The sequence below is a fragment of the Lutra lutra genome, chromosome 11 (assembly GCF_902655055.1).
Source record: "Lutra lutra chromosome 11, mLutLut1.2, whole genome shotgun sequence".
Lineage (NCBI taxonomy): Eukaryota > Metazoa > Chordata > Mammalia > Carnivora > Mustelidae > Lutra > Lutra lutra.
In genome coordinates this window covers 61902755-61974525 of record NC_062288.1, presented here as the reverse complement: position 1 = coordinate 61974525, position 71771 = coordinate 61902755, and the positions used below count along the sequence as shown (strand labels likewise).

Genomic DNA, 71771 nt, shown 5'->3' with positions numbered 1-71771 from the left:
TTTTAAGTTTTTTTCACCCAGTCTTTTTTTTTTTTTTAAGATTTTTTATTTATTTATTTGACAGAGAGAAATCACAAGTAGGCAGAGAGGCAGGCAGAGAGAGAGGAAGAAGCAGGCTCCCTGCTGAGCAGAAAGCCCGATGTGGGGCTTGAACCCAGGACCTGGGATCATGACCTGAGCCGAAGGCAGCGGCTTAACCCACTGAGCCACCCAGGCGCCCCTAAACATTTATTTTAGAGAGAGGAAGAGAAAGAGCATACCGGAGGCAGGGTGGGGGGCAGAGGGCAGCCTCCCCAGGGAGCCCAGAGGCCAAGGCAGGGCTGGATCTTCTGACCCTGAGATCAAGAGTTGGTCTCTCAACTCCACCGCATCACCCTGGTGCCCGGGACTTGTGACATTTTTTTAGAAGCCTGCACCTCAAAACCAGACTGGGTGAGCGCAACGGTCAGAAGTGGTGGGGAGCGCCCACGGCCTTTGGGATGATTGGAAGTTGGATACTTGTTGTGCATTTCCGTGTCCGTCTACAGCCCCACCCTCTGCTTCCCTGAAAATCCCTCGGGCCACAGAAACTCAGCGCCTCCCATCTTAGACTTCGTCTAAATCGAGAGATATAAAGAGGTTCCAATTTTTTTTTTTTAATTCAGTTTTACTCTAAATTTCTCAAGGAAAGGAGCCAGGCAGGACTCCAGTTGGGATGAAACTAATCAGATCACCTGGGTTCTCTGCCTTCAGAGAGACTGGGCTCTTCCAACAGTACGGTCCCCAGAGTTTCCGGTTTGGAGTTAAGCCCCTGGGACAGTGTGTCACAGTGAAGCCGACCATGCAGTTAGGCAGAGGACAGCCCTCTCTCTCTCTTTTTTTCAGTGTAGTTGCATCTGCGGTTTGTGTCAATTACAATAAGGCTCAAGCCATCCCACCTCGCAGCCAAACATTAACAAGGAGATGAGATAAGGTGGGAAGTCCATATTATTTTCATTTTTACACATTGAAAAACTTTCAGAATGCAATGTAAGCTCTAACGGAAATCCCCACCATCCCTAACATTTCACTGGATTCAGAGTTTGCAAACTTCAATGGAAAAGAGCAATGCATCGGGAAACCTGTGCTCGTCCCAGCACTGGACTCTGGGTTGGGACAGCTCACTGTGCTCTGTTGTCCCCTCCCTCCCGATGGCCACACTACAAGCCTTCTGCAACTAACTCATGGAGTTCCCACTGTAAGAACTGAAGTCCCACGAATTTATCAGGGCGGGCCTGGTTTATTTGAATTGCCTGAGAAGATCTAAAAGGGAGGGGAAAGACTGATTTCCTTCAGCTAGCTGCTCCCATCATCCTCCTGAGCAGACACCATGCTAATTCTTCTCTGTCCACGCAAACCAATCAGCATTTAAGTCCCGCCTGGCTCTCGCTTCAGCTCCTAAGTACCTCAAGGGAAGAAGATTCTATCCCACCCAGGTAATTCACTCCCCAGGTCAGAAATCCTCATTATCTGGGAGTTGTTTTCAAAGTCTACCCAGAGCCCCCTGCACCGCCAAGTGAATTAATTGCCTCTTATTTTGATCTCAGAGGAGATAAGGATTATCTCCTTCACCCTGGCCTGACCTTGAAGGCTGTTTAGATTCTTCCCCTACTGCTGTGTTTTCTTCTTTCTCTCCCCAGCAAGGAAAAGCAAGGATTTACTGTAGATGCTGTTAAGAGGAATGTCAAGACTTTATCTTCTGTTCAGTTTAAAGATGATCCTGCAAGAACAGAAGACTCAGAATAAGGCTGAGGATGGGCTCCTAGATGAGGGGGAGTATTTGCCTGTTGTGGACAAAGTGACAGACCACAAGGGCTCCTCCTGACATTCATCACTGAATTGCCATCTAGTGCCCAGGAAAGAACCCGAGGAAGGCAGACAAGGGAAAACAGCATTTCACAGTGAGTCACAGAGGCATCAGACCAGAGCTCTGAAAGGTCTCTTGCCACTAGCCCAGCAGGGGTAGGGACCGAGCAATGCCCTGTGTTCCAGAATCTTCCTTTGAGAATGCTCTAATGGTCCTCAGCAAACAAGACTCAGGGGTATATAGTACCACCTTCTGTATTTACAGAAAGAAAAATGCAAACACACTCTTCTTCTACCTTTATGCATCTACATGAATGAACTCTTTATCAAAGCTCAGGGTTGTTTTTTTCCAGTGGGGCTGTATTATTAAGTTCCAGGACTGTGATTTCTACAGTGAGACTTCTATTTTTTGCTTTCCAGAACAAAAGGACTGCTTTCCATAAGGTGGGCCATTTTGAGTTGGAGGAGAAAATGGTGGGTTGGGAGACAGGCATGGGAAATTGCTACCCTCAAAGTCTAAGTTGGCATACACCAAGGACTTCTGCAGCTCAGAAGCCCACTAGCCTCTAATCACTGCTGTAGAAATGCTTTCATTGTGGCTGTTGTATATGAGGGCGAGTTTCCAAGCCCAGAGTCCCTGGCAAAGTCTTGGAATGCAGCCCACCTTCAGCTATGCCAGCCCTTCAGCATGAGGTCCTGGGCATTGGATCTGGGCACTAGGCCTGCTCTTGACATTAGTGGGGCCCAGAGCAACAGCACGACTGGAGGCCCCCAACACTCAGCCTGCCCTACCCCTTTTCCCACCCCTGGTTCCATCTTGCACTGATGCTCCAACCATGCCCCCACAAAAGGCTGCCTTCAGCCACAACCCAGGTCAATCAAAGAGCAGCCCATCGTTAGGAGGATGGATCTAGGGAAGAGATCCACAGAGGCCTTGCAAATTACGTTCTAACCCTGCAGGCAATTCTGAGAGTCTGGATAACCAGAGAATGTTCTAGAATAGGGTTGGGAGTATGAGCTCCAGGTGGCACATCCTCTTGGCCCCCCTGGTCTCTTTGCTCCACGGAGGAGGTACCGAGGCAGAGAGGGTCTAGATAGGGCCTTCTAAAACTCACTGTGTTTGCGAACCGTAGGCAAGATGCTTACACCATCTCTGACTCAAAGCCCCTATCTGTTAAATGGAAATAATAGTAACACTTATCTCACAGGCTGTTGTGAGCACTGGAACATTAGCAAATTCATGCAAAACACTTAGAACAGTGAGCGCTCTTAGGGAGCACTCGGTAAGTGACAGACTGCGTTCCAAGCAGGAAACCACACACTCCGCAACGACATTCACATCCAGTCCAATTTAAATACTCTTCACCACGGCCTAGTTGCCACAAACAGTGCTCTAGAACAACTCCGTTCAATAGAAATATGATGCAAGTCAATAAGGAATTTTGAATTTCCCAGCAGTTGCCTTAAAAAAACAAGAAGAAACGGGCAAAATTAATCTCACAATATATTAAATTTAACCTGCTCTAAGATATTATCATTTCAACATGGAACCACAATGAAAGTTACTACTGAGATATTTTGTATTCTTTTTTTTTTCGTAATAAAGCCTCAAAATTGTGTGTATCTCATACTTACAGCAGATGACAACTCGGACTGGCCACGTTTCATGTGCCCAGTAGCCACATGTGGCTCCCGGTCACCTTACTAGACCTCACCGCTCTAGATCTTTGCTACTCCAAGCATGGCCTGCTAACCAGCTCCATTCGGGGGACTCACTAGAAATGCAGAATCTTGGGGCCCTGGGTGGCTCAGTAGATTAAGCCTCTGCCTTTGGCCTAGATCATCATCTCAGGGTCTTGGGATTGAGCCCCGCATCGGGCTCTCTGCTCAGCAGGGAGCCTGCTTCTCCCTCTCTCTCTCTCTGCCTACTTGTGATCTCTCTGTCAAATAAATAAAATCTTAAAAAAAAAAAAGAAATAGAAATGCAGAATCTCACCCCCCAGCCGGGCCCACCGAATCCAGATCTGCGTTTCCCCCAGACCTCCACGTGGTCTGCGTGCACAGTCAAGTTCACATGGTGTTGCTGGTGAAAACAAACTGGGAGCTCATGGAGAACAGAAAGGGATTCTCCCCTCTTACCTTTCCTTCTTCGTGCCTCTTTTTCCCTGTGGCTTTCCAGTCCTGGCTCCCTCTGTGAGACCCCTCCAGAGAGCTTTAAAAATACTATACCTGGACTCGGCTCCAGAGATCTTGATTTAATTGGTTCACGGAGGAGCCCGGGCAGCAGGCTGAGTTAAAGAAGTTCCACAGGTGATACTAATACACACCCCAGGCAGAGAGTCAGTCACAGGCTAGCCCAACACTCAACACTGGCCTCATTCAGTCCTGCCACGTGACGGGGTAAATACGCCTGAGATTCTAACCTTGAGGGCTTCGCGGCAAGGCGGGTCGAGTAATGCAGCTCGTATGAACAGCCACAGCTCTGTAAAATCGCACAGGTAGTCCTCATTGTCCCACAGACTCCCAGGGATCCATGCCATATGTGAGAATAGTATCCCTCTGAGAAACGAAGGCATTAATTCGCCCGCTGCTGTCCATTCCTCGCTACACCTGCTAGCTCAGCTAATTCCCCCGGCGTGACTGAAACATGGGGGTCATACACAATTCGTATATTTATTAAATAACTAACTGTCCTAATAAAAGTGCCCGTGTTCAACATATGGATATTGTTTGGTCCCTTCCAGGAAACAGTTGTTTATTGATAAATAAACAGAGAGTTACTGAATCCCTACTGTACCCGATCTAATGGGGCTGCAAAATTGTTTCATGGGGGCGCCTGGGTGGCTCAGTGGGTTAAAGCCTCTGCCTTCGGCTCAGGTCATGATCTCAGGGTCCTGGGATGGAGCCCCGCATTGGGCTCTCTGCTCTGTGAGGAGCCTGCTTCCCTCTCTCTCTGCCTGCCTCTCTGCCTACTTGTGATCTCTCTCTGTCAAATAAATAAATAAAATCTTAAAAAAAAAATGTTTCACATGGCAGAGACTACCTTCAAGGACCTCGTCACCTTGTGGGGACTGGCAAGGGTCTGCCGTTGGGGACAATCAAGTCCCATCTGTCCTTCAACTTTCTCCATCTGTAAAACTGGAAATAAAATCTAAAATCTTTATTCCCAGTACTTAGGATTAGCATTTTTTTTTTCAACCTTGAGAAGTACACTAGCTTCCTCAAGCCACCCAGTTTCTTCTCGCCAAAAAAAAGCTTTCTGGATGAGGCATAAATAAATGTAATTTTAAATCACTGGGGCTCAACTTGATAACGTTTCCCCACTCTTTTAGAATCCTGTATATTTACCATAATAATGAAATCGCCACAGACAGGAAACATTTTTCAGCATGTAAATCACGAACACGGAAAAGGAAGGCTTCCTGGTACTCTATTTCCTTCCAGAATGTGGGGGAGGGGGGGCGGATGTGCACCTGTTCCCACGCTTCCATTTTCTTGCCTGGTGGGGGCTCAGGGAAAGGCAGAAGAGGAGAACGGAAGGGCAAAGGATCCCAGCTGCAACACAGCACGCCATCACCTGTTCCTTGATGTCTCCCACCCAGACGGCACTCCTGCATTCTTACTGTCACAGAGTGACTGCAGCTTGCAAAATGTATTTTGTAAAGCAGAGTCAAAAAGACAGTGAGAGAGGCTAAGGGTAAGGAGGAAGATAGGAGAGAACATGGCTCTGAAAGGCTGCTTGAGGGTACATGCAAGGACCGGTGAGACCCGAACCACAGCCGTTGGAAGCCAGGTGCTCATAAGCTGCCAAGGACCTGTATTTTCTCTGGGAGCCCCTCGGCTGCCCCCACCCCCCGGAAACTGATGGGCTTTCTGCCCAAAGCAAGAAGTCTCATTTAAAGGACAAACCGATTTGACAGCACACCGGCCATTCTGTCGTGTTGCACAGAGTCTTTGCGCGGTCATCTTCAGGAACCTTTTAACAGACGCCAGGTGGACAGTTGACAACTGAAGAGCCTCCCCCACAGAACCCATGGCTGGAGCTGGATGCCATCGGGGCCCTCCTGCACCCTCTTCGCCAAGCCCTCTGGCTCTAGCACGCAGCCAGGCGACAGGGACCCGGCAGGTGCCTCTGGGGCTCTGGCTTGCAATCCTTTATCACAGATCTGCTGCCTGCACTTCACTCTGGGAATGCAGACAGCAGCTTGGCCCCTGCGATGGGAAATGCTGGCCTGTCATCGGCCGTCTTTCTGTGCTTATCATCAGGAGGGGCAGAGCCGACCTGCTAAATGCAGGTGGGCAGCCGCACCGGGCAGTCTGGGAGCTGCCGCCTGGCCGGGGTATAGGCACACAGAGCTTGCTGAGCCGGGGCGTTTTAGAAGAAGGTGGCAGAAAAGGGAAATGGGAAGAGAGGGACTAAGAAGGAAGTCATTATGAAATAGAATCTCTCTGGGTTTGGAAGCCCGCGTGACAGCTCCAGGTAGAGAGGGAGCAAGCCTGTTATTAGGGCTGACAATCACAAAGGTGCCATATCACTCCAGGCAGCGCCGCTGTCCCTCCTCTAAAGCCCAGGGCAAGTGTTCCTGCATCAGGAGTGGCCCACGCAACCACAGAGGGATGAGGACAGACGCAGGATCTGCACTGTCAGTGCGTGAGCTGAAGAGGCCTGACACGTCCAGAACTGAATGAATGCAAATGAAAGGATCAGGACGTTCATTATAAAGAAAATACAGCAACATAGCAGGAAATGTCGACAATTAAAGGAGAAAAAAAAAAAAAAGAAAGAGAAAGAGAAAGGAGAAAAGCCATGGTATTCTACCTCACTAATAAAGGCATGTTCATCTTGCAAAAGCTTTTCTAGCCTTGGCTATACATACACATTTTTACGAAATTTTCAGCGTGCTCTGAATTTCATACTGCTTTTCCCATTCGTCCTTGTCCATAAACACTTCCCAGCATTCCTTCCTACTCTTCTTATCAATGGTAATTGCTATAGAAGATTCCACCTAATGGATATGCCCTAATTTACCAAAATATTCCTCCATTCTGTAAGTAGATGGCTCTCTTTTTAAAAATAGCTTTATTGAGGTATAATGGGTATGTGATAAATTGTATAAGATTAAAGGGTACAGTTTGATAAGTTGGATGAATGTATCGCCTGTGAAACCATCACCACAGTCAATACAGAAATACACGTCTCTCCCCCCGAAGTTTCCTCCTGCCCCTTGGCAATGTCTGCCTCCCCTCTGAGTCATTTCTGTGTGATAGACTGTTATTCCGGTAGTCCTCGGTGCTTCCTATTTTCACATCCTGAGGTAGTCCCCTCTCCTTGAATCTGGATGATCCTGTGATCTGTTTTGAACAATAGAATGTGGTGAAACTGACACCATGCTATGCTCATGTCTAAGCCTTAGAATATACCAGCAACTCATGTTCTTGCGCACTTGAGATGTTTCTTCTCGGAACCTAGCCACCACATCATGGGGAAGCTCAAGCAACCATGTAGAGCAAATATCTGGTCCACCAATAACCAGGCCTTTGGGCCCTCTGGGCATACCGGTGCTCCAGTCCACACTACAGGAAGCATGGTAGCCCAGCTGTTGTAATAAATGATACATTATTGTAGTTTTGGTGCCAAGTTTGGAGTGACTCATTAACACAATTGCCAGGAATTAAAACAGGCTGAGAACATTAGCGATTCTTGTTGGAATAGGCTCCCATTCTCTGAGAATGCCATGAGTACAAGAGAGGCGAGGCAGGATTGTTCTCCAACTCCATGTCACTCTCCAGTGATTACCTAGTTATTGCCTCCTTTACAGCTAAACTTGGCAATGGGCTCACATTTACTGTCCATCCTTCCTCACTTGGAGTTCACACCTAGAACTGAGTTTTCCATCTTATCACCCCTTGAAAATGCTCTCCCTGGGGTCAGCAAGGACCTCATAGTTGCTTCACCAAGCCACTGCTTTTCAGCCCTCACCTTATCTGACTTAGCAGCTGCATTTCTCTGCTAATCTGTGATTTGTCTTTTCCCTATGTGCACTGGATAGGATAAATATCGATTCAGCCACATTTAAGAGACCTAAAGGAATAGTTGCTTAAAAACTGTAGGATTTTATTTCACTTTCATGCAAACACTGGACTCAGTATTTTGGCTCTGCTCTGAGACATTGTCAGAGGCCCGGGTTCTTTCCATCTTCTTGCTCCAAAATTCCTGGCTGTTTCATCTGTGTGCGTGGTCCAAGATGGCTCTTCACCACTGCTTCATCCCACCACTGGAAAGGGGAAAATGCAGAGGGGAGAACATGCCCCTTCTCTTTGGATGAATCACCTATAGTTGCAAACAGCACTTTTTTTTTTTTTTTTTAAGATTTTCACTTATTTATTTAACAGAGAGAGAGAGCAGCTGTCAGAGGGAGAGGGAGAAGCAGGCTCCCTGCTCAGCGGGGAGCTCAGGACCCTGGGATCACAACCCGAGCCCAACCAACTGAGCCACCCAGGCACCCACAAACAGCACTTCTGTTGGGATCCCATTAGCCTGAACATAGTCACATGGTCATACCTAGCTACAGTGGAGGCTGGGAGATGTAGACTTTTTTTTTTTTAAGGATTTTATTTATTTATATGAGAGAAAGGGAGACAGAGTGAGAGAGAGCAAGAGAGAGCACGAGTGGGGTAAAGGGCAGAGGGAGAAGCAGACTCCCTGCCAAACAGGGAGCCAGATATGGGACTCGATCCCAGGACCCCAGAGTCATGAGCTGAGCGTAAGGCAGTTGCTTAACTGAGCCACTCAGGTGCCTTTTTTTTTTTCTCAAGATTTATTTATTCATTTTAGAGAGAGAGAGCACAAATAGAAGCGACAGGGGGAGAGGGAGAGAGAAACTCAAGCAGACTCCACACTGAGCGTGGAGCCTGACATGGCGCTCAATCTCACAACCCTGAGATCATGACCTGAGCAGAAACCAAGAGCGGGATGCCCAACCAACTGTGCCACCCAGTCATCCCTGGGAAATGTAGTCTTTTAGCTGGGTGGCCATGAATCCTGTCAAAAATTCTACCACCATGGAAGAAAGAACCATGGAAGAGAGATGTTGGGTCAACTAACTTTCTGTCATACCCCTCTATGTGACTACTAAACCCAGATTTCTTCTGTGTATTTAGGGACATATGATTTTTTTTAAAAGATGGGATCATATCATATATATGTTTCGGTAATCAGATTCCTCCCATTAGTGTATCATAAGAGTCTGTGTCAATAAATACACTCAAACAACATGACTTTTCATGTTGGATGGTGGAATCTCATATGTATATGCCATAACACCCTTTATTAACCATTTAGGTCATCTCAATTTGTCCTTTATGAGTAATATTAGGATGAAAATTCTTGTGACTTCCTTAAAATCAATTCCCTGATTTGGAAATGCTGGACCAAAAATTATTTTTGATATATATTCTTCTCCAGACATGACTTTTCTTTAGTCTAATGCTCAATTTTTTAACAAACCAGATTCAAGTGAAAGCCTTTTGTTAATTCAATTGATTAGATTTTTCTACCTTATTGAGGTATAATAACATATAATGAACTGCATCTTCTTCAAGTGTACACTCTCAGGCCTTTTAATAGGAATACACACCTGTGAAGTCATTACCACAATCAAGACATAGAACATTTTCATCACCACCAAAAGTCTCCCCATGCCCCCTGTGGTACTTTCCTCTCCACCCCGGGTACAGCATGCTGATCTGTCTTTTGTCACCACACACATTACTTACGTTTTCCAGAATTTTATATAAATGGCATTATATAATCTGTACCCTTTTGCTTCTGGCTTCTTTGACTCAGCATAGTGATAGGTATCAGTAGTTTGTTCCTTTTTACTGTGAGCAGTGTTCCATTTCATAGATATGCCCCATTTTGTTTATCCATTCACCCACTGATGGACATTTACGTCTTTGCCAGGTTTTAGTTCATATGAATAAAGCTGCTCTGAACATTTGTGTCCTAGTCTTTATGTGGGCATATGTTTTTACTTCTCTTGTGTGACTACCTAGAAATGGAATGACAAGGTCACACAGCAAGTGCCTATTGAATTTTTTGAATTTTTAAAATATTTATTTATTAAATAGACTTTTTTAGAGCGGTTTAGCAAAACTGAACAGAAAGAACAGAGCGTTCTCATATAACTCTACAGCCACACACCCACAGTCTACGCCATGATCAACATCACTCCCTGGAGTGATATATTTGTTGTAATTGATGAGCCTCCACTGACAGACCATTATCAATCAAAGTCTATCGTTTACACTATAGGTCACTCATAGTGGTGTACAGTCTATGAATTTTAACAAATGTATAATCATATGTAGCCACTACTGTCATATCATAAGAATAATTTCAGTGCCCTAAAAGTTCTCTGTGCTTTGCCTCTTTGCCCCTCCCTCCCTACTTGCCTCTGACAATCACTGATCTTTTTACTGTCTCTACAGTTTTGCCTTTTCCAAAATCTCATATAGTTGGAGTCAGGCAGTATATACCTTATTCAGATTGGTTTCCTTCACTTAGTAATATGCCTGTAAGCTTCCTCCATGTCTTTTCATAGCTTGATAGCTCCTTCCTTTTCAGCACTGAATACTATTTCGTGGTCCGGATGTACCACTGTTCATATATCCGCTCGCCTGCTGAAAGACTTTTGGTTGCTTCCAAGTTTTGGCTACTACTGATAAAGAGGCCACAAAGATCTGTGTGCAGTGTCTGTCATTTGATTTGCAACCAAGGAGTACAACTGCCGGATCATAGAGTAAGAAGAGTATGTTTAGTTTTGTAGGAAACAGCCAAGTGACCTTTTTTTTTTTTAAGGATTTTATTTATTCATTTGAGAGGGAGAGAGAAAGCACAAGCAGAGGGAGAGGCAGAGACAGAGAGAGAGACAAGCAGGCTCTCTCTGGAGCAGGGAGCCCGACACAGGGCTCCATCCCAGGACCCTGAATCATGACCTAATCCAAAGGCAGATGCTTAACCGACTGAGCCCCCCAGGTGCCCTGCCAAGTGACCTTCTAAGGTGGATGTACCATTCTGCATCCTCCACAGCAGCAAACGAGAGTCCTGTTGCTCCACGTCCTCACCAGCAGCTGGTGTTGTCAGGGTCCTGGATTTTGGCCATTCTCACAGGTGTTAGTGGTACCTTGCTTTGATTTGCAATTCCTTAATGACAAAAGATGTGGAGTATCTCTTCCTATGTTTACTGGCCATCTGTATGTGTTCTTTGGGGAAGTGTCTTTTCAGGTTTTTCTGCTCAGTTTTTAATCAGGTTGTTTGTTTTCTTATTTTTTGAATTTTAAGAGTTCTTTGTATAAAAGTCCCTTTATCATCGGACATGTCTTTTGCAAATAGATCTGGGAGAAATCCCAGTTCTGGAGCTTGTCTTTTTAGTCTCTTAACAGTGTCTCGTGCAGAGCACAACTTTCTAATTTCCATAAGGTCCAGCTTACCAATGACTTCTTTCATGGATTGTGCCTTTGGTGTCATATTTTAAAAAGTCATCAAGGGCGCCTGGGTGGCTCAGTGGGTTAAAGCCGCTGCCTTCAGCTCAGGTCATGATCTCAGGGTCCTGGGATCGAGTCCCGCATAGGGCTCTCTGCTCAGCAGGGAGCCTGCTTCCCTCTCTCTCTCTCTCTGCCTGCCTCTCCGTCTACTTGTGATCTCTCTCTGTCCAATAAATAAATAAAAATCTTAAAAAAAAAAAAAAAGTCATCATCAAAGTCAAGCCCAAGGTCATCTAGACTTCCTCCTATGTTATCTTCTAGGAGTTTCATAGATTTCCATTCTGCATTCTGATCCATTTTGAATTAATTTTGGTGAAGGATATAATGTCTGTGTCTAGATTCATTTTTTTGCACAAGGATGTCCAGCTGTTCCAGGACCATTTGTTGAAAAGACTACCTTTTACACATATTGCTGTCTTCCTTTGTTGATTGTATTTATGTGAGTCTGCTTCTGGGCTCTCTGTTTAGTTCTACGGATCTATTTGTCTGTTCTTTCACCGATACCACAGTAACTGTGGCTTTATAGTAACTGTTAAAGGTAGGGAGTGTCAGTCCTCCAACTTTGTTCTTCTTTCTCCTTTAATATACTATTGGATATTCTGGGGTTTTCTTTGTCTTTCCATTTAAACTTCAATTTAAAAAAAAAATTATTTTTTTCCTAAGCAGTCTGCGTGCTCTACTTGGGGCTTGAACTCACGACCTTAAGATTGAGAGTTCCATGCTCAACTGACTGAGCCAGCCAGGCGCCCCTCCATATAAACATTAGAATCAGTTTGTCGATATCTGTAAAATCAACTTGCTAGTGAATGCATTTAATATCACTGAAGTGTACCTGTGAAACCCGAGACCTACCTATCTCCAGCCCTAAATCCGTGAATTCTCAGCTGAAGAGGAAGTGTTTTATTTCATTTCATTTGCATATTGATGCAAGGCAAATACCAGGACCGTGGGATGTGAATCCAGGAGAAAATGCCACCAGCAGTAAACACTTGGTTGAGAAGTTGAGCACAGCATGTTAGTGTGGAGGGCCTGAAGGTCTCAGTTGAAGAGACAGAAGGTCTGATAAAATACACTCAGCTCATTCCAAAGACCTGAGGACAGACAGAAATGTTAAAACAGACAGACAGCAGCAGGCTAAGTAGGTGTAAGGAGCAGATAGGTCATAGTCCATCTGAGATGCTGTCCATGGCTGTGGCCGTGGCCATAGCTGTGGCTGGCCGTGATATGGGAGGTGGGAAGATGCTGGCCGGGAAAGCTCCCGGGCATGGCACAGAAAGGTTTCACACCTGCCCTGGAAGAGTGTGCAGAAAATTGGAACACCTCCTTAAAGGCTATGTTTATGCATACAGCTTTGTTGAAGATTGGAGTGCTATCTAGATTTCCTTTTTTTTTTTTTTGAAGACTTTATTTACTTATTTGACACAGAGAGAGAGAGATCACAACTAGGCAGAGAGAGAGGGGGAAGCAGGCTCCCTCCTAAGCAGAGAGCCGGATGAGGGGCTCGATTCCAGGACCCGGAGACCATGACCCGAACCGAAGGCAGAGGCTTAACGCACTGAGCCACCCAGGCGTCCCTAGATTTCTTTTTTTCCTTAAAAGTAAAAAGTTTCATTTCATATTGGCTAAGCCAGAACAAAGACTTCGCTGTAGATAATAATGGCAGTGTCTTTAGACACTATCACGGTCTGCCTGGTTCAAATTTTGGACAGAACGTGTATCAGATCCTCTCTGCCTCTTGGCCCTGTGGGCCTTCCTCTTTCCCAGCAGCAATCTCCCATTTCTGAGCTGTACATTCAGCCTTCTCTCCCAGCCATGCACTTGCTCTGATGGCTGAACCCACCCAGGGCTCACTACAAATGTAGAGACAGGAGACTAGAAAGCAAGGAGGTGCAAGGGAGTGGAAAGTATACCTTGAAGAAGCAGCAGACAGAAGATGGCAGGGGTCTGATGTTGGCGGTGGCCTAGGGGAGAGCAGGCCATAGTCCCCCAGCACATCCACCAGGGGCAAGGGATGGGGGACCACCCACCGTATTTGGGATGGGTACTATTCCCTCTCCTTAGTTTCTTTCCTTTCAGTCACAGTCCCATCCAGTTCATTCTTTTCTGGGGTCTGATTCTAGGCAAAGTGACAGTACTAGTTCCCTAAGGCTATCCTAACAAATTTCTCCAAACTTCGTGGCTTAAAACAACAGAAATTTATTCTCTCACAGTGCTGGAGGCTAGAAGTCTGAACTCCAGGTGTTGGCCGTGTTGGCTCCTGCCGAGGGCTCTGAGAGCGAATCAATGCTCAAACTGGGGTCCAGGGATCCTGGAGGATCTAAAGATATCCTTGGAGGATTCAAACGTTTTGTATTTTCACTTCAGTTATAATCTTCAAACACATTTACATAAGCACACTTGGCCGGGTCATCTGGATGACGCCTTAGAACGGGACACTGATCATCATTTCAGCAGAACTTTTTGTTCTTCTGTTTCTCACCTTTTGCTGGTGTCTTGAAGTGCTGTTTAATTGTCACAGACGAGGGGGAACAAGAACAAGTGCTTTTCCTTAAGTCCCACAGGAAGAGGTCACAGACACAAATACCACAGCGGCTGGCAGCTAACACCAATGAGGACTGCCAAGGGAGCGGAGTTGAGGTCCGCCTGGAAGCCCAGTTCTGGCGAGAGGGGACTGCCATTCAGCTCCAGACCCTGCAGCCCCCTGGGGCTAGAGCTTCCAGATTTTCAAGAGAAGCTGGAAGGGCAGATTTTTATGGGTAATGTCTCAATTCTCTTTTAATACCAACTAACTGAAAAAAATGAGTCCTGAGGGTCAGATGAGACCTGTCAAGGGCTACACACAGCCTGCAGCCTTCCAGTTCACAACGTCTAGACTAGAGAAAGGTTGGACGCAAGTTGAACCATCACACAACATATGGTGGGTCAGGGATGCCAAGCTCAAAAGAACCACATCCTAGAAACTAGTATTTCAAGAAGTGGAATTAATTTTGGCAAAATAACATCATTAATCACACTGATACATTTTAATTTCATTGGGTCTTTTTAATTTGTAATCTTGCCTTTGGTTTTATAGTTGTAAAGAATATATTTGTCAGTATTTAGAAAGTGTCCTAATTAAAGTAATTCAGATCAATGGTGGGAATCTATAAGATATCATCATTCTCAAGTCTGAGAAATCATGTCCAATCCTATCTAATCTTCAAATAAATCCTTAGGACTATGTATTATTATTTCTATTTTATAGATGAGAAAACTGAGACTCGAAGAGTCTCAGTGAGATGCCCAAACTCACACAACTAGAACTGGAATTTGAACCCAGCAGGGCTGTCTCCAAAGCCCATGATTTCAAAGCTGACTCCCTAATTAACAGTGCTGTATTTGTGAACAGTGTGTGTCTCTCCCACTTGAGTCCTCTTACCTTGATTTTGACCTTCCATTGCATTCAGCCCAACCAAATCTACACACCCTCAGAGTTTAGGGGCCCATGACCAGGAGAGGGGTCAAGACTTGGGCATCTGGGATTTGGGTCTGGGAGGGACCTAGAATTCAGAAGGCTTGGGAGGAATCTGGGATCAGAGCAGTTATCAACGACCTCTCAGTCTCCTTGGGTTTTATGGCCTTCGAATCTAATCACCATTTACAGTCCTGTTTTTATGGGTAAATATCATGGAAGTGCCGACAAACATTTGGAACCAACTGAATATAATCTAAACTGCTTATGTTCATATCAAGTCTGTTTGCTGAGAAGGTGATGTTTGTGTTCCTTATGAGTGGGTTAGCATTCTCTCTGTCTGGCGTCCCACACTGTCCTCCCGGCTCTGTCTGCCACTTCTCGAAGGGCCTGGAATCAGAAAGGATTAGTGGAGGCTCATCAGCACACGTGGGCAGTGAGACCGGAAAGACATGCCTGGCTAAGACATGAAACACTGCACTAGAAGAACCAGGAAGGAAATGCCATGAAATGTGAGTAGCAACTGTCTCGAGGCCGGTAGCATTATGGGAGATTTACGCTTGCTTCTTTATACATTTTTTTTTTTTTTAAAGATTTTTTATTTATTTATTTGCCAGAGAGAGAGATCACAAGCAGGCAGAGAGGCAGGCAGAGAGAGAGGAGGAAGCAGGCTCCCCGCTGAGCAGAGAGCCCGATGCGGGGCTCGGTCCCAGGACTCTGAGATCATGACCTGAGCCGAAGGCAGCGGCTTAACCCACTGAGCCACCCAGGCGCCCCTCTTTATACTTTTCTACAACATCAATCCATTGTACTGCTTTCTAGATGAAGAAAAATTATTTGGGGATGAAAGAGAAAGGCCTGATGATAGAACTCACTCCCGGCAGCAGGGAAGGAGCGCTCTGGCCACACACAGCCATCTGTTAGGTTTTCCTAAGTGTCCCCCAGTGTAAGAAGACAATAGGAGTCACAGATTGGATTTGGAGTAAAATTTGGACAATTGTGATGGCTGGAAGTGTTCCAAGGCACTTGTTAAAGATGTAGGCAGCGACATACTTCTTTGTTTCTTCTCCGTTGACTCCTCTCCAGCTGAACATTTATGCCTCCCTCCTCCCCCACCAAGCCTAGGCTCCCTCCCTCTCCCTCTAGTGACTGGCACTTGAAAGGGAAGCTTAATGTGGTCCTCCAGAATACGGGTGGTGCCGGCTCCTTAATCCACTGTGGTTGTCCCGGGCACGAGTCTCCTTTTGCTACCCGCTGTTGCCACTGGCATGGGCTCTATACCTTTGTGGGGCTCTTCTCTCAGCCACAGGCTGCCATAGCGTGAGCATTGGGGCCCCTCTTCACTGACACAGGCCCTGCCTTGAAACCCTCTGCTGCAGTCAGTGGCTCCTCCTCTGAGGTGTTAACATAACTTTCCATTAGGGGCCCACACCCCCCAGATCCCCGAGCTCTCAACCACCTGTTAGTACTCAGGCTGCAACCCCTCCCAGGCCTTCAAAGCCCCCATCTCACACTCCCAGCCTCCACCTGCTCCCTCCCACCCTTCTCAACTTTGGGTAACTCCCAATCTTCCCTAGAAGGGTCCAGACTGACGAAATAGAGACCTGGGTGGGATTGTCTTTTCCGCAACTTTTAAAACACAGAAAAGTCAATCATTTTCTGTGGGACAAGTGGGCACAGAACCGAAGAACAGAAGCCTGGCTCTTTGCTGTGAAGGAAAGGAAGGAAAGTGTTTAATTCTTTTCCTCAGGAGTCCAAAGCAGCAAAATAAATCCCTAAATGTGTGTTACATGCAAACAAAATATGCAACTCAAGAAATTACACCAACTACCAGGTGTATTGGAGGGTGGGGAACTGGGAAGGGACCGTCCCCTCCTCCCAATGTACTCTCCAATGTTGCGTCCCTTGCACCGTTTTAACTGTGGTGGAAGGCACATAACATCACATATACTGTCTTCATGTTAAAATGACAGTTCAGCAGCATGAAGCACATTCACATGGCCCGGCAACCATTCCCGGCTGTTCCTCACCAAAACTTTTTCATCTTCCCAACTGAATCTCTTGACCCATTAAACACTAACTCCCCATTTCTGCCTCCCCACAACCTCTGGCCACCACCCTGCCACTGTTTGTCTCTATGACTTCAACTACCCTAAGTACTTCATAAAAGGGGAACTGTACAGTATTTGTTCTTTTGTGACTGGCTTATTTCATTTACAGGATGTTCTCAAAGTTCATCAGTGTTGCAGCATGGGTCAGAATGTCCTTCCTTTTTAAAGGCTGAATAGTATTCCACTGTACGTGCATATCATATTTTGTTTGTCCATGTTTATCCATCAACAGACATGGGATGCTTCCACCTTTTGGCTATTATGAAAAATGCTGCTATGAATATTGATATACAAATATCACTTCCAGTCTCTGTTTTCTGTTCTTTCTGCTTCAACAGCTTTTTTGAAGGTCCTATATGGACACAATGGTTGTTAAGTCTATGTTGAAGATCATAGGGTAAAATTAAGACAGCAAGACACGGAGAAGCCGGCCCAAGTGGGACTTCTTTTGATGCTCACACCTCTGCTGACAGCAGCAGCCCAGTGAGCTTGCTTTGCCTCTGCCGTGAATTTCTCAGTGATTCTTCCAGGTAAATCACTGCAGGTAAGCAAATAAGAACACCAAGGAAAGATAACAAGCATTGGAGGCTTTCAATCTGTCCAGAAGTGGACTCAGATGCCTTTTCCCAAACTTAAGTAATCTTGATGGATTCCTTTCTGAAAGTCAAGTCTTGACTAGGTGAGTCTCCAGGGCCCAGGCTGCCTCTCTGGCTTGTCACCATCTGAGCAGTGTGACCTCCATGAGAACAGGAGGAAAATCCACTGAGGCAGGGAAAAAGACACTAGCTATCTTTACGCCTTGGCTACTCCACCTTGAAGAGGGACATGACTTCAGTAAATGTCTCCAGACTTTTTTTTACCAACCTCCCCCCCTTTTTTTAATTAGCTCAGTCTGAAAACAAAACCAAAAACAACGTAAGTTCTTTTTGGTCAAACCAAATCATTACAACATTTTGAATAGCCTCAGCATTAACAAAAAATGAGACCAAGTTTGCTTTCATTTTTGTTTTTAAAGAACCAAATCAGGTGTCTGAAATCTGAAGGATTTAACTCACTGCAACCCTGCACAGGGGTTTCTGGATGGAGCTTTGCTTGGCACCAAACAACCAGGGCAAAGGGAGGGGGAGGGGATCTTGGAGCCAGACTGTAACATAGTTGCCACTTGGGAGGTCAGGTTAAAAGTCAGTTCAACTGGAAAGTAAAAGATTACTTTCATATGAAGATAAACATGAATATAGAAAGGAGGACAAAATTTCCATTCAGAAGACGAAGAGGCAACTGAAACTTGAAGTGAACCAGCTGGGTCATGAGCCCCAGGACTTGAGGATATGCATGCACTCTTGTTTGCACTTCTGGAAACTTCACTGAAAAACATTTGAGAAGGTACTAGATAGCCTTGACCCCTCTCTCAATGTCATGACTTCTCAGCTTCATTCATTTCAGTGTTAGCCAGTATGGTGGCCCCTGTCACGAGCAAGCTCCAACTCTCCATGATTTAACACAAAAAGGTTTACATTCTTGCTCACATCACATTCCAGTGAAGTGTGGTGTGGTATGACAGACTCTGCTCCATGCTGTCATTCAGTGACCCAGGCTCCTTCCATCCTGTGGCTCTGTTGTCTCCTAGGGTTTTCAAGTCCTCTGCTGGGTTCTCTACATCCAGCCAGCAGATCAATGAAGAGAGAGGGTGTGGAGGATCTCACAGAAGCTTTTGGGAACCAGGCCTGGAAGTGGTATCCATCACTCCACCCACATTTCATTGGCCAGGACTAGTCACATGGTCCCTGCATGCAAGGGGGCTGGGACATGTCATCTGGCAGTGCCCACAGGAGGAGCAGAGCACACAGATAATTGGCAGGACCAGCAGCTTCTATCTCGAACAAACTGGCTCATAGTTAGAGCATATAATGGCCCATTCACAAATCTATATCAGGCTCCTGGGCACTCTGTGGTTGTTTATCACAGGCTCCTGTTCTCAAAGCTGCCAGGCCTCACAGGGGCCATTTTCTGCAGCAGGGGGGAAAGCAGCCCTTCCCCTGTTCTGTGACATACTGTCCACTGGGGCAGTGGGGAGAGGACTTAGCAGCTTTGCTGGGACATCCTGCCTTCACCCTCCACCTTACAATCTCACCCCCATATTGCAGATCTCTTTAGAAGAACAACTTCTCTAGCTTTTGTTGCTAATTCTTCTCTCTTAGAAGGGCTCCCAGACTGTCTGAGGAACCAAAGAAAGGCACAGCCACTTGTATCCTGTCCCCTCACCAGGAACTCTCCAACACCAGGCACCACTTCTCTCTTGCAGTCAAATGCAGAGATTCCAGGCCACTTAAATCAACCAAAGATTTGGGTCCATCTGCCTCAGCACGCTGCCATACAAACCAGGACAGGTCTGCAGTGCCTTGTTGAGGCTTAATTAGTCACCAAATTAATTATCTGTTATTTCTTCCAGTACAGATGGAGAAAAAAATGAATGTCTGTGCGCGTGGCAAAATCAGAGAAGGTGGATTATAACTCTGAGACAGCATCCAGAGTAGCCTAAGCTTCAGGGCAGCACCATGATGGCTGCAGCATTAGGAGCTGAGAACAAGGCAGGCCTGACTCAGAGGACCAACGGGAAAGTGTAATCTTAGGGACATTCTTTAGGAATCAGCAGCCAGCCTGCTGATAGACGCCATGTGTCAGAGTCCTTGGCAAGGGCAATGCTATTGAATCTGAAGTTGTGTGGGCTCCTTTGAAAATACCGGTGTCAATCCAAGTCTTTTATTGCCACTGCATTTTGATTTCTTTTTCTCTCTTATGTTTATATTTCTTATTGCCCACCCTAGTCCTGAATGGTTTACCTGTCACTTCACATACCAGCGACACAGATATTTTTAACCACAGTGAGGTCACATCCTAACATTATTAATAGCCCTTTTGTTAATTTTGAGTGATAGGAAAAATTCTCCAGTTCTTTGTTTAGATGTTGATTGGACCTGAGTAGAAAAGTCATTGTATTTTCTCCTTTAATATTTATTAACCATCATATCATGCTAACATTTCTCTGGGGGCTTCAAATGATTTTGACAGAGTGGAGGATGGAGGGAACATCTACCCCCAATTTTTCCCTCTTTCTCTCCTTGGCCTCTTACGGTCCTCCTTCCACACCACTTCTTCCAAAAGAAAGCCACCTCATGGGTCAGTCAAAGTTCACAATGGACCATTTCTGAAACACTGTCTAGAGTCTGCCTTCTTGCTCCATGGCAAATCTGTCATCCAGCAGTTGGTCCCTTTTCCTCACCTGTATAATGAAGCGTATGATTTATTACAAACTTGGACCAAGGCCGAATTTCTGTTCATAAAACCCTGTCGTCTTTGGATGAACTGCACTGTTTAAGGGCCAAGATTACAAGGAAACACTGGCCCAGCAGCTCACAATGGTGGGAATTAGGAAATTCAGAACAACCTTCTTCGACAGTGAACAGAAACATTTAGAACACCTAGCTTCTGAGCTGTTGGTAGAGGTGGCCTCCTTTTGTTCACAGTGCTAACATTTCCAAGCCTGGATCCTCATATATTTATTGAACGACTCGTCTTGAGATCGGTCCAATGCTCTTATTTCAGATCTGTCAAAATACTCCCTCTTCCAAGAAGCTCACTAAAATTAAGTGGAAGTGAAGTAATGATCTTCCTTCCTTCTTCTGCTGCCTTGGAACAGCCTCTCCTCTCACAGCACCAAAACTGGAACCAGCTATTTACTTCATCTCCAGATGGGTTCCTTTATCTATAAATGCATTACTGTAACATTTCCTAGAACACAAATGGCTGAAGACATCAGATAAAGCTGGCACAGGAGATATTTAAGAATAGAGACTTTGCCTTAGTCAACCTCACGTGTTCTATATAGGGCCCACTACCTGTAGGTGCTAAACAGTAGGGGTGTGAGTGAATTTAATAATAAATATGCCACTGGTTTTATCACCCCGAAAGACTCCGAGATGCTTTGTATGCTCCCTACCATGTTTCCGGGTTATTGAAGACTATGCTTGTGTCTCAAAAAAGAAGTATAGGGTGCCTATGTGGTTCAGTCAGTTAAGCGTCTGACTCTTGATTTGGGCTCAGGTCATGATCTCAGGGTCATGTGATCAAGCCCCACATTGGGCTCCGTGCTGGGGGTGGAGCCTGCTTAAGATTTTCTCTGCCCCTCGCTCAAAAAAAAAAAGTATAAATAAGAGAAACAACTTGGACCTTGGAGACACAGTCACAAAGCCAGACACATGAGCAGTGGCAATGATCCAGCCATTGATTTCTCCATATCTGGACATTTATAGGAATGATGAAATGCTGCCTTGACAGTGACTCCAAATTGCTAGTGACTCCAAAGTGACTTAGTCACTTAGCTTCTACAGGGTAATCTTGGTCTTCTAACCCCAAACCACAATGGTCAGAGCCACAGAACAAAATACCATAACAAGAGAAGTGCTCACAGACACAGCATTTCTCAAAGCATGTCCCACCCAGCCACGGTCTCAGGAGCTATCTGTGCCAGAAAGTGGTTGGGGGGGCCAAGTGAGTTGGCCAATATCACACACTATCCCCCCATCTCAGGCATTACAATGTACACTTGTATGTTAAAGACTCTGGGAAGTGGGTCTGCTAAATAGATTTGATCACAGAAACTTATTTTCATATAACATATGTCACTTTTGCACAGAACCCACTTTAAGAAAGACATTGCCTCCTGAAGTTTCACTGATAGTGTTTTCATCCAGGTGGAGCATGGATCTGCAACCTGCAGTGTGTTTGTGCCAGAAATGGCATGCAAGGTCATTGGCTCCCAACACATTTTCCCTTATTTTACTGAAAGGTGACCCTGACCATCTGCCATAGCAGTTACATGTAGCTATATGCCCTGAAAGCAAGGCTTGGCAGGTAGACCAGAAAGACCTGAAAGTGGGCAACTTGATTGCATAGCCTTGCAGAGGCTGGCACCGTGGGGTAGAGCTACCAGCCCCCAGCTTGGGTCTCATTCCTAGAGATGCAGTAATGTTTTGTTGGTCAGGGATAGAGTCGTGGCTGGTCACAGGGATGGGGGGCTGCCCAGGAAACACATTTGACACTTAGGTCAGCAGCAGATCAGAGACTGGCATATTTCCTATGAATATTAGATTTGGGGGCATGTTCATGGAATGTGCTATTCCTTTGAAAGAGGTCCGCAGCCTAGCAGCCTAAGTGTGGAAATGTGCATAATTTTCTCTGCAAAATTAAAATAGTCTCAGGGGTTATTCAGGCTCCCAGGGCAAAAATATGTACCACATATTGGTACGTGAGACAGGTTTCCTAATCTTGACTGCAGGAAGCTACAGCGCCCTATTCAGTCACGGCATTGTGGTTTTTCTGGAGCTCTGGGGCCAGACCAAAGGGTTCTCTGTTGTGTTTCTCCCCTCCCCTCTGTCCCTCTATGCTGTGTCCCTTGCCCATTGGTCAGCCTAACACCCACCTTGCTTCAGAGATGGAGACACTGCAAAACGCTGAAGAGGTCAGTTCTGGGCCTTTGATCATCAAAAGCCTAAGTCTCAGGAGTAACAAGAAAAACCCAGGGTGTGAAAAGTAGATTTGGAAGAAAACCTGATAGGGGACATGGTTTACTCTCCTGATCCCCACTCCCTCATCCAAACTGGAGTTTTCCCAGTGGGAGAAGGAGAACAGATTGGAAGGAGTGGGAGGCAACTGATGGGTCTTGGAGGCGTGCTGTGCCCTGCTTTCTACTCCACACTGAGATTTAGAGAAGGCCAGGGAAGATGGAAGGATCTGGAAGGTGGGGGAGATTGGAGCGTGGAGATTTATGGAAGTGGCAAGATGGCAGAGAAGATGACTGCAGGCTTTACCAAGTTCTCTGTGAGGGCCAGCAGGCCACCAGGTACCCAAGAGTGGCACTAAACTCACACAGAGAGCGGGGACGGGAGGGGACATGGGGTAAGTCAGTGGTGAATCAACAACCGGAACATCAGACACGTGGACACAGGCACAGCTGGGACCCCTTAGGACCATATCAGCACCCTAGGGATGAGGAGAAGAGACTATGGAAGGAGTTCGAACCTCTGACAGTGTCACTGGGCCAGGCTGCTATTCCAGCATAAACTGTCATGTGACAAAGAAATTAACTCTCTCATTTAAGAGACTGTGATTTAGCCTGGCCTGTGCTTGGAGAGCAGACTGGAAGGAGTGGGAGGCCACTGATGGCAGACAGACACAAGGGCACTGAGGAGGAAGCTGGCTAAGTGTATGAAAATGGACTAGGAGGCTGAGGGAGATGCCCAGGGTTAGCCAAGGGGATAAGCAGGGACCAAGGGCATGCGCTCACCCATGCCTCCCATCTTCTGTCTCTCACAATGGCATCTGGCACATTCTGGGGAAGATTTTCTGCCTGTCTGCTCTATTAGTCAAAACTCCTGATTGTCAATGAAGAAAACCTCACCTTCAATTAACTGAAACAAAAAAGGGAATGTGTCGGTTTGTGTAACTGCAAAGTAAGACATCCGTCCATCTCTGATGAGGTACTGCTGGGCCCAGGCGCTCAAGTCCTATAATCACACTCTTGCTCCGACTCTCTCTTGCCCGTGTTGAGTTTCTGTGAAATTCAATCTCCAGTAACCCATCCCCCTGCTTCCTGACAGCGGATGGGGCTGAAAACCACCAACCCTCTAAACTCTGGGTCCTTCTGGTGATCGGCGCCATCTGAGCCTCCCTAGGGGCTACACCTGAAGTCACCTCACTGGCATAAAGTCACATGTGATGGAAAGGAGCTCGTTATGAAACACAAAAGGCAGCCCTGTGATGAAGTTCCAAGGGTTTTGGAAACTCAACACCAGGAACCAGAGACAAAGGCCAAATACATGTCTTACTACACCACAAGAAAACCACATTCACGGCTGTGTCCTATGCCTAGCACAGTGGCTGGCCCAGTGCGCAAGCGGTCAGCATCTGCTTAGCGCAGGAGTGAGCTAACCAACGAATACACATTTCCTCCGACGTGTAGGAGAAGCTTCCCTAGGAGCTGGGGCTCCAGAGTCGAGCCACTTGGGTAATTAATTGGAGCCCCTTGGGTAATTAATTGGAGCCCCTTGGGTAATTAAAAATGGCTTGTGCCAGTCTTCCGGGAGAGCCCTGGGTGGATTTGGAAGTGTGTCTCTCCTCTCCACAAGAGAAGTGGGCTTTTGGTTGGCTCCCTGAATGGCTAGTCTTAATGTACCCCACGGGAAGCGGCTCTCTACAGGACAAAAGGGACAAAGGCCACCTTGTTTCCAGTTTCCAGGCCAGGTCTTCCCTCCTCGTCCTCCTGGGCAAGGTAGCCTCGGAAGGGGCTTCAAAGAGCTTGGTGCTCACAGCTGCGGGAACCTCTCAGAAGCAGACTCCTAGTAAATTAGCCACTGGAGAAAGAGACCTGAACCCACCAGGAAAGCTGTCACATGGCATTGCATAGTCCCAGTACTGAAGAGAATATTTATCCCCTGAAAAACAGATTCCCAGAATTATTAAAGTAGAAGGTAATCAATATAATTCCAACTAGAGAATTCCTTTCAGGAGGTTGGGGGATGGGGGACAAATAACCCTATGGATGATTCTGTTCAGACAATTTCCCATCTTTTGTCTAAATTAAAAATAAAATAAAATAAAATAAATAAAATATAGTCATGTTATTTCTGCTACTGCCATACCCAAAAGGCATGACGACCATCATAAAGAAGAAACCTGGATCTTATTTCATTGACATTAATGTTCAAAGGATCATAAGTCAAAACAGTATTCAAAGTATATATAATTTGAATATATTTCCATCAAATAATGCAAATGCAAATGAAGGTGAAAAACATGAAACACTTGAAAACATTCATGTTTTCAGAGATGTGTCTTCTAAAAATTAGAAATTTATCTTTAAAATGAAAAGGCAAAATATAACATATACTATGTGAATGCCAAAAGTTTCAATCAAAATTATTTCAATAAAATCACTTTAGAAAAATAAAACTGTTCATGATTCTAGCGTTCCACATCCATCAAGCTGCCAATATAAGAAATGCATCGCATTTTACTCATGTTCTATCAAGATCTATATAAACGGGGGCGCCTGGGTGGCTCAGAGGGTTAAGCCTCTGCCTTTGGCTCAGGTCATGATCTCAGGATCTTGGGATCGAGCCCCGCATCAGGCTCTCTGCTCAGCAGGGAGCCTGCTTCCTCCTCTCTCTCTGCCTGCCTCTCTGCCTACTTGTGATCTCTGTCTGTCAAATAAATAAATAAAATCTTTAAAAAAAAAAATCTATGTAAATGAAAATCATTTAAATGTAATAAGGGTTAATGTGGCAAAATGTTCCCCAGTTGCCATGTGCATCTGTTGTAAATACCGTGCCAATCTGTGAACACCCCCAGACCCAGAATCAGGAATTGAAACTCAAAGAGAAGCAAGGATGCCCGGCTCCACCAGGAACCGGCCCTGGATTATGCAACAGCCCACTGCAACTATGCTCGCTGAGAGGAAGGGCTTGACACGTTGATCCATTTGCCATTTCGGTTAGCTCGGTACTTACGCGCCTCAAATCCTCCCTGCTCTCCAAATCCCTCTGTGCCCACCTGAGTCGGGAAGAGTAGAAGCCCTAAACCTTGTTGGCATCCAGATGTGGTCTTTTTTGTGGACACAGTGCAGATGTGGAAGTCTGGGGCCTGAGACAGGATGGGGGGCTGTTCGGAGGTATGGGTCTCACTCTGCCAGATGCTGATCGGATCCCCAGGGAGAGAAGGCCCTTGTGCTCTTCAGTATATTTGTTTTTGTGTGGTTTGTGATATTGGGGCCCTCGAAAACAAGGGTGGGCAAACCTTCTCCGTCTAGGGCCAGAGAATAAATATTTTTGGCTTTGGTCTTTACTGAGATTACTCAAGTCTGCCATCGCAATACAAAAACAGCCAAAGAGGGTTCCTAAATGAATGAGCGCGACTGTGCTCTAATAAAACGTTTTTGACCCAAACAGGCTGGATTTGGTCCAGTTTGCAGGCCTTTCTAACTAACACACGGGACCCTGAGCAGGGCCTCTCTTATCTGGATCTAAAGGCAGCCTGACTGGTCCAGTCCCACAGTCTCAAGAATTTAAGCAGTCCTAAAAGCAGGGGATTCTTTTTTTTTTTTTTTTAAATTATTTATTTATTTGACAGACAGAGATCACAAGTGGGCAGGCAGAGAGAGAGAGAAGAGGGAAGCAAGTTCCCCGCCGAGCAGAGAGCCCTACTCGGGGCTTGATCCCAGGACCCTGGGATCATGACCTGAGGCGAAGGCAGAGGCTTAACCCACTGAGCCACCCAGGCGCCCCAAGCAGGGGATTCTTAAGAAATATGAAACCTTTGTGATCATCAGCTAAAACCCACCTGGTTTTTTATAGCCCCATGAAAGTGCTGGCCATGTAGCCATGTGACCTTGGGCAGGTCATTAAACCCCTCCCTCTCAGCTTCGTTCCTTCAACCGTAAAGTGATCAACTTGCACCATTCACCCTCTCAGAGCGCCATTGGGAAGAAGGTCAAAACAACAGGGATGAGTAACGCTTGGCAAAGTGTGTTGCAGTTTTCCAACTTTTTTTTGACCCTTATAAGACTCTTAGGAGGTAGTCAGTCCCAACCCCATTTTTACACGTGTGGAAACTACGCGGCAAAGAGTATGTAAGTAACTTGCTAACAGACCCTAGAATAGAACCAGCAGAAACCAGGTCTCAAAACCAAACATCTTCATTCCCAAGGTAGGGCCACTTTTGCCCCAACTCTGTGGGATCTCCATGTAAATATTCAGTGCTATGTGAAACCAGTGCTGTTGGAAATATTTTTTTTTCATCTTAGACCATTGACCCTCTGGATTATAATTCTCCTAATATTTAAAACTTATTATAGACACTAGATGCTCTGTCACAATATCCATGACACAGTTGAGTTATTACTGAACAAACACCATTTATACCTATATCTTGGGTTGTGCCAATAGGAACAGAAAACATGCCAATTTTATTTTCTTCCCATATGGGCTTTTTCACTGGGCTGCCAATGAGCGAGCTCATTGCCAATTCAGTGGTGATTATATAAGCCTTGCTTCCTCTATTAGATTCCCCCCAAATGACTCTCACCTGCACAGGTGTCGTATGCCCGCAAGGACATTCACGAAGCTCCTCCCCCAAATGGGGTTCTCCATTAGGCCTGATGCTGCCTCATTTACTCACCGGGGCTGCTTCCTGAGTGGTACACATTTTGGGATTCTTCATTCCAAGTTAAAGTCCAATCTCTTTCATTGGAATTACTGTTTGTCACATAGCTCTTGAAACTGGGCTCTTTGACTTCCGATGTCTGCAGATGTTTCATAGTTTACCTGTTTTTGTGCTAAGGGGCCATAATAAGATTTATGCCCATTCCTTATTAAACATTTGATTCTTTCTGACATTTTCAATCCCCCGAGCTCTATGCTTCCTCGTACTCACATTTAACTGTTCCCTCACAATGGCTGCCCTTTCTCATACAGACTTGACAATTTTCATCTTATGGAGTTCCGCTCCACAGTAGCCACAGATCACATATGGTCATGAAAGTTTAAATTAGTTCGATTTGAAAATTTACTTTCTCTAGCCAAATTTCATTGTGCCAATGGCTATACTATCCTGGGCAGCACAGATATAGGCCTTTTTAATTATTGTAGAATGTTCTACTGCAGAATGTTCTACTGAATGTTCTAGTGCTATATGATGGATTTAGAAACTAATTTGGACAAACTTCATAACTGGTACAGATTCATTTGAAAACTTCTCTTGACCCACCTACTTTCTTCCTTTAAACCGCCCAGACTAACACTAAGACCAAGACTCCGGGAATCTCAGGGACCGACTGCTGATGACATATCATGTACCATGCATTGAACAAAGCCCTCACTGTATACTCTCTCATTGAATCTTTATAATACGTTCATGGTGTTATCAAGATTTATTAGGAACCTAAGGCCCAGGGCCACATAGTAAGAGGCAGATTGGAGAGCTGACCGATGTCTTTCTGGCTTTAGAGCTTGAGTTCTCAAACGCTCAGTGATATCAACTCCTCACCCTCATCTTCCTCTGCCCTCTACCCTGATGTGGACCTGACTAGGCAACCCAGGGATGGGGCCAAGGCCAAATGTCATGCTGGAGGGGTGCCCCGCCAAAATTGAGGGCAGAGCAGGACATCAGCAGGCAGCAGGGGGGTATCTGGGCTGGGGAGATGAGCCCAGGCTAATTTTATGCCAAAACGGAGGTAGTGTCTTTATGACACAAAGTACCGAGGCTTTTTACAACCTGGATACCTTTCCATTGGAGACAACCAAATAAGAAAAATCCCTAGTGGATCTTCTAGGATCAGTGAGTAAAATTTGACATTAACCAAAAGAACCGAATGAGTGGGGTGCTTCTTCTCATTACTCTTTTTCATTTTTTTCTTTCTGAAAACACTTATTTCCTTGCACGGGCCCCAGGTGCCAGCTATCACCACAGTCTGTGTTTCACACACTTTGTCTGGGCCAGCGCTCGGAGACGACTGGCCACGGCCACCCGTTCCAAACAGTCCATATGTCTGCCCTGAATGCTGACTTCCTACTTTGAAGCTTACATTTCATTTTGGTTTTAATGCAAACCAATATGCAGATTAGAGAGCCAGAAATTGTGTCTCTGGGAGGCAGCCTGGAGGTTTTCTTGAGCTCACTGTGAAAACCGTGTTTCACAACAGTCATGAATTTCTTATTAGCCTTTCTTTCCCAGCATTCCTTTCTTCCCTTATACTTTTTCTTTCTTTCACATGATTCTTTGAAATTTGGCAGGCTAGCTATCAGGATTACTTATGCTATTACTTTTTTTTTTTAAATAGGTCATAACTTTGCTGGAGTGAGCAAATCCAAATTGGGATAAGTTACAAAGAGTGTCCTCCCAAATAAGGCCCAGGATGCAAAGCACTTTTTCTTGCAATCAGTGTTACATGATCTCCAGGAGATCATGTAACAAGCCTACTCTAGCCTACTCTAGAAGGAAGGGTCCTAGATGACAGAATGGAGAACTGCAGAAACCTGCCTCCCAGAACCATGGTCTCTTGGACCTAAATATGGTGTTCCAGCTCCCGTAATGAGACCATTCATTAAGCATCCACCTGGCAAATCAGACACATTGGGTAATTAGCAGTAATGAGTAAGAACACAAGAGCAGACCAGTTTAAAAACCCTCTGCCTATTAGTCACATTTGCAAGTTACCAATTACCAAATGCCAGCCAAATTTTGTCCATATTCAAGAATTCAAAAAAGATCTATTGAGAAGGCAGACTTTTGAGATCATGATGTCAGAGCTGGGCTGAACTGCATGAGTGAGTCAGAATGGAAATTAGTCACTAGGTCAACAGACAGAGTGAATAATGTAAGATAATAAGACTTGGAAGAGTTAGAACCAACGGGCTGAGACATAGAAGAGTCATATGGCCAAAGCTAAATTGCAAGATTTCAAGACTTGGACAAAATGGTTACTAGACTTAATAATGCTGAGTGAGCTGTAGGTTCTGAGAATCACGGACCATGCCTCTTTCTACTTCCTGCTGTATCCCCAGCACCAAATAGGACCCAGCATATTCAGTAAGTTTTTGTAAATGAATGAAGCAATCAATTAATCAAGTGAAATTTGTCTTCTATCTTTTGTCACCGTACACCTCTCTTGGTCAAATATCTCCAGGGTATCCTGAGAAGTTGGTAGCATCCCAGGTACCCCAGATAGGCAGACCTCAGTAAACTGTGGTCTATTCTTCAAGCATTCCTGTTTTTTGTCTCATCTTTCTGCTCGCCCTCAAACCTCAAAGTATGCTGGAACCCTCCCTCTCAGAACCAGTTCATTTCATTAACTCCTTTGTACTGGGTCAATGAGTGAAAATAAATATATGGCAATAAGTGTGCCCATCCCCTCCTTATAGCACATTTTAATTTTAATGTTATGGTGAAGAGTGAGGACTTTGGAATCACACCTGGACTGGAATCGTCCACTCAATAGCTTTAAGACCTTGAGCAAGTTATTTAGATTCTCTAAGCCTTCATTTCCTCATCTATAAATAGGGGTTATAAATAGCACAATCCCTACCTCACAGCCTACTTAGGAGCCGGAAGTAAAACTACGCAAGTAAAGTGCCTAGCACAGTGCCTGTCCCATGAAAAGTGCACATGAAATCAGTGGGTTTTCCAAGCGTTGTCCCCAGACTCCAGCATCAGCATCCCTAGGAGCTGGTCACAACTGCAAATTCTCAGTCCCACCCCAAAACAACGGAGTCAGAAACTCTGGGTGTGGGGCCCAATAACCTCTGTTTTAACAAGATTTCCAGGTGATTCTGACACAAGCTGACATTTGAGAACCACTGTGGTAAATGTCAGCAATAAATAATAATAATAATGTATTATATAACATTTAGCATTTATATTATAATGCATTGACATGACTAGTACTTTGACAGGGGCCATGTAAAATACTGCAGAGCAGTCATTTTCAAACCAAGTCCCAGAAAGCTTAGGGAGATATGTGGGAGGCCGCCTCCAAGTCTCCAGGGACAGGTCACGGGCAAAGATCTAGGCTGTCCCCAGCCCTGCTCTGGCAAGGAACTCCACTTAATCAGCTTCATATACTTTGGTTCCATCCCACATTAAGTTTGCTGGACAAAAGGGTTCTGTTCTGAAATAAATCTGGAAAATCACCACCTCGCCCCAAGTACCAATGGAAATCTGGCCAGCTATGGGGGAGATTGAGGGGACTAGGAGATTTTCCCCAGGCCTGTCACCCCATGGGGCCGAGACATTAAGCAAACACGTCCAAGGTCACCCAGCTAGTGCGACTGGGACTAGAAGCCAGATCACCTGATACTGAAATTTATTCTCAATCTCCAAGAATGGCTGCTGGTCACGCTTGAGCAGATGACCTCGCCATGCAGGGCAATCACCCACGGGGGTGCCGGGTGACCTCTGCAGGGACATTCAGATGAGTTTCGGGCTCCCCAGCAGAAGGCAGCTCGCCTGTACTCCACCACATGCTCAGCACCAAGCCTAGGCCAACTGATCCGTTTCTTTCTAAATGAGTCACAGTCACAACAAATCAGAAAGTCCCCATTCAGAGGGGCTTTTCCCTTTTTGCTAAATCAGACAGGCAGGGAAGATGAAGTCAGCATACCCGGCATGCAGGAGTGGTGAGCTGAGAGTTTGAAGCTGAGTCCCAGTCTACTCCTTTAGACCTTGGTCAGCTGCCTAAGTGGCCATACTTGCTACTTATTCTCCAAGGCGGACTTTGAAACTGAACTGGACGATATTGAGAGATCTTCGTGCTCCCTGGAAGGGTAAACTAGATAAATATTTTGTCCCTAACTGCAGTATTATTCATTTATTACCCCATCCTACAAACGTTTAAGAAGCCCTTACTAGGTGCCAGGTATCCTGCTAGGTATTGAGGCCACAGCTGTAAAGACAACAGACCTGGTTCCCACCATCACGGAGCCTACAGTTGGGTGGGGACGGGAAGTTGCTGCTCATGGTACTGCACTGATCCCACAGAAGTACTTTTGTTAAGTATTTATGAGGTGCTCGGCACAGTACTAAGTGCTACACACCAATTATCTCACTGAATTCTCCCAACAGTCCTACGAGGTAAGAAGAATGATCTCCACATTACCAAAGAGGAAACTGGGGCTCAGAAATTTAAGGAGCTTGCCAAAGTGAAGGCCATGGCCACTGAGTGGCAGGATCTGATTTATAAGCCACACCCTTAGCCTCTATATCATAGGTATGCGTGTATATATGTCCACATACAAAGAATATCTTTTGTTCGAGTGCCTGGAAGAATATCCATGTATAGTGAGTTCTTTTTCTTTCTTTCCTTTTTTTTTTTAAAGTGATCTCTATGCCCAACATGTGGCTCAGACTCATGACTCCAAGATCAAGAGCTACATGCTCTCCCCACCAGGCCAGCCAGGAGTGAGTTCTTATAAAAGAACTTAGAGCCTTATAGTGAGTTCTTAATAAAGTGTTATTAATTAAATATACCCATCTAGGTCAAACTAGAGACAGATGGTCCCAGATGAGGAGATGAATAGGGGTGGTGGAAACCAAGTGACCCATTCTAGGGGGCGGCGGCAATGGTGAGAGAGCCCCACCCAGCAGCAGCTTTAGAAGTAGGTGTGGGAGCAGAGGGGTGTGTGACTGTCATACCGGCTGCCAAGGAGTCACTGTGCTGCACACTGTCCCTGTTGGAAGTTTTCAGGGAAATACGGTATTGGTGGGGGAGCTGGGCAGAGAGGGCAGACACTAACCATCTCTCCCAGCTGTCACCACTGAGACCATGCCATGCTTGTCCTTCGGGGGCTGGCTCATCACCAGACCGAAACCTGTGTGCACCAAGCGGCTTGGAAGAAGACGGCTCACAGAGAAGGCTGAGGATACAGGGCATACAGAGATTGTTTACCAGTGGTCTGCAGGTTCAGGACTGGTTTGGAAGGGACCAACAGTTGGATCAGCCGTCTGGTTGACATTCCCGCCACTGGTGAGTGACAGGGATTCTGTGTCCAGTGCTGGATATTATCAACCTTTCGAAGACTTTCCAAGAAGGAGCTCTTGTCTTAACTTACAGTTTCCTGATAACCAGAGCCTGAATACATTTTCACATGTTTATTGGCCATTTGTATTTGTTCTTCAGGGCATGGCCTCTCTACCATCCTCGGCTTGTTTTTCTATGGATTATTTATCCCAAATTACTAATGGAAGACCCGAGGACGGGAGAAAGTAAGTAGGTTGGCTTTAAGTCTCACAACTAGTAAGTGGCTGGGCTGGACTTGAGCTTGGCTCTGTCTCTCAAAAGGGCACATTCTCAACCACCAGGTCGGTTAGTCTGCTTCTCAGCTACGGTCAAAGTTAACGGATGAGTGAAAGCCTGAAGGCTGCATGAGGACAGGAGTGTCACTCACTTGCAGACGGGTGGCCCTTCCTGCTTCTGTCCGAAACTGGCCCGCTGTACACGGCAGCTCCCGGGAGGTCCCCCGGGGAGGCTGTGGGGCTGTCTGGCTGACCACTGTGCCCACCAGCCCAATATGGCCCTAGCCGCCCACTCTGCCACATTTAGCAATTACATTGCCCCTAAAGACACAGGCGGCCAGAAATAACAACCGCTGGCTTACTGCCATTTCCTCACTTAAGCCAACTGGAGCTAGACCATCCTTGGCTTTGGGTGCAATTCATTCTCCAAAACCCAAATCCAAGACGACTCTGGACCTGGCAGGAGCTCAGATGCAAACGCGGAGAGCGAATGCATCAGCAGCTGCAGTCAAGTCCACTGACACCACGCCAGGGCCACCCGGCCATTGTTTGTGGCAGAACAACGCCTTCCTTTGGCGGAGGAGGTTTGAAGCCCTGCCTTCTGGTATCTCAGCCGACTTCTCAGCAGGCCGGGAGCGCCTCGGTGCCAGAGGAATGCCTTCCCTAGAAACAGAAGTCCTCTGCAGGGTTACCACGGGCTGGCACCCTTAACAGGGTCCACACCATGTTTATCCGTCCTGCACAGGACCAGCTGCAGGCGTGGTGGGAAAGATAAGCTAGGCAGAGGGTGGGCAGAGGACCCCAGAGCCTGTGGCTGTCACCTACCAGCACCCGGGTGACCCCTCCTGAAGTGGGCTGCTATTACCGTCACGGGGAAACCAAGCAGCTTAGGAGTTTTTTTGACTGGCCTGTCCATGAACCAGATTTTTGAATCACTCTAGACTCATTGATCCTCTTAAACTGGGATTCCAGGTGTGTCTTTGCGAACACATTACAGCGACTTTGGTGTTCCTTGAAGTCAACACAGATACTGCTGGACGATAACAACGGGTGGAACCTGGTCCCAGTGAGAACTCTGCCACCCAGTGGCCCGGCTTTGAGAAAGTGTCAGAGCTCGAATGCAGCCCTCTCAAGGCAAAATCCCCGTTCCCATCTTTGAAAAGAGCAGGGAAACGGACACTCAGTCTTTTGTGGGGTCTGAAGCAGAAGGCTCAGGTCTGTAGCCTGCTTGAAGGGCCCATGAGAGAGCAAGGCAGGCCTGTCATGGGAAGAATGTCAGTGCAGTCATGAGAAGGGAGATGGAAGGAGTAGGAAAGGCACCGGATGGAATTAAGCAATGGGAAAAGAAAAATGGAAGCGAGAAACAAATAAGGTACAAGGACACTGAGTCTCAAAGGCTGTTTGTGCCAATGGCTTTCCTAGAATCAGTGGCCCGGCCCCGGTGGACAGGTCCTGTGAGGCCTTCACGGACCCACCCCATCTCCTTGGCGATTATGAAATTGTGGGGTCTAAGGGACGGTGGTGAGTACTTCTGGAAGATTTTTTTTTTTTTTTTAAAGACAGTGTTGGAAAAAGAAACCCTAGAGTTCCAGGGTTCCTGTGATTCTGAAAACAGGCGATGGGGGGTTCCACGTGCATTATTCTAGATGCAGAAACGTAGGTGACTTTATTTTATAAACTGAGTGGGCTCCCCTGAGACTCGTATGGAGAGACTTCATCTCCAACGTGATGGTATTTGGAGGTGAGGTCTTTGGAATGGATTAGGTCATGAGAGCAGAGCCCTCCTGAATGGGATTGGTGTGCTTACAGAAGACTCCAGAGAGCTACCTCAACGCTTCTGCCATGTGAGGACACAAGAACCCAGAATCAGATCCTCACTAGACACTGAACCTGCTGGTGCCTTGATCTTGGATCTCCAGAACTGTGAGAAAGAAATCTCCATTTTTTTATAAGCCGCTTGGTCTATGGTATTCTGTCACAGAAGCCCAAATTCATTAAGACATTAAGTTCTTTCCAGATTTTTTCTTCTGATTCATTTCTAGTTTCATACCATTGTGGCTGGAAAAGTTACACAGTATGATTTCAACCTTCTCGAATATGATGATTAAGACTCTTTGGGGCGCCTGGGTGGCTCAGTGCCTTCGGCTCAGGTCATGATCTCAGGATCCTGGGATGGAGTCCCAAATCGGGCTCTCTGCTCAGCAGGGAGCCTGCCTCCTCCTCTCTCTCTCTCTCTCTCTCTCTCTCTCTCTGCCTGCCTCTCTGCCTACTTGTGATCTCTCTGCCAAATAAATAAATAAAATCTTAAAAAAAAAATCTCTTTGACAGAGCAATGTCATACTGATTTCTCACCATAGGAGGTCCATAGGGCATTTTTCTACTCCCAGGTTATCCTGCCGGAATGGGACAGTTTCTGAGTCTTCTTGGAGATGGTGTATAGGCATGCAGCCTTGGAAAGCACCAGAAAGTGGGTATCTTGCATCTTGAGCAGCCTCTATCCTTGGTTAGAAATCGTTCAGAAAGCTTATGTTCTTGCTTTCCCACCAGGATGTGTCTATGGTTGCATCTGCTTTCTGACTTTCCTGTCTACTGATAACACTTCCTTGAAGGTCATCCAGGGATCGTGGGGTTAGGGGCTCAGACACCTGAGACATCCACCCACTCCTGTTTCCATTCTCCAGGAAAATGCAGAGGTTTTGGAGATTTACCAACAACATTTCCAACTCTTGAACACAAATTGTTTCCCTGAGATGTAGGGACAAAGGCAGTTCCCCAAGGCTCCTGTCTTGGGGGTTGTGTACCTCCATGCTTGCCACTTAATATATGAACGACTAAGAGCAGGTCAATCTCAGGGCAAAGCAGTCTCCCAATGTTCCTGAAAGGGTAGCATTTCTTTCTTCTCCCCATACCTAATTCATTCATTCATTCATTCCACAAAGGTTTCATGAGAACTTTCTACATGCCAGGACTGTGCTGAGCACAGGGAATGTAATGGAGAGCAGGACAGACAACAGCTTTGCCCTCATGTAGCATATCGCCCAATGGGGCTGATAGGCAATAAATAAGTAAACTAAGAAATGAGAAGATAATGTCATACTTAGACAATGAAGTCTCCTGCCTTCTATCCTCTCCTGAGAAGGATTACCTTCAGTTGACCAGCCTTATGGTACATTTATATCATGGAAAGTGTAGTTGAACTTCAAGGTGGGGGGCGGGGCTCTGATTCTTAACCATACTTGTCTCTTTACAATACTCCCATTTCTTTGCTGTGGGGCTGACAGCTGTGCGGAGGGCAGTGTAATCGTTTTTATCTGTAATAAAGCACTGTTGCCAAATACAACTTGGCCTCTACCCATTATTGTTCCCCAAATGCCACAGAAGCAGCATGACGCCTTGTGACAAGAGACGAAGGCTTTGCAATCAGACAGAACTGGCTTCTATTCTTGGCTCCGCCACCACGTGAGCTTAGAGGAGTGGCTTTTTCCTCCAAGTCATGAGATTTTAATGGAGACAAAACTGTGGCATCTCTGTTCAGATTTTCTCTTTGTGGAATAAGATGTATTAGGACCACGAAAGGATTTTGCCCAGCACCTGGCAGCCAGGAACTGCCTGGTGGATCCTGGCTCTGTCTTAATGCAGTGAATGATTCCTAGCCTGGAGGCCAGCTCAACCTCAGGGTTTCTCAAAGTGCGGTCCATGGACTCCCTGAGACAGCACCACCTGGAGTATTCGTCAGCACACTCCTGTGTGTGTCCATCAGAACCTGCACGTTTCACAGACTCCCCACTTAAGAGCCTGAAGTTGGAGACTGGCTCATCTATAGCTCTGACTGGTGGCCCAGGCTTTTGTTACTTTGAGAGTCAAGAAATCACTTTTTAATGGTCAACTCCAAGCATAATAGCTTTTACAATGTGGAGGCACCTGACGCACACGTCTTCAGTGAGGTACTTTCTGGATGGGAAAGGAGACTTCAGATCCCCCAGGACCGTGAGCCTTCCTGCTCTGGCCAAATCACCCCCACTCAGCACCGTGTGGGTCACCCCAGGGAGCCACCCACCACATTTCAGGAAGATGGCAAGTTCCAGCCTTTGCCATTTCTGGACAGATGGGTATGACAGGTAGACCCTCCTAAAGCCTGTTCCAGAAGGGGCTGACAAGCCTCTCTGGGCTGAACGCATGGGAAACATGTCAGGCTCACAAACAGGGTTGGAGGGTGACCTTGGGGAAGACTGGATGAAAGGTTATTCTGAGCCCGTCACACACAGGAACATCTAACTTTTTGGACTCAGCTCCTCGGGTGAGTGGCTGGATTAAAAGATAAATAAAAACTGAAGGCCAACTGTCACCAGGGCAGCACCCCCACACCCTGGCCTCAGCACCTCGTACTGGGAGCCTCAGGGCCAACGGTGGCAGACATGGGCACAAAAATGGCCACCTTCATGGACACCAACTGGGCCTGTCCCCAGGGAGCGGCAACCCAGCAAGTACTTTGGAGCTCTGCAGGCTTAGCAGGAATGGCTGGGAGTTACAGCCAGAAAGGAGAACAGCGGACACCACTGAAGACAGGCTCTGGAAACATACAGGAGGCATTCCAAGGAACAGCCCAGAATAAGTGGGAGGAACCTCAGAAGGTCTGGGAATCCCCGAAGTCGGCATCTGCGCTAGAGAAAAGAGAATTTGTCTGTAGTCGTGATTCTCTGCTCAGCCCAGGCTGGTGCAGTTTGGGGAAAATGGGTGACATCAGTACATGTGCAGAGGTTGGGAAACAAGATTAGTCACCCTGCCCAAGAGGATGAATTCTCTCGTTTCTGCCTACTTGTGACATCACTGCTCCAGAGGGCAGCACACTGTGGTGTCAGATGAAAAGTTCGATTTCGAGCGTGTTCACAAAAGTGCCATTGTCTTAAGACAGACCCAGAGACGGCGGTCACTGTGTTTCCCAACAGCTGCTCGGCCCCGCTCCACATCTGGAACCCTCTCCCTCAGCCACAGGCAGGACCCTCCGCCCTGGGGCGGGTTCGGGGGGGCGGGGGGAAACGGACTCCCGGCAGCCCCAGCATACCTGATACAGCGTCTGTTTTGTCAAAATCCTACCCGGACTCACCCATGCTAGCTTCCGAACGTGATTTTCACAAGCACGTGGCCAATTTTGTGTGTGTTCCTCCAGAGCTGAGGAGGACGGGGTCAGAGCAGGGTTTGAAGGGCAGCTCGGGCAGTTGGCTTTCAGCATCCTGCAGAGGGCCGGCCCCAGCTCTGAAGCCAGCGGACCCTGTGGATGGATTTGACAAGTTCGTTAGCACTGAGTTAGAGGATGTCGTTGGCTTGCGTTTGGATGAGATGAGTTTTCAAAAGCTTGAAGGCTACTTACGAAGATGCTTCCCACCCACCCTGAGGAGAGCCCTGGTGTTTGTTTCCAGCATGGCGAGGGCTTTACCCCAAACCAGTCCTGTCGTCACCGTTAGCCCTTCTTCTACCCAGTTATGAGAGTGCGTTAGGAGCTGGCCGGAGTCAGAAAGAGTCTTCAAAAGAAGGGGAAATCAAGAGATCGGGACAGTTTAGCTCCATCACAAATTACAGCCCAACTTGTCAGCCAAGGCACCTGTTTGAACAACACCGTACAAGCGAGCAGGTGAATGGCACAGGCTACACAGTGGTCATGTTTCATACACAGGTTGTCCTCTGAGTACGGTTTGAAAGCTAAGGCCACTTGCAAGTACAAAGGACGTGCTTCTGAAGACAGTGTTGCCTAGTAAGAACATGATCATACCCCCATATTAAATGTAGATGGACTGCAAATTACCAAGAGCTCAATGTCAGGTGAGGTGGGGGAGGAGTGAATGGAGGGAGTGGGTGGGGGCAGAGGCGGACCCCCACACAGCCCTCACTGGGTTGCACCCAATGAAGGGTGCATTCCACTTGAAATCCTATCGCAGTGTGAGATTTGGGGTGCAGCTGTCACTCACATCCTCTCTAGTTATTAGATTTATGTTTCTGATAATAAGGAACACTGGAGTCAGAAACTGGGTTGACTCTGACAATTCCCAGACCCGTTTTAAAGTTGATTCTCCACAACAGTTTGTATTTTTATCGCCCCTCAGAACCCAAGGCTCAAAGTGGCCCCTAACAATTCTGAGCAGAAGAAAGTACAGATTTAAAAGACCAAGGCCATATGGGAAGGAAGAGCCAGATCCAGAAAACCAGCTTGTCTTCATTACCCTGTGACATAGTGCCCCTCTCTTTCCAAACCCATGCAGCCTCGTGTGCCTTGGTGAATTGATATGTTTTAAGGATTTTTAAAAAATTTATTTATGAGTGAGAGGGAGGAGCAAGTACAAACAAGGCAGGGGCAGAGGGAGAGAAAGAGAGAATCTCCAGCAGACTCAACACTGAGCACAGAGCCGGACGCAGGTCTAGATCCCCTGATCCTGAGATCACGACCTGAGCCAAAACCGAGAGTTGGACACTTAACCAACTGAGCCAAACAGATGTCCCTAAAGAGACCCACTTTTTCTGCTTTCCTTCATCTGTGCATCATCTGGAAAATGCAGAAGCACTCCTCCCACGAGGCCACACTGGCATTCCAAGACCATAGGGTCCCCATCATGAGGGATCTATATGATGACACCTGGGATCTCAGAGCCAGGGAAAGCAGGGTTGGGGCACCAGCATTTCTTATGGGTTCTGACCTGGCCGGCTCTTCTCTTCCCATGTCAGTGGAGGAAACTATGGCAGAGGTCATCTCAACGAGCCAACGAGCTTCAAAGCAAATTGATTTTGCCTTTGAAACATGTTCTTTGACTGACAGGCATTCCTTCTGCGCAAAACTGGGCTAAGACAAGCAGCAGTGGCAGGGGTGGAGTTGGCTTATGGTACAGGCTTGGCACGGAGGCTAGGGCTGGAGGGTGGGCTGGAAGCGTCCTGGGATGGCTTCAGGAGATACACAGAAGCTCGTGTCTCCAGTGCGTGGTGGTGACTCGACTGACCAGTGTCAGATAGGAGGGAATGAGGAGAACTTTCTCCCTGCTCTCAGGTCCTGGCCTGACTACGGAGTGAATTGCACTCCTGGCTATTTCAGGGTAAGCTTGGGTGGAAGGCTCTTCATGACCAGGAGTCTGTCATAGCCTCTTTTCTTAGTAGAGAAGTCTGTAATGGCCTCTAAAGGGCTGTTCCGGGGGCAAGACCTAGGAAGAAGGGCACAGAAAGGAGGTGCCCACGGGTTGTTTCCACAGCCTCGCCCCTGCCTAGAGACTCTCTCATTTTACCAATCACTAAATGATTCCAACAAACCTGTTGCTCCAGTTCTTCTGATCACCTTCAGATCTTTGCAAGGACATGGATACTGGGAAAAACATATCAGTTATCATCCGTATCTGCTCGGCGTGCCCAATCAGATCCTGGGCAAGGCAGAGACCTGCTGAACCGTTTTCTTGAATCTGTCTCGCGCACAGCAACCAGGCAGACGAATCGCCTTCACTGCACAGAGTTCAAGGGCAGGGCCCTGTTGTGCAGACAAAAAGAGCCAGAGGCTTCACTAAAAGAAAGACCAACTCCGAGGATCCTATTCCCAGCAGAGTCGTTTACAAGTGCTCTGAAGCCAAAGCACTCGGTTCGAATCCCAGCTCCCACACCGACTAGCTGTGGGATCTCCTGAACGCTGCTTAGCTTCTGTGTGCCTCAGTTTCCTCATCTGGAAAGGGGGCTATCAATCGTAACATTCACCTCACGTCGGAAGATGTAAGGAGTTAAAAGGAACTTAGTATCATGCCGGGTACTTAAAAGGGGCTTTACGAAAATTTGTTAAAATAGAGTTTGTAGGTAATGGCATACACCCCGGGACATACTCAGCACAGTGGGCTTCATGACAAGATGGCTGAAGGAAGAGTCATTGGGCCGTTCCACACTTGGACAGAATATCACCGATCCTGGGGAGCAGGGTACCTTGGGCCGGGTCCACACCTATCGGGATCAAAAAGTGTCATTATGAAATCTACTGGTAGGCAGTGAGAAAGCTGTTAAGTTGCTAAGTGTTCAGATGTTCTTCGGGGGAGTCTGGGTTTCCATTGTGCTTGTGACATATGGCTTGCCCTTTCCACCAATGTCCCTTTTCAGCGAGTGGGTCCCAGCTCTGTCAAGTCACCCAGCAAAGTACGGTTGTCAACGCTGTCAGGTGGGTTAGGCTGAACTCAATAGACAGGAACGATAAAACCCCTGAGCAGGAGAGACAGAGGGGAGGAAAGGCTTTCCTGTTCCTTGCTAGGCTAAAGAGAAACCCAGGGGGATCTCAGGGAGCCCCTGGCCTGCAGCAGTCGGTGCAGCCTGAGCCGCTGCCGCGTACTCCCACTGCTTCTCACGCACTGGGGCACCCCAGCCCCAGGAGGGTCCCACCAGTTTTTAGGGGCTCCCAACAACCTCAGTTATGGCTGGATCTCCTACATATACTCAAATCCTTCCCTACCCAGCCCTGATCTGGGAGCCTCAGGACATCTGATGTGGGTGCCAAGCAGAAACCCAGGATCCCGGCACCGCCCACGGCATCCTGAAGTTTGATTGGAAGCTGCAGGGCTTGGCAGAGCCTGCTGGCTGGTAATGAGAAAGGCCCAGGCTGCCTGGGAACAGAGGGGCCTCTCCTCTTGCTCAAAGCAAAATGCAACGTGCCGTCCATCTCCTCTCTGGCATCTCCCCAGCCTTTCTCCAGGGAAGCTAAATGCTAGGCTTCATCGATCAGTCAATAAGTTGTGTTTATTGAGCTGACAGTGTGTGCATACTAGGGTGTGGGAGCGGTAGAGAAAGATGGATGAGAAGGGGGAAAAAAAACCCAGAAACCCAAGACAAATGTTAGGATTTTCTATAAAGGTTAAGGACCCTACGCCTTCTCTCTCATGCACAGTTGGGCAGCTCACCCTCCTTCCTTCCTTCCTCTTGCTGGAGGCCTGCTGGCCCTCCTCTCCCAAAGGTTGCACCAAGAAATGGGCACTGGGATGACCCAGAACTAGAAAGCCCTTCTTTATGTAGTGCTGACCTCTAGAGGCTTCCAATTAAAAAGCATCCCAAAGGACCAACTTATTTTTACTGCCGGTTTCTCCATCTGTGCAGTTACCACATTTTCCTAGAAAACAAGGAGAAAATGTCTCTGGCTCCCTTAAATGTTACCTAATAGGAAATGCCTATCTCATTCTTAGGCTGCCTAACTACAGCTCGCCCAGATTTTTTAATAAATGTCCATGTTTTCTGATCCCAGAGGGGGAAAAAAAGGTGGGTCAGAGATAGGCAAAGTATTTCAAAGTTACTTTCCTACTGTGGCTCTAAGAGGAAAAGTACCCTGCCAGCTACTTCGGGAGGCATTTTTTAAGTTTCCAAAGTAACGGATGGCCAGGCCTGCCGCAGAGAAAGGAATGTTCGCTCACCCCAATTTGGCAGGGCATCGGGCAAAACTATGTGCCAGTCCCCCAAGACCCCCCTGCATACAGGCACGAACCCACTCGCCCCAGCCCCGGCACAGGGTGCCAGCACTGGGTAGCGGCTTTAGTTTCGTTTACTCTGTTTGACTTCAACCCATTCATGCCCACGATGAACACTAGAAACAATGAAGCATCCCGCCTGACCTGACTTTCCTATGGAAACAAAATTCATTTCTAAAGGAGATGAGATTGGTTGTAATATTCCTAAGCAAAACACCCCAGAGCTTCCTATTTTGTTATAGCTCTTTATTCCGTAACGCTGATCACAAAGAGAAGTATAGGAAGTACAAAGAGAAGTATAGGAGAAAGTACTCTGGGATATCAGCATTTGGCCTAATATCCACCCACTATTTTGTCTGGGGCTTTTATTTCTAAAAGGGATCCGAGGGAAGATGGGATCAAAATCAGAAATAGTTTTGCCAATGTCAGCTGCCTAGCCCTGGTTTCGTGAGACAGCATTTTCCTTATAAACTTTGTTTTCCACCCTCTCTAACCCCACTAGCCAAGACAAGATACATTCCCACAATGCTAGTGCCTGGAGGGGACTTGGAAATGAGAGTGTACTCTGATTTTTACAGATGAGCGAACAAAGGTCGGGGGTGGGGAGAGCTGACATGCCAACGGCCACACAGTGGTCAGGGATACACTGGCTAGAATCATTTTCCCCAGCCAACAGATTCCAGAGTGATTCACTGCAAACTGGAAAATGTGGGTCTTTCTAACACCAGCCCCAGCACTTAGATAAAGGAGCCAAGCTACATTTTATGAAGGTTATCTGTGCAAGGGATCAAATAACAGTAACAAAGAAATTCCCCCAGAAGAATGGCTTTTTCTGTGGAAGACCACGTCCCCACCCCACTGAAGCCAGAATCTTTGATGAGTGGGGCTCAGAAGCCTCGCACACAGCCCAACACTCAGGTCCAATCTCTGACGAGAGCCTTGTCCCGAACCAAGAACCACCAATGAAGTTAGTGAGCACGCCCCCTACCCCTTGACCTGCGTCTGCTAAGGCAAACTCAAATCTCATCTCACAATCTCTGGAGACCTATTCATTTGGGGAAAGAAGCTTGTTCTTAATCAAATAATGGGATTTACCACCAACTCCTGATTTAGCATTCAGATGCACCGTTTACTGAAGAACAATCACCGGGAGGACAGTCATGGGGAAACAGTGTCCTGTTGTCACAGAGCAACCACAGCTTTCTAATTGCCTGTGGTGTCTCACCATGAGAGAAAAATCAGGGTCCTCGTATATCCCCCTCAAGTACTGGCTTGAAGGAAGGCTGGAAAATCCCTCACTACCAGCCACATCAACAGATACGTGCATGTCTTAAATTACTAACACCTGAACCATGCCAGTGGTTTCCGTAATGACCTCCTCCCTCCCTCCCACCCCAGCTGCCCCACCCCCGGCCGCCCCTCGCAACCCCAGCCCCAAGATCGCCAACCACAGACCTGGCTGGCGATCCTCATTCTCTGTCCCTCCTTTCCCATGGACCAAACACCGTGGAGGGAGTAAAAAAGAGGCAAACATCACCAGATTTGGAAGGCTCTTTAATAGCAAGCGTATGGTAATTACACTGGTAGATGAGATCCTCACTCCCCAGGGAGGGAGGACGGAGCAGATGAGGACAGGGTTCACTTTCGGGCTTACACTGCTCGAGGCATCTAAAACAAAGGGTAACAAGTCTTTTTGGCAACCCATTTCACAGTTTTGTCATTTACAAGAGATTTCTTGGAAAGGAAATATAAAGGCGAAGAAAACATACACACCCTGCATGAAACATTTTTGCCTAAGGAAAAAAGAACCCCCAAACTGTTCCTTGATTTTGCTTCTCATGTAGATGGCTAAACTCTGCTCTCCTAGCCAAACGAAGACTGGCTCACAGATCGTTCCCTATCTTCCCCGAGAACGGACAATTTGCTTTCTCCTCTAAAAAGGTGACAGGACTGCTGTATCTTTACCCGCCTTACTATCAGAAGGTACTCAGAGTGAAAAAATGACTCTTAAGAAACAAAAGCGAAACAGAAGAATGAACCAGTGAAAGGCAGCTGTACAAAGAACGGACTATCTGCTTTCTCGGTGGGACTGAGTAACTTGAATACAGTTCTCAGTAAATGAAGTGTTTATTTTTACGTGGCCTGGCACACACTTTCGACAGCTTGGGTCTATTCAGCCACACGGCGCTGTAAAGGTTTCTAACGTTTGATGCTCACAGTACTCTATTTTTGTAATACAAATTTAAATAAAAATATCAACGACACCATCTTATGTAACAATTTACCCAGGGGAACGTGAGCTATAGACATTTACCACGGACCCCACGTTGCCATGGACACCAGAGACTACGGGCAGCCTGGCAAGTTTTAGATATTCTGAATAACATCTAAAAGGCTTCAGCCTTTCAGGTCATTCCTGGTGTCACAAAACCAAGATAACTAGTTGGGTCTTTGTGGAAGAGGATTCATGTTTCATACCAAAAAAAAAAAAAAAAAAAAAAAAAAAAAAAAAAAAAAATTGGGCTTCTCTGGTAATCTGAAGACTAAGTAATAGGCAGTGGCCCCTCTTTGGGGTTGACAGTCCTTCTAGGGAAGAAGGATCTGTGATGCACTTGAGTTTTAATTGTGCTCTTTCTTCAACCCTGAAAAGTGGAGTAGGCGGGCTCTGCCCTCCAGCCCCTGGGGGCATTCCTGACCCATGGCCTCCTCCACACCGAGAGCAAGATCAAGTCCGGTTCACCTGCTGCCTGCCAGGTGACTGGAGCCTGCACATGTGGTTGCACTCTGGAAAGACAGGGTTCTCTGGCTAACAGCTGGTTTGCTGAGGAAAACTCCACCACCTTTGTGGGACACCTGCTGTCTCCTTGGCTGCCGGGCATTTGTAAAGCCACAAATCCATCCCCAACACAGGCCTTGCCTCTCAATGCGCAGGTGGTCCCTTCGAGGAATGCCAGTTCCTAGTGGGATAGCCCTGAAAACAGTTTTCCTGTACCGTGCACAATACCTGTCTTCCAGGTTTTTCTTTATTATTATTATTTTTTAAAGAATTAGACACTAACTCCCCCATCCTTTCTCATCTCCTCCCACTGCAGATTAAGTCCTGCCTATTTCTCTGTGCCTCTTGAACCATGGAAAATCAGATTTGTTCATATCTGTTTCCCAACTTGTGAATTTTAATATGCAAGGGAGATTTCTAAAATATAAATTCCAATGATGTTGGGAAGCGCAGCTCCCCGAGATCCATACACTTTGTGCTCTTATGAGACAGACACAATCTTTAGAGATGTCATTGTGCTGAAGGAAAGGTTTCTATTTGTATGTGAAAAATGACAGTAGCTATGAGAGGAGAGAAATTTTTCACTTAAGGACCCTGGAAACCTAAATCTGGCACCAAGACAGGAGGATTCCTAAATAAGAGACTCTCATGTTCTAGTCATATAAAAAAAATCCAAAACACACAAAAAACCCCAAAGTCCTATATGCTGCTATGAGCCTGTGAGGCATGAGTGTAACTGAGCCAGAGTGTGGCAGGCGTCGTGTAGGGGGTCCTACCTCCCTGCCTGGCTCCCTAACTCATTCTCTGGTTTCCCAAAGTGTGCTCAGTGTGACTGTCAGGCAGAGCCAGTGACTAGGTGGCCATAAGAAAAATGTCTCTGTGATTCACTCAAACCCGGCATCAAGGTTTGGTAAGGTTATCACAGGCAGGATTTCATAGCTGGCCCACAGTGATCAATAAGCCATCCATCATCCTCTCCCCGCAAAGCTCACACACACTCACACACTCACACACACACAGTCTCTCTCTTCTTTCTCTCTCCTGGACAACATGGCAAAAAGTCAAAGTACTTCTCTTTCACCCTCTCCCGGCTCTTCTTCATGAAAAATTTCCTCTCTCAGTTAAGTTAAACTCATTCCACTTCCAAAGCCGCAGTCTGTCAGGGCACAAGGGAAAGCTACGCCTTCAGCCGACAGGGCCTGCACATCTGGGACAAGTACGTTTCTGTATCTCTGGGCCTGTGTCCTCTGTCTAAGGGACTGGAAGTCATCAGCCCCTCAGGATCAGGCTCGGAGGGTCCCGACACTCATAGAACATCAGAAACCCATTCCAAGGTAGTCCTTGGCCAGCATGCTCAGGACAGCATCTCTGCAAGATCCAAAATGTATTTCTTTCTCCTTTCCCTAAAAGTGTCCTTGACCATTGCTCTTAGCACACATACATACCATAAGGCAGTTAGGGAATGACAGTCGTGAAAGCAGAAGGGCAAACAGCCCTTGTTTCAGGCGAGTCAGGGGGCTTGCCCAAGGTCACGCGGTCCCTGGCAGAGCCAGGGCTAGAATCCAGGTCTCCCTCCTAACTCCCGGGTCTATGCTCTTCCCACCACACCAAACTAACTCTTCTTAAGTGTTTATCTGTTTGTGAAAGTCAGGAATTCGTCTAACCACAGAACCTCTTCCTTAGCAAAGACGGCCGCCTGCCTTGCTGGCTGTCGGGGGGCGCTCTGCACCGGGCAAGCTCTGACGCCACACGCACACCCCGGACTGTGGACCCGCAGCCGGTGGGAGCCAGCGCAGGCACATGCAGCAGCAAGGGCAGCTGGGGAGGGGCACAGTCAGAAAAAGGGAAGTTTTGGAGGAAACGGTTCCATCTGCTAATGCCTTCTGGGGTTTTGCCATGAAAATAAGCGACACACAGTACTGTTATCCTCAATTCCTGGGGCAGAACAAAGAGATCTCTCCTCAGCCCACTGAATGGCTGACTTGATCTCAGTTTAGTGTTTATAAATAGAACATTAACATAATAATACCAAAATGCATTTGGTCAAAGCCTAAACGCTTTTTCATAAAATACATTTTATATTAATGTCCATTCCATTCGCAAACATATGTAAATTGAGCTGCTAAACCTCTATGTGTAAAATTCCAGTTTATCTTCCAATGGAGCAAGCTAGTCAAACTTCTTCACCTCAGTCAGTGGCAGAAGTCATTCCTTCAGCCTATTGTGTTAAAACAGAGGGTTACCAAACCCCAGCGCTATCTACAGAACGCAGCTCCTAACTGCCTGCGCCCAGGTACTCAGTCAATGGGAAGACAGGCAAAGCAGCAGAGCACAGAACATGCTCACCCACTGCAGGAAACATCAAGGTTTGTGGTGGGAATAGGCTACTCGGAAGGAAATTCATTTCACGTGAAATTAACCTTCCATACGCTTTTCCAAAAAAAGAAAAAATGTGGGTACTGAAGCATGGAGGGAAACCGCTGTACTGTTCTCCCCATGACTTAAAACTGCAGTACCCTGTTCTACCACTAGCAGCCGCACTCTTCATGGCACCAGTCAATCAAACAGAAAATGGTGATAGAATCAGGTTAATACTGACAGGCCTGGAAGATACAGAAGACTCCCGGAAGCTCTGTGCTCGCTGCTGCTGCTTTTTTGTTTTTGTTTTTTAAGTCCCAAACTATGACAACCTAACAGCCATGTGTATGCATGTTAATAACATTTCCACCCCAGATGCTATGTTTGGTCAAGGGTTGTGAAAGAGGCATTCTGCTTTGAGAGACCCAGAAGGGTCCAAGAAAATGAATACTTTAAATAATTCCACGTAAGCATTACAAGGGATTTCCCCTGTAAGTATTTGTTGGCTAACTGACGGCAGTGTTTCCAATTATTAAGTAGCTGTTTCTGGGAGTTGTCTTAGTAGTTTGATCATTGAAACTTCCCATCTGAACCAAGCTAACCCACGACTGAAAGAGTCCCAATTTGATATCGCTTTAAAAATTCACTTCTGTTAGGTTCGTCCAAGGACTTGATTACAGTTTTTTAAATAAATTATACAGTGGGATCCTTTTCTTGATCTTTTCTTTTTTAAGGAATAAAAGACAAATTAAGAAAGTGAAGAAAGATTCCATTATAAGTTTAAAAAAACTGTTTATCCTGGTTTATTTCCCCCATTAAATTTATCTATGGCTTCAAAGTTTAAGTGGCACTTGGATTCTGAATGTTTTCATGATTTAACAAGTTGCCATCTGGTTATAAAGAGAGAATGTCAATGTTTCATTTCATATGTGGGACGGTTTATAGATATTTTAAAGAAATCAATCATTTATGTCACCCCATTGATATTTTCCACTATTAGATTTTAAAAGTGGCTTTGGAATTAGCATGTTTTAAAATAACTGAACTTGCAAGTAATGCTTATACCAACCATGAACCCGTTGCTATCTATCCAGGTAACTTAGTAATGGCAGAACGCTTCAGCAAAGGCTTCTCTGCCTCTCTTCCCTTCTTCGTCCAAAGCTAAGTGATTATCCTTTTCTGCTCTTGTATTTGCATTTGTGCAGTTTAATGACTAGATATTAAAATTCATGCTTTATAAGCAAATTCCTTCACTTATGGACACTTAAAAAGTACATAAAAAGTGCAGACTGCATTTCTTCTCTGTCATGCTTTCCCTCAATAATGTCACCTGTGAGGACTCAAAACATATCCTTAATACATTCAGAGTTCTCTACATTCGAGTCAGCGAATGGTAGTTCTCCAACACAAACTCAAGAGAGAACAGTCAGCCACAAAATGGACTCTAAATTCAAAATGGCAAAGGCTACCGAGACAACCCCATAAAAACCCACTGAAACGGGAGTAAAATTCAGGTCACTTCTGAGCAAAGCTCATCCCAGATATTTTGCGGTCAATAAAAAGGTACTTAGTTTGAATTTGGATGCTGGGAGTCAGACGTCCTGTTTCGAAGTGCTAATGCAAAAGATGCTAACTCAGGAGCACGCGACCCCACCTCAGGTACCAGGGGGTCCACACTCCTTCTCAGGTGGGAGCCCTCGGAAGGTTACTGCTGACTGACCCCCATTTGGGGGTGGTCCGCCTCTGGCTCCTCCTCTTCCACATCTGCACTGTACTCTTCAAACGCATCATCGTCAGCATCCGGAAGCCCCAGTAACTAGAGGAGAGAGGAGAGTACAGTGTGAGTGCCAAATGGCCCAGGGGGAGGAAGAGAACCAAAGACAGCCCATCCAAATTCATCAACATTTAACAGGACTCAGCACAGCAGCTACAGATTTCCCACTGGAGTCAACCATCCCTACAACCATGTTTATGAACATACTGGATGAAAATGTCAGTCCTTCAATGGACTGGTGCCCAAGGGGCTAGGTTTTATTGGGATCCAGGAGACTCTCTACTTTTAAGTATCAAAACATGGCACCACACACCACCAATGGAGAATAATATCGTATACATACACACACACACACACACACACACACACACACACACACACACACCCCGGGATGTCAGCCGTAATACAACGAACATGCTGACTGTTCCATTAAGACATCAAAAATCTACCCCCCTCTATATTTTCTTCCCAAAAACCAAGTGCTGCTGTTATTTATAATGCACATGTAAAAATGTGAAAGCCACTGAAAAATTTAATTTTTTTGGTTAAATTATGGTGCATCTGTAAGATGGGATCTTATATACCTACTTAAAATAGTATTTTGAGTGACTTGATACATGTACCTAAGTATAAAAAGAGCATGGTGAAAATTGCATTTTCATTATGATACAGATTTTATTAAAGTTTATCCACAACTCCATGGCAAAAAAGACTTTGAATGAAATACATCCAAATTTTAAGAATATTGCTTCAGGCAGTGTGGTTATGGGTAAATTTTTTCCTTTTTATCTTTTTGCATTTTCCAAAGGCTCTATCATTATCTTCGGGGATACTCACAATAAATACCCAGGAAACATCTTTTCAAAGTACTGAATGGTCTTTGCTTGAAAACTAAGTGTCGTTTGCTGGGCCTGATCAATATGAAAGAAAAGCCTTGGTGTTGGCAGAGAGCCAAGGCCTTGGCCACCCCTGGGTCCTGCCTGTGATCATCATGCTTCCGTCCCACAGCTCCTCCCTCTGATTTAGTCTCCCGTGGCCCTGACGTTCTCACACGGTGGCCCTGACGTTCTCACACGGTGGCCCTGACATTCTCACACGGTGACCTTCTCGACTGGTCACTTTCAGGCAACTTCACTGAATGGTGCCGGGATCCCAGCTAACTGGATGAAGCCACTACAGTAAGATGGACCATTCTGTTTGCTTTGCCTCCCTAATGCCCTGCTACCCTTCCCCTTCTTCCATCCCCCGCCCAAATGCTGACAGGAGGAAACCGTAAGTCCCAGTCGAAAAAATGCTTTTCCAGTGAAGTTCTCCAACCCCAACTCCTGAGGGTCTCACAGAGTCCTGTGAACACACTCTGGACAAGATCATCTGCCAGGCCCTTGGTCATATTCTATGTGGGGCCTGGCAAGCCGGGCGTGACCAGCTGTAGACACACAAGCTTCCCACTTCGAGCCCAGAGCACTGCAGCTGTCTCAACGGGCCACCATTGACTTGGAGGGGTGAGGTGAGAGAAGCACATCTCCGCTAGCCTGGATACTGTGGAGCGATCTCGTGTATGCTTGGGGGAAGAGAGAAGCCTGTTTCTCCTCCTGCTGTCACCCTCTCACATAGCAGAACAAGCCCAAGATAACATTCGCCTCTAAAGAGAGAGAAAAGATGGCTACAGTGAACACAGATGGCAAGTATTTTGATGTCCCATTTTTTAGTTGAAGAGCTGCTTGGTGACAGCGAGGTGAAAGTGTCAAATGAATGACGATATTTCAATTGCTGATAAAACAGAAATATCACAGGGTGCCTGGGTGGCTCAGTGGGTTAAAGCCTCTGCCTTCAGCTCAGGTCATGATCCCGGGGTCCTGCGATCGAGCCCCGCATCGGACTTTCTCAGCGAGGAGCCTGCTTCCTCCTCTCTCTGCCTGCCTTTCTGCCTACTTGTGATCTCTGTCTGTCAAATAAATAAGAATCTTAAAAAAAAAATAAAGGCAACAGAAATATCATTGCCCCTACCAAGAACCTTAGAATTACCTAGATGCCAACAAAGCACGCATTAATTCAACAATAAATGTGACTCCTCACTGCACTAAGGGATACCCCTTAAAAGAGGAACAGCCAGTGGGTTCTCTCTCATTTAACAGATCTGACTGGTAGCCACTGCCTGGATCCCTGGGTTGAGGATTCCAAGGCTCTGTGGGAAAGACTGTGGTCAATTCGCCATGTGTCCATGGGTAAAGAAGGCACAGTCAAGGCACACATCTACACGTTTGCCATCTTGTCCTAAAGACACACACCACTGGTTATTCTTTTTCATAATACACTTGAGTAATTCACACAGGTACCCCTCAACACCCTTCCTCTCCTTGGCTTAGGGTGGTCTGTAGAAGAGGTTCCGGTGAGCCAAGTACGAAACCATGACCACTTCTCTTCCCCTTTCTCCTCTGCCTAGCTCCCTGCCTTCCCTTTGACGTGAATCCAAAGCACATAGTTTTAGGTCTAGAGCATCTGCACACGTGAGGCCTTTCCCTGGGATGCGACTTGTAGAACTGCTCACTCCCGACCCTTCCAGGAGGAAGAAAGAACAGAAGCAGTTCTGACAGGCCTTCCCGACTTCCCAGGCACCCTTAATGCCGGATCTACAGAGTCACTGAGAGGCTGTGTAGAAAAGGCACTGGACCCAGCATCCAGAAGCCAGGGCTCTAGTTGGGGACCTTGGCCAAGGCACTCCCTTTGCTGAGCCTCAGCATCCCTCTCTGTAAACTGGGGACCACGATACCTGCTCTATGTCCAGAGAAACTATGGAGATGAAATGAGAAATCGGGGCACCTGGGTGGCTCAGTCGTTAGGCGTCTGCCTCTGGCTCAGGTCATGATCCTAGGGTTCTGGGATCGAGCCCCACATTGGGCTCCCTGCTCAGCAGGAAGCTTGCTTCTCCCTCTCCCACTCCCCCTGCTTGTGCTCCCTCTCTCGCTGTGTCTCTCCCTGTCAAATAAATAAATAAAATCTTTTTTAAAAAATGAGAACGTGAATGTTCCACGGGCAGCAAGTTGCAGAACCTTATGTGAATTCGTGAGGTTAGGTCCTGTTACCTTGGCTTCTCATTTTAAAACCCAGCAGTTCAGTTATTCAAGGGGACATGGCCTCCAGCCCCTGCTTCTCCCTCTCCCTTCAGCTGTGCTTGCTGTGGGACCAGCTCACTGTTAATCAGTATGACAACAAGCAGGAAGAGAAGGAAGGAACTGAATTCCATTAGCCTCCTCACTTGATTCTCACACTCACAGTCAGTGTGCCATTCCACAAACCAATCTGGTCATACTTTAGATTTAATAATGATAGTTAATATTGGTTACGTGACTATGTACTAGGCACGGAGTTGGGCAGCCTTACATATATGAATTCTGTTAGTCCTCATTATAGCCCTCTGGGGTAGGTATTATCCTCCTATTACAGATAAGAACTAGAGAGGCTGAGTAAGTTGCACGGAGTCACCCAGTAAGTGTCAGAGCCAGAATTCAAACCCAGGCCATCAGATCGCAGACTACAACATAATCTCCAGGTACCCAGGAGACTCCCTTCCAGCTGTCAATGCTGCTCCTACAACTGGAAGCTTCAATGTCTTCTACTGAGTAACACACCTTTTAAAAAATTCAACATGCAATGTTAATGTCTACATTTATGAGTATATACAATTGGAAAAAGCACAGAGGAGAACACGAAAAGCACTAGAACTATAATTTGCTTGGGATTGCAAAGAATACCATACAGACAAGTATAGTCCAGCATTCCCACCTCGGTCTCTAGTCCCATCTATGGCAGGTTTAAATCAACATTTAACTTCCAGATCTGTTTTTTGTTTGTTTTTGTTAAGTAGGCTCCACACCCAGTGTGGAGCCCAACATGGGGCTTGAACTCACAACCCTGAGATCAAAACCTGAGCTGAGATCAAGAGTCCAATGCTTGGGGCGCCTGGGTGGCTCAGTGGGTTAAAGCCTCTGCCTTCAGCTCAGGTCATGATCCTAGGGTCCTGGGATTGAGCCCCGCATCGGGCTTTCTGCTCAGCAGGGAGCCTGCTTCCCCCCCGCCCCCCCTCTGCCAGCCTCTCTTCCTACTTGTGATCTCTGTCAAATAAATAAATAAAAATCTTAAAAAAAAAAGAGAGAGACAGATGCTTGACTGACTGAGCCATCCAGGTTCCCCTGGATCCAAATTTTTAACAGTCAAGAAGACATGCCAAACACAGGAATACAAACAGACTGGTGAGGACCCTGGGGTTCTTGCTTTTACGGGTGTGTATACGTTCTTTTTTTTTTTAAGATTTTATTTATTTATCTGACAGATCACAAGGAGGCAGAGAGGCAGGCAGAGGGGAGCAGGTTCCCTGCTGAGCAGAGAGCCCGATGCAGGGCTCAATCCCAGGACCCCAAGATCATGACCTGAGCCAAAGGCAGAGGCTTAACCCTCTGAGCCACTCAGGCACCCTGTGTATACGTTCTTATAAAGAAAGGGATACAGGCTAAGAAATCCTATCTGATACATTTAAATTAAATTACTTTAACACTCATAATCATTAATTCTGTTTGGTAAAATTTTTTCATTTGACCGGAAAAAAATCTTTATGCTAACCCAGAACAATAGTGTTGGCATTTCTAGGGGTTTGCTGTGCCTCTGGGCAACCCACAGTTTCACATAGGAACCTCTGGGGCCCACCCACCTAAACAGGGTTGTACTTGAAGGGTAGAAATGCCAACACTTAAGCATTAAAGTTTCTTAGACCCAGGAGAGTATCAGTGATCTTCAGACTCAATCCAGGTCCTTTAGAAAGTGGGGTAAACTAGCTGAGGACACATTTGGTTGGGATTTCCCATCTGCTGTCTCCAAAGGTGGCCCTCGTTCAGCATAGGGGGCTAGACTGTGTCTATGGAAGAAAGGGAGAGGACATCTCTGCCTTGGAGGGCACAGTCAATTAGCTGGGGGGCTTTTAGCAAGTGTCTTGTGGCTTCAGAGGTCCCTGGAAGCTCCTTCCAAAGGACTCCTTAGAGCACTTTACTGTGGGTGTGAGTCACCCAGAGATCTACTTACAATGTGGATTCTGATTCAGCTGGTCTCGGGTGGGACCGGAGATTCTGCATTTCTTTCTTTTTTTTTTTTTTTTAAGATTTTATTTCTTTATTTGACAGACAGAGATCACAAGCAGGCAGAGAGGCAGACAGAGAGAGAGCAGGAAGCAGGCTCCCTCCCAAACAGAGAGCCTGATGCGGGGCTCGATCCCAGGACCCTGGGATCATGACCTGAGCCAAAGGCATAGGCTTTAACCCACTGAGCCACCCAGGCGCCCCAGATTCTGCATTTCTAAAAAGCTCCCCGGTGATGGAGATACTACTGGTCCAAAAACCATACTCTGAGTATTAAGTATTACCCTAAAGCTTTGGGGAACTTGCCACTGTTTATCTTAATGATCAATGACGCTGGGGGTACCAACAAACCTACGAGATTCTGGCCAGTCTGAAAAAAAGGAGAAAAAAGAGGTAGGTGGCAAGATGGAGATAAGACCCAAATGGGCAAGAGGCATAGGTACTCTCTTACCTTTGGGAGCCAACGTATTTCCTAAAAAATACACACATTTGAAATTTCATACATGAGCAGAAAACAAAAGCTATGATAAGCTTGTCAACATTCAATGTCTTTTATTAAAACCCCCAGGAGTGCACAATCTTTTCTTATCAGACTTTCTGACCCACTGGGGCAGCTTCCCACAGGTGGATTCTTTCTCCTCTCCAGGGCCTTAACCAGACAATAAGAGTAGAACTGGACTTCTACTGGGTCACAAAGGCCTTTCCTATGGGGTTTAATCCCTGGCTCCTCACCCATTAGCAGTAAACTGAAAATACTAATTTTCCTCAGGCCTGCAAGCTAGAGCTAGGGGAATTTTGCTGGTAGAAGCGTCTCTGCTTTTTGAAATAAAAAACACGGAGTTGGAACAGCAACCTCAGGGAGGGGACCAGGGTCAAAGAGAGCAAGAAAACCTGGGGAACCACGGGCTCTAACTCCAGGAAGGGCCATCAAAGTAACATCAACCCAACAGCACACAATGATCTCATAACCACAAATGCCTCGCGACCCTAATGTCCACAGCGCTGGTAAGAGGAGGAGGAGTAATAGCCCAGGATAAAATAAAATAAAATAAAGCTTTGAGAGAAGCTGAAAGGGCAACGATAAGGTTTGACTTAAACTGGAAACAGTGAGCTCTTTTCTTATGAACTGTTGTTGTTTTTTTTTTAACCAGAGGAAGCCTGTCAGCTGTCAGTAAATAAGATATGAAAACACGGAGGAAAAAAACAAATGGCACAATCACCATTATTTAGATCCATCAGCACTATTTTATTATCTACCTCAATCATCTGATGACCAGCAACTGTCAACCAAGGGCCACTGAAACAAGAGAAATAGAAGACTCCAGTGATTCTCCAATTCGCATTTATCAAGGCCCTTGATGGGTGTCTCTGAGGCCATTACTGGTTGCCGGACAGGGAGAAACCTGCCCGCTCACGGATGCCCATGACAGCCTGCTTGGCGCTATCATTTGCATATGGGTACTGTTTGGATAGGACGTTCCAGCAGGGAAGTGGCCCAAGCCAGGAGACCCCCGGAAGAGGAGCCGAAGTTGTGTCCCTCTGGGAGGGATGCTCCCCGCTGCATCCAGAGTCATGAATTCACCCAGGGAGCCAGAAGCGGAGACAAACCTCAGCAGTGGGAACAGGCTTTGATGGTCCTTGGTGTTCTTAGTCTGCTTCTGAAGCTCCATGTGAACCCTCCAGACAGCAGAACAGGCATGACCCCCATTTTAAAGATGGGGACACTGAGGTCAAGCGACCTGCTAGAGGCCACAAAGGCAGGGGAGCCCGACAGCCCAGGGCAGGGCTGAGCCACCTCCCCCATCCCAGGGGGCATCTCTGAAGACTCGGAGCCACGGGGCCACGAGGAGCCCTTCTGGACTTCCTTCTTGGCCATTTCTCCTCCCCTCCTCGCCCGTCTGGATCCTGCCATGTCTCCAGGTCTCATCTTCTCAGGAAGCCACTGCCTGGCACTTCGTTCCTCAGTGAGCCCACTCTCATCTGATATCCCCAGCCCTTCTTACACACTGCGTACACAATATAGGTTTGAAAAAAAAATACAACACAGTTTCTGATGATGTCTTCTGTGACAACATTGAAAATCGAGGGACTACAGAAAAGAAAAAAGGTAAGAGCCATAACCCTATCGCCCAGAGGCTCTTTGCTCATAGGCCCCTCTAGGGGGTGGGGGGTTCCGTCCTCCCTGCAGAACCAGCCTCTAACCAGTGAGGTGCATGATTCCTGAAGGGATGTTTAGTATTTTGCCAAAACCAATGCTGATGAACTTATGCCTAGAATACCCCAATAAGACTTCCTCAAAAATCCCGTATCTTAGCTGGATGCTTCTGTTGAAATCATGTGTTGAAATCACATGTTGAAAGCACGTGTTGAAATCACTTAGCAATTGTTTTCTCTCCAACAAAAATCTAAGAGTCCTGCAAAGGTTTCACTGAATCCTGCTTACTTTTCAACAATATTTTGCCTCGTGTCCTCATCCATCCATATCCCTGCCAGCATTTACTCAGTGCTCGTCCTGTGTAACGTGTTGTACTAAGTACCCCACAAGAACCATATCACTTAATCGTCATAGATCCCTGAGGTAATTATCCTCATTAAGAAACAGAGAAGTAACTTGGCTAAGGTCACACAGCCAGCACGTGCCTCAGTGGCCTGCCCACAAAGCATGGGTTTCTCAACATGTAGTATCCTGAGCCTACATAACTGGGTAGAGTCCATAAATAACATTCCGCAGTACGTGGTCACTAACGTCCTCTTAGGAAATATTTCCCGAAAGTGGCGTAAGCACAGTGGGGAATGGAACTCCTTTGCTTGCTCTGCCCAGTATCTAGGAGACTGTCTGGATCGAAATAAGTGCTCTGCCTTGTGACACATACGTTTTCATGGCTATCTCTCCTATCAGCAATCAGCTCCTCGAGGGCGAAAGCTGGACACTGTATCCTGCCCCTCACTCTCCAAAGCTGTGTTTGGCAAACAGCAAATGATCAATATATTTTGTTGAAAATGTGACGAAGAAAGAGCGAGAAAACAGGAGGAGTGAGATGGAGAAAAAGAAAAAATTTTTTTGCTTTTCAGATCCAGGAACAGATTTCTTTATGTGTTGGGGGAGGACTCTAGGATACTGCCGGTTTTGGTGGGGGGAGACACACACGAGAGAAGGGGGACAAGCACTGTGTGCAAAGTTGGGCCAGTCCTTGGACTGGGTCTTCTTCTTTAAAAAAAAAAAATATTTTATTTATTTATTTGAGAAACAGAAAGAAAGCACAAGCAGGGGGAGTGGGAGAGGGAGAAGCAGGCTTCCCGTTGAGCAGGGAGCTGGATGCGGTACTCAATCCCAGGACCTGAGCCAAAGGCAGCCGCTTAATAGACTGAGCCACCCAGGCGCCCTGCTGTGTCTTATTTCTAAACGCAAAGCTCCTTTACAGGAAACTGACAGATAAATAGCAACAGTGGGAAGGACCACATCTGTGAGTGGAGGGGAGAAGAGAAAGTTTCCTGTGGACATCTAGTAGCCCCTCGGTGTAGTACATCACACTTCTCGAATCACCCAACCGGGGACATGTCCTGGCTGATGGAAACCCAAAGCCCTGAGTGTACTTCCTTTCCCCGACCCTGAGAAGGTACCTCCCACCTGCCTCTCCTCCAGGGGCAAAAAAGCCCAGGCACACATCAACTTTCCCACCAAAGAGGCCCTGTACCAGGGCTTCCTCTCCTTGGGAGCACAGCCCTGCCTAGGATGTCAGGCTCTGCTTTAAAAGGGGAACCTGGAAGTCCGACATCAGATCAAGTCTGTGTGTCTCTGGGACACGCGGCAGCAAAATCAGAAAGAAAATGTTCAAATGACCCACTTGCATTCAGCTGCGCACCTGGATTTTCTTGGACCGCATTTGTTTCTTTCCCTTTACAAGTGGCTGCCTGGTTGCCGAGATGCGGCCAGGTCTTCCTGGTAAAGAAAAACAGTAAAACGAGTTCTGGCGGGAGCTCGCCTTCTCTGGTGAAGCCAATTCTGCAGGAATTGTGTTTGTCATCCGGGAGAAGGGGCGCAGGAAGAAAACCAGGCAGCAGGCCATGAATGTAAGCCCTGTGAGGACACCAGCTGCATAGTGAATTTCACTGGCGAATAGATGTTTTTTTTTTTTTTTTAGCTAATACTTGAGGGGGTCAAAATTTTCTTTTTAATATTTTATTTATTTATTTGAGAGAGAAAGTGAGCAAGAGGGAGAAGGAGAGAGAATCTGAAGCCAAAACCCCTCTGAGCACAGAGCCTGACCCCACGGGGCTCCAACTCAACGACAACAAGATCATGACCTGAGCCAAAGTCAAGTGGGACACTTCATCGACTGAGCCACCGAGGCACCCCTGGGGGGGGTTAATTTTTTTAAAAATTTGCCTACTTTGATAATTCTGCTTGGATGTCTAATAGGCATTTCTGACACTGGCATGCCCCAAACCAAGCTCCTGGTAGTATTGGTCATCTGCCCAATACAGCCTCCCCCTCCTCAGTAAAGGACAGCGCCATTCCCTTCATTGCATGGGCAATGAACTCTGGATCATCCTTGCCTTCTTTTTCTCCCTCCCCACTTGTGGTCCACCAGCAAGCCCAGAAGCTGACCCTTTCATTCCACCATCACTGTGACCCTCATCCTCTCACCTGTGTGACCCAACGGCCTCTGCACTGGTCCTCCTGCTCCCAGGAGGAGGAGGTCTTAACTGGTCAGGGAGGAGCTTTTCAAAATGTGAAGTTAGATACATCTGTGTTTGGGGGGTTTTTTTGTTTGTTTTTAGATTTTATTTCTTAAAATCTTTCTTATTTGAGAGGAAAGGGAGCAGAGGAAAGGGCAGAGGGAGAAAGAGAAGCAGACTCCCTGCTTGATCAAGGAGCCCGACGCGGGGCTCGATCCCAGGACCCTGAGATCATGACCTGAGGCAAAGGCAGAGGCTTAACCCGCTGAGCCAACCAGGCTCCCCAAGTCAGATCCTTTTGCACTCAAACTCCTCCGACGGCTCCCCGTCACATCGGAGGAAAACCCAAACCCTTCTGTGCCCCACAAACTCTTGAAATTCCTTAGGTTCCTCTCTCGCTCCTCCCTACCACCCCTCCACTTGTGCCACATCTGCCCCTCCTTGCTCCCTGACACTGATATTCTTCTCCCCACCCCCTCCCAACCCCTTCCTGGCCTTTGTATTTGCTGTTGTCTCTACCTGGAAAGCTCTTCCCTGGATCTCCTCCTGATTCACGCCTCAAGTTGTACTCAAATGTGAACTTAGTGAAGCTTCCTCTGGTCTCCTAACAAAAAATTCCGGTACCTCTGACACTTCTTACTTCCTTACCCTGACTTATCTATTTTTTTCTCCTTGGCACTTATCTCTAATACTTTATGTGCCGGACTTATCTACCTTGTCCCCACCCCCTCCACTGCCACTAGAATTTAAGGATAAGATTTCCATCTGTTTGAATTAAGTGTTAGGAAAAGCGTAGTCGGGTACTCGTAATATACAGAATGAATGAGGGAGAGATCAGTACTTTGCAGTCATGAATCTGTTCTGAATGAGCCAAGCAGGCTTAGAAAATTAAGTAGGAAAAAACGAATTGGCTGGACAAATGAAACAGATCAGAGTGAGAAAAGTTACTGAAATTCTATTCCTTGCAATGGTGGATTGAGTGACTGGGACCAACTCTTCCTCAGAGAACTAAAAAAGCTGGATTAAATGTGAAAAATGCCTTCTTAAATATACTGAAGATTAAGAATCTTGAGAGGTAAACATAAAAAGCTACTTTTGACCTGAGGGCATCTGTTGGCCTAGAAAGAAACAGCTAGAAACTTTACTGTGTTCCTGGCCTACTCTAAGAGCTCGGGGGACCAAAGTCAAACCCGGCGTCTTCCAAAGGAGCAAGACCGTGATAAGCTATCCCCACTTGAAACTGAGATCCCAAAGACGTCTTATTGTCTGAGTGTTTGTATCCCTCCAAAATTCACATATTAAAATCCTAACCCTTGAGGGGACAGTATTAGGAGGTGGGGTCTTTGGGAGATGATTAGGTCATGAATGTGGAGCCCACATGAATGGGATTGGTGCTCTTCTAAAACAAGCCCCAGAGACATCTCCTTCTCCTTCCACCAAGTGAGGTTACGGCGATAAAAGAGCTGTCTGTCCATGAAGTGGGCCCTTCCTAGACACCGAATCTACTGTCACCTCGATCTTGGACTTCCTAGCCTCTGCACCTGTGAGAAATCAATGTCTGTTGTTTAGAAGCCACTCAGTCTCTGATATTTTGTTACAGCAGCCTGAATGGACTAAGACAGCTCTCAGGATGAGGGTGAACGAGACGAAAGCAGATGGGCAGGCTGGCTTTTCATGATCTGGAGAGTTCTAAGAACCATCAGTCTTAAATTGTTTGCAGGTGGTCTCAGGCTGATAGGCCCTCTGGAGCCCCAGCAGAAACAGATCAAAAATCCTCTCTGGAATAAGTTACCACCATCTCAGGCCTCGATTCACTCCTAAATACCCATTTTCAAATACTGTAACCAGCACACAGAGATAATCCAACACACAAAGAGACCAGATACCAAGAGTGAGAGCCGGTTGAAACAAAAGATGACAAAACAAGACTGACACACCTTAAAATATGGGAACGTCAGACATAGTCTCTCACACAACCATGCAATCATGCCCACTTTGCTCAGAGCCCTGAAGGGCGAGCTTGAAAACAACAACAGAGAAGTAGATACTCTTTTAAAAGATCTGAAAAAAAGTTCTAGAGCAAATATCATTGACGGTGTAGAGAATTTATGGTGGGCAGGGAATAGAACTCGGTGTGGGGGAGTGTCCTGACACCGGCCATGTGACTTCACCTTCCAGTAAAGATAAAGGGAATCTTCAAAATAGGGGTGAGAGGGCACCTGGGTGGCTCAGTGGATTAAGCCGCTGCCTTCAGCTCAGGTCATGATCTCAGGGTCATGGGATCGAGTCCCGCATCGGGCTCTCTCCTCAGCGGGGAGCCTGCTTTCCTCTCTCTCTCTGCATGCCTCTCTGTCTACTTGTGATCTCTCTCTGTCAAATAAATAAATTTAAAAAAACCTTAAAAAAAAATAGGGGTGAGAAATTACTTTACCTGTTTTTAGCTAGAATGAAGACGAACTGCCAGCTAGCCCCAGATAGACAGATTCCTAAATCCTACATTGGGGCGTCAGAGGTGGTGAGGTGGGGGGTGGTGGACAGAAAGCAAGCTCTCTAACAGAGAGTTTTTAAAAGAGAAAAGAATACAACCAGTATCCAATTTCATCCCTCTCCGTACCCACAGACATGGACGCCTGTCCCGCGTATAGCCTTCCAACAGCTCCCCAGATACAGGCCTCACTACGGTAAGAGAACCCCCACGGTGCTTCCAAGCATTCTGGCCTTAAGTCTACCGGACAAAAGCAGGAATACTCAGAAGTCTCATCAAGGCTCTGTCTGTTCCCCACCCTGTCAGAGATTCTCAACTCAAGTGATGCTAGAAATAACCATCATTCCTCCAACAAACAGCTGTGTCACATCCCGTTTCCCCCCTCCTTCCCCGCCCTCTCCCTCCTTCCACTAGCTGCTATCTTTAAGCCACAAAGCAGACAAGAGAAAAACAATTAGTCATCCCAGGTTTTGCCCACTTTCCCCAGCATCCCTGTCATCCCCAGCACAATCACAGCAGAAAACAAGGTGGCTTTGCAAGCCAGGCAGGCACCTACAGGTCTGAAAGACTTGAAGACTTTTTCCAAGACTTCGTGAAGCGTCTTCTTGCCGCAGGAGGAGATGTAATCCTGGGCTAGCTGCAAGAAAGGCAGGCAGTCCTCGCTCTCGCTCCACACGTGCTACGTGCCCACAGCCGGGGCGGGGCGGGGGAAGGAGAAAAGAAAGACACACAGTCATTACCCTCAGTGTGAAATTCAAAAAGCCCAAAAGATTTTTTATTTTTAACGACATAAATCTGAAGGCCTCTGTTTCCAAGTAAAATTCTGACATTCATTCTCGATTTGCTTGTGTTGAAGGGGATGAGAAAATGCCTACCCCACAGAAAATCCCTGGGCTTTCCCTCCATAATCTCATCTGCTTGGTGTGCCAGTGGATCTGTTCAGCCATAGCAAAAAAAAAAAAAAAAAAAAAGAAAAAAAAGGCAGTGGAATCGCTAGTCCCCCACCCACGATTTCCACAGTCCTCCTTCTCAAGAGCTGGGTAAGGAGGGTTTTAAAGCAGCAGAGAGGAAAACCCGAGAGCCTGCCTGATCCTTAGCTTTGCCTTCAGCTGTAACTGAAGGATTAATTAAGCATAGTTTGTAACCATTAACTCGCAATGAGATATTCTTCACCCAGATGAGCCTGTGAGCAGGGGTGATGGTATATTTACTTCAAGACGAAATGAATTAAAACAGAATCAAACAAAAATGAAATGAATTTAGAAGAAGACCTAGGAGAGCCATCGCCAGGTCACTGGGAAGCAAAGGCTTTCTGAAAGCTACAAATGCCCCAAGAGGACATTGCTTCCCAATGGTGACATGCACCGAGAGGAGGCCAGTTTCAGGGTTTATTTTCTTCTCAAGGCTAGACAAGGTTTGGTGGGGTTTTTGTTTTGTTTTGTTTTCCTGTGTGAGGATATCTGTTTTAGCACCTCTTGAAGACTAGGCGAGACTCTCCCATACATGTTCAAGGACCTGGAATAAGCCCAAGAAACAGGCTTGAGGGATCCAAGTGCAGAAGCCCCCTGCTCTGTGTACCTGAGCTCAGGAGAGGCACTGGGCTACCAGGGTAACATCAGGGTACCTGACCAAGAGTCCCTGTTTAGAGGGGACAGATCCATGGCAGTTCCCCATTGGTGGAAAAGCACAGGGATGTGGGAGAGAGGAAGACATCTGGCCAATTAAAGCAAGAAGCAGCAACCAGGCAGCAGGAGACAAGATGTTTTTGAAGAAATACTCCACATCAAGAACAGCCTTGCTTCCTTCCATTAATACAATAATTAGGGCATCACCCCAGAAAGTTCTATGTCAATCACTCAAGAAACACATTTCACCTCCTTCCTTCTTATTGCAGCATTTCTAAGAATGGGACCTAAACAGACTTTACATACCGCTCAGATCCAAGAGACTTAACTAGGTGCTAATGGGCCCTCTTTGCACCCCAATTATCTGTGTTTCGTTGATGTAAAGGTCCATTTCTGACACCCACCGCTCTAATTCCAGCAGACTTCTGGAAGAACTTCTGCCCCAATGTAACGAAGATAACTTCTAAATTCTCTAACTTTAGACAATAGCTCAAACACAATTCCCTATTAATTAGAGACCCTTATAGTTGTCGAGCCACTGAAATGCCATTTAAGGAATAGTCTCTTACACTGTACAAAAGTGTAATAGTTCAAAGTGCTTTTAGATCTGTTATCACACTTGATTCTCAAGCAGCAGGGATTTGGCAAGAACAATAAAGCCCCGCTTTAACATAAATCTGCTCAGCACCCGTTTTCAGGCTCACATTTTTAAAAGTTCCAGCATGTTTCAAATTCTTATCCAACTGAAAGATGGGATTAATATCTAGTACTGCACAAGAGAAAACTTCAATCCTGCCTTTCTTAGACTTGTAGAGATTAGAGAAAAAGTAAAAAGTTTCTTAAGGGCCCGGCACAGTGCTGGGATTTCCACCTGCCCTGAGCTGAAGGGCATGCTCTCAGCAAATGAGACCCCCATGATGACTTCACAGAGCAGAGTACCCAAGGCAACCTGAGTTCTAGTTCATTCAGAAGTAGGGGTATCTACAAGAACCTTGGGCATCTACTTTTGAAAGCACATTTGGGCTTTAAATTACAAAGTAAACTAAGGAAAGTTTATCACTCAGGCAACAGACGAGCATCGTATCCAATACTGCAGAAATGAGACAGGTTCTCCACGTGTTTCTAGGGCATTCCTAACCTTGTGAGGAGAGTGTTTAGGCCACAGTTTTCATTACTCCACTTCTGGAGTTGTTGATTTATGAATATATTTTAGAGTAGGAAGACTTACCACCTGCTAAAGGACCTTCTGTTCAGTCTGCCTGAGTCTCCTTCAGTTGGTTGTCTAACTCTCGGTCACGTTGGTTTTGTGGTTTTGTGGGGCAGGAATGCCTGCCCCGATGATAACATGCGGGTGCGTGGGGTTTGGAATCAGACCCACTCGGGTGCCCGTGGCCACTTAAAGGACCTCCCCGATTTAATGCTAATTGTTTCATACCCACTGTAGCTCATCACAGAAAGTATTCCGGTTTATTTCTTGAAATTGTTTCCTTCCAAAACGAATCAAGGCAGTCATTAAAGATCCATAAAAGACAAGGTAAGGGTCCATAGTTGAGAAAATAAGGACAGAGGGAAAACAATGGAAGGAAAAGAATATAAAACCAAGAAATGAGGACCAACGGTGCCAGGTAAACAGGCTTGGCCACTTGCTGCGGATGGGGACACAGACAGCCTCTCCAGCCTTCCACAGGCCTGTGCAGAGAAGGAAGTTTGATCAGCAGCCCGAGGCAGTGTCCCAGGATAACCCAGATGAGCTCTTCAGAACCAACAGGCAACGGGCTGAGCGTATGATGGTAATCTCTTAGGAAAAATACAGGGGCCCATTCCAAAACCAGGATAGGGCAGAGAGAATGTCTGGTGGCCAGGCTGATGCTCTTGAAAGCAGATTCTGGGGTCTAGTCTTAAAACAATGATAAATGGGTGACTGAAGAGCCACAGTCCTGCACCACCAGGTGTGTCCATAACGACTCTGGCTTGGAAATTCAACCAAACAGCCACTTTGGCCATGAAAAAACGGTAGCAGGGGCCACAGAACCTGTGGCTTTGAACAATGTAAGTCTCCGGCAAATAAAAACCCTGGTACAGAACGTACTGACATTCCCACCATGCAGTGAGGGCTAAGGCACCTTGTAATAGGAGGAATGCCAAAGGAAGGACTCTGAAGGAGAGGACAAGCAGTGGTCCATAAGCTTCCACAAGCACCACAACACCTCCCCTTCTCATCCCCCAACTTATGCAGATACAAATGCTGGGGGTAGGGCTAAGAATCTGCATTTCCAAAAGGCTTCCAGGTGATACTCATGCTGCTGGCTTTGGGCCCACACTTTGAGAACCACAACCAGAACTGAACTTTGACGAATCATATTTAGGGGCAGGGGATGAAAATTCCTGGCAAGAGCTTTTTTTTTTTTTTTTTTTTTGGAGAGTTTTGATTTTAAAACAGGCCATCTGCAGCTCTTCTTTCTGTCATTAAGTTGGACCACAGCTTATCATCAAAGTTTGTCCAGCCAAAGATATTGAGAACCATAGCATCTGCACACAGGAAAATGAGCACCTGTTTCCTATAGTAAAGATGAGAACATCCAGCTCATCCCAAAACGGTCTTAGACCAGTATGGTAATTCTATCCTACAAATATCTTTTTGACCACAGTCTGGGTGCTCTGACCATTCTAATGCTTGTGGGCAGGGCGCTTGGCTTCCTGGTGCTTAGGCAGATTGGGGGCGGGGGGAGCTGGGGAGCAAAGAACACAGTTGCTTCTCCTCCCTGGACTCAGTTACCTGAGTCAAAGGTCATTGCCAGGGGCCTCCCTCCCATTACAGTACTGCTGTGTGGGGTTTCTGCCATCATTAGTACCGGGGAGTCTATTTTGAGTTAGTGTGGCTTACCCCCAAACCGACTGCTGTCCCTCGAAGAGACGCTACAAGAGAAAAGCTGCATGCCATCTCACACCACCCAACATACTTCTGCACAGGGAAGAAGAGTGGGGCTGGCCATACCTATGACCTGCTCTTTGTGCCAACCACGGATACGTTTTAGCAAGAAGGAAACTGAGGCTCAGAGAGGTTGGGCAACTTGTCTATGGTCACAAAGAGAGCAAGGGGCAAAGCCAAGATATCCATGGAGGTGACCACATCTTCGACCTGAGCCTCAGCTCCTTCATGAGTCATAGAAAATAATAATATAGTATGGTTATCTACCAAGATTATAGGGGATCACCTGTAGACAGCCTCTCATTTAGCAGGAGCCCAGAGTGCTTCTGTCATCTGTCAAAATTCCTATTAGCATAACTTCACTCTCCTCAGGGTAACCACTTCACAAATATGCTAAGGGCATACCCTTTCCCCTAAAGAATCTCTGTATGAATAATCCACAGCCATTGTGGAAAGCCTTACAGTTACCATGACCCCTCATTTAACCCCCACAATAATAATATAGGTATGATTATCCCCACTTGACATAGGAGGAAATGGAGGGTAGAGTTTAAATTGGACAAGAAGGTGCTTTTTCTCCACTGTCCCATCACATGAGGTGATGCGATCTCATTTAGACAAGCTCTATTAGGTTGTTACTTGGTCACGTGGTTAAGAACAGAAACACGCCTAGAACAAAAATGGGGAAAATATATAGAGCTATAAGTATACACACGTGTATAAAATTAAATCACATGGTCCTTCTATAAATAGAGCCTTTTTTTCTTTAATAGTCTAACAACTGCTATCTTTGTGTTCATATTGAGGAGGGAATAAACTGCACAAAATCTTAGATCCAAACATGTTTTTGATGGGATGGCAGGGAAAAAAATAGGACAATAAGGCAGCCCTCCCTTTCTCCAATCATGAGCACCCAGGCGCCAGGGAGCCGTGGGCCAGTACTCTTGGTTTAGAGCTGCTTTCTCCTGGCCTAGGACAAGGAGGGGAAGCAACTGAGTTTGCCATGCTCAGGAGAGCACGCACACGAGCCCCTCTGTCTGGCTGGCCCCTTAGTGGACGCCAGCACTCCTCTCCTCCAGCCTGATGAAGCCCTCAGGACCTTCTGTGCTGGCAGAAGTGAGCGTGCCACCTGTCTGCGAGCTCTCGGCCCCTCCCTGTCGGACCTGTAGAGCCAGGCAGGATTGGCTCTGTCCCTGATCACCCAATAAAGAGGGCAAAGGCAGCTTCATTTTCTCTCAGGAGCTGACCTTGTGCACTGTCCACAGAGACAGGCCCGAATCAGGGCAGCAGGGGATGGTATGAACGGGATGGCCTGTGAGATGAGAAGGGGAAACAGTGCACAAGGGACCCAGGAGCTGCCAAAGTGGAAGGAAAATAAAGGGAAGCCCTGTTCCCCAGACCCTCTGGAGCTCTTGGCTTGACACTCTTCGTGGTGCAAATGACAGGCCTCTGGGCTTGAGCACAAGTCCTGGCTATCATTTCTCAGTGGCATAGTCCTGGACAGACTTCCTTCAACAGAGACTCAGTTTCCTCACCTAAAAAATGGGTATCATACCTAACTCATAGACTTTTTGTGATAAGAAGCTGCCCTTAAACCCACGGTCTGAATTGGATCTCTGGCTGTCACTCCTGGGATGCTATGTTTTCAGTATAGGGCTAGGGTTCAAGTGGCTCTACTATTTATTAGCTGTGGAAAAGTCAGTACACCTTGCTGTGTGTCAGTTTCTTCCTCTGTAAAATGGAAAAAATCCCAGAGAGGACCTTGCAGTATTACTAAGATAAAATAAGCACATATACACAAAGTACCTACTGCATACATAAAGTAGAATGGTGTCTGACACATAGTAAATTGCACATAAGTGGTAATTACTGTTCTTTGAAGCTGTCATTCTTAAAATTCAACATCTGCCTTCTTCACTATCATTCATTCTTATACACATTCATTCTGAGCACCTATCATGGGTCTGACTCTACACCAAGTTCTGGGATACAGTGACAAATAAGACAGATAAGGCCATTACTCTTAAGAACCTTATGTCCTCATGGGGCAGGCAGAAAATAAATAAGAGAGTATCAAGTACTAATGAGTGCTATGACTTGAATAAAAGAGGGTGAGATGAAAGAATATGTGGTCAGGAAGGCTTTTCCCAGGCCTGAAAGGCATAAAGGAGCTAGCCAAGCAAAGATGTGGAGGAAGAATGTTCCAGGCAGAGTGGACAGCAAATGCAAAGGTCCTGAGGCAGGAATGAGTGTAGCATGTCTGAGACCCATAAAAGTCAGTGTGGCACAAACACAGTAAGCAAGGAGGAAGAATGGTCTCATAGTTGATCAGAGAGGTGGCAGGAGACAGATTGTGTGGGGGTTTGAAGCCATGGCAAGGGCTCAGGTTCTATGATCAAAGTTATAGGAAGTCAGTTTAGGTGAGATGGAGGGTCATAGGTCATGACCTGGATTATATTTTAAATAGACCCAGACTGATTTCTATGTCGAGACGGCTAGAGACCCCTATTTGAGGCACTGTTCTAAACAAGCCTGCTGGGAACTAATGTCATCACTCCCCTGTTTAAAGATGTGGAAGTCATGGCATGAAGGGATTAAAGAACTCTCCCCAATACACACAGTAAGACATGGGGGCTGTTGGGGGGGTTGACCCAGGAGCCTGAGCACCCCGACCAATGTGCCACACTGCCTCTTAGATGGGGAGAATGGCCCCAAGAAAGTGAGGGCAGAAATACTATTTATATTCTAGGTAGCCCTGGCCTGATTCAAAGTAAGCCTCAATAAATGTTTGATGAATAAATGAATGAGCAAATGAGTCACGTGAAAACACTTTGTAAATTGAGAAATGCTATGTAAATATTCTTCTTGTTAATAAATCCTTTGGGTTACGGGAGTTCCATTCATCTCAAATTTCTTCTAATGCTTAAAAGGATTTTCCTGTGGAAACGAAAAGGACGGAGGTAGGACACTCACTTCATGCCTGAGTCCCTTTAACTAGAGGCAAAGGGCAGCTTGACAAACCTGGCCTGCGAAAGACATGAGGAGAGATCTGGGCCAAGGAAACTCTGGTGGTTGGCATGTTGTCCATCATGGCCTCCAGAAACTTTAAGAATGTTCCAGTCTACCCAAGAAATTACTTTTTCCTTCCATCCACTTTCTTCCTTACCTATTTGATTTAATTGTTAGAGAGTGAACATGTTTAAGCATTTTACTCACACAGGTGGGAAAACATTTAATATTATAAATGGCCTTGAAAAATTGTGATATACATAATGTTTCTCAACGATGATTCTCCATGGAGTAATTCCTTTGGAGATGTCTCCTGCAGTTCTAGCAAGAAGGCTGTGTGGAGCTCTCCCCCCATAAAATCCAGAACCTTGGGTGATCTTGCTCTCTCACACAGTAAGAAGCTGGAAAGGCCACTGGCAGACTAGGGTTAGAAGGGATTCCCAAACTCTTAATGAGGCAGTCAGTTGGACACTGGTGCCCTTTCCAGTAGAACCCTGGGGTTTTCTCACATGTTTGCAATGGAGTAAATCCCTTTTTAATGATCTCCCATTTCCCCCAACAACAAATAACACTATTTTAACTGCAGTTAGCAGTGTTCTTACCTATATTTAGAGTTTACTTGCTCTTCACAAGTCCCCATGATGGAGGTGTTCTGATTAATCTCATTTTACAGGTGAGAAAATTGAGGCTCTTAAAAAAGAAAGACAAGCTCGAAACTTGGGGGACGCCCAGGTCTCTGAAGGGCCTTTGCTGTTGCAAAGAGATGATTAGGTGTTTGATCTGTGGATCCCCTGGGTGCTGGTATCATACCCATTTTTTTGATGTGTAAACTGAGCTGCCTAGAAGGCATCTGACCAGAGTCACACAGGCAGAACTCAAATCTGGCTGTCACCCAAGGCCATCTCTTTTCTAGTGTCGCACTTTGGGGCCCAGGTGTGTTCTCCTCGGGGATACGGGGCGTGGGGGCGGGGAGGGGCAGGGCCACGCCTTCCCGGCAAGCCGCACACAAGCCTTCGCCTCTCAGGTGCCAAAGAAGGGGATCGGGCTGTCTAACTCCTCCACGAACTTGCCGCGGGGTGCAGGGGGCACCTTTGTCTCGCCCCACCTGAGGAGCCAGCGCCAGGCCGCGCCTCGGCGCCGCCCCACCTCGGTCCGCAGGGGTGGCGGCAGCGCCAGCTCCAGGCTCCAGCCGGCGACCACACGGTAACCCGAGCCCACAGCCACCTCCATCTTACATTTGGGGACCATTATTTTTTCCCCCGCCCTTACAAACACTTCTTGGAGCGCCATCCTCGCCCATCCTCCGCACTTCCCACCCCAACTCCCCTGTCCGCCACATCTTCTTCCTAAACTGCCAGCCCCAAGATCCCAAGTGGGCGCAGGATACAAAGTGGAAGATGTGTACACCGCAGTTCCAGGTCCCGGTCCCTTCCAGCTCGGGGCCGGAGTGGGCTGAGATAGGGGGGATTTCCCCTCATCTGGAAAAGCCTGGGGGGTGGGGGTGCTCCCCCAGGGCCTCGGCCGCCGCCTCCGCCGGACGGAACCCGCTTGGGCCCCGCACACCTCGCTGGAAGCTCACACAGGAGCAATGGAAGCACAGGAGCAGTGTTGGGAGGGATAGGCGTGCCCGCGCGCGCGCGTGAGTGTGTGTGTGTGTGTGTGTGTGTGTGCACGCGCGCGCGCACGCGCGTGTGCGTTTTTAAGATCCGGGGTGTAATTACGCAAAGAAGGTCCAGAAGATGGGGCATCGCTAGCGTGGACAGAGGCTTTGTGTCCAAACCCGCAGCGCAGGGGATCACACGGGGGCGGGGGCTCTCCCGGGCCGGCGCGGTGACTCGAGGAGTTGTGTCTGCGCATCGGGAGGAGAACGGGATTCCTCACCCCGACGGGACGCCCGGGTGGAGGAAGCTCGAGACTCCGGGCCCTGCGGGACAGTCCGTGCGCCCCGGCCCGGGCTGGTGAGCGGCGGGGACGCTCGGCAGAAGCTCCCAGCCGAGCACCAAGCACGGGCCGCAGGGTCGCGTCCCCGAAACAGCCCGCCCCAGTCCGGCTCCCTGGTCCTAAGGGCGCCCCTGCCCGCCGCCCTACGCCCCTCCCGCCCCTGCAGCGCTGACACCGCCGCGAGGGGCCGGTTACGCCCCCACCCCGCGCCCACAGCCTCCCCGGCGTGCGGCAGCTCCGGCGCAGCGAGGCGGCCGCGCGTCCACTCCCGAGCGCTGCAGCCGTCCCTCTCCCCCCCCACCCCGGCACTCACAAAATTGTCCCCGCAGCCGTTGTCCGGACACAGCACGTAAAAGGAGACGCCGGGGTCGGCGTAGAAATCCATCCTGCGCTCGGTCTCCTCTGTGGCGATGAGCTCGAAGGGCGTGTTGGAGCACCATTTCTCCGCAACGTCAGCCAGCTGCTGGAAATCCATCCTGGCCCGCCGCGCCCGCCGCTAGCTCAGCCTCCTCGCGCGCTGCCCGCCTCCCGCTCCCTCCGCCGCCCGCCCGCCCTCCTCTCTCCTCGGGCGCCCTCCTCCCGGGCGGCCAGCGCGCGGCTCCGCGGGCTCTCGGGCAGGCGGCGGGGCCGGGCGGCGCGGCTCCCTCCGGTCCCGGGGCTCCTCCCGGCGGGGACTGTTTACATGCTGTGTGTACGGGGTGGGCGGTGGCCTGGACCGCGCGGCGCCGCGCCCGGCTCCTCCCAGCCCCGCCTCCCAGCCCGCCCCTCTCGGGCGGCGCGGTTTGCGGCGGGCGGACGGGCGGGGCGGGGCGGACTCCTCGGTTGGCCCCCACCACCC

General features: G+C 47.1%; 1 protein-coding gene across 2 annotated transcripts; it reads right to left on the bottom strand.

Annotated features, from left to right (window-relative positions):
- Positions 1-43765: 43765 nt before the first annotated feature.
- MTURN (maturin, neural progenitor differentiation regulator homolog) lies at positions 43766-71550 on the bottom strand. 2 transcript variants are annotated; one of them, XR_007121541.1, is made up of 4 exons: positions 71247-71550; positions 61986-62108; positions 49019-49180; positions 43766-43898 (listed from the first exon to the last, which is right to left on the bottom strand). XR_007121541.1 is itself a non-coding variant. In XM_047695147.1 (3 exons), exons 1-3 carry the CDS (start codon positions 71406-71408, stop codon positions 49070-49072), a joined length of 396 nt encoding a protein of 131 aa, XP_047551103.1. In that variant the 5' UTR covers positions 71409-71550; the 3' UTR covers positions 43766-49069. The 2 variants fall into 2 exon arrangements, 1 of the variants encoding a protein (XP_047551103.1); XM_047695147.1 differs by having other exon boundaries at positions 43766-49180.
- Between the last annotated feature and the right edge of the window lie 221 nt (positions 71551-71771).

Bases quoted from the DNA above. Each gene is read 5' to 3' on its own strand.
- MTURN (XM_047695147.1), bottom strand. From the start codon at position 71,408: ATGGATTTCCAGCAGCTGGCTGACGTTGCGGAGAAATGGTGCTCCAAC. The intron at 62,109-71,246 runs GTGAGTGCCGGG...GTGGGCACGTAG, and splicing joins ACGGCTGCGGGGACAATTTT to CACGTGTGGAGCGAGAGCGA. The intron at 49,181-61,985 runs GTAGGTGCCTGC...TCTCTCCTCTAG, and splicing joins TCTTCAAGTCTTTCAGACCT to TTACTGGGGCTTCCGGATGC.